At 40.1% G+C, this 65,784-nt stretch overlaps 2 protein-coding genes across 3 annotated transcripts; both read right to left on the reverse strand.

Annotated features, from left to right (window-relative positions):
• Positions 1 to 6,536: 6,536 nt before the first annotated feature.
• msh2 (mutS homolog 2 (E. coli)) lies at positions 6,537 to 49,963 on the reverse strand. Of its 2 annotated transcripts, none has more exons than XM_088609686.1 (16): positions 49,847 to 49,963; positions 48,239 to 48,393; positions 46,415 to 46,693; positions 45,915 to 46,061; positions 44,999 to 45,148; positions 43,987 to 44,120; positions 33,298 to 33,497; positions 23,761 to 23,870; positions 21,637 to 21,760; positions 20,834 to 20,984; positions 15,861 to 15,958; positions 12,842 to 13,087; positions 12,124 to 12,328; positions 10,331 to 10,578; positions 7,839 to 8,011; positions 6,537 to 6,934 (listed from the first exon to the last, which is right to left on the reverse strand). In XM_088609686.1, the coding sequence occupies exons 1-16, from the start codon at positions 49,959 to 49,961 to the stop codon at positions 6,764 to 6,766; spliced, it is 2,706 nt and encodes a 901-aa protein (XP_088465812.1). In that variant the 5' UTR covers positions 49,962 to 49,963; the 3' UTR covers positions 6,537 to 6,763. The 2 variants fall into 2 exon arrangements, with proteins under 2 accessions (XP_088465812.1, XP_088465811.1); XM_088609685.1 differs by lacking the exon at positions 49,847 to 49,963 and adding an exon at positions 49,134 to 49,381.
• Positions 49,964 to 52,256: 2,293 nt separating this feature from the next.
• On the reverse strand, positions 52,257 to 56,607 carry epcam (epithelial cell adhesion molecule). Its single transcript, XM_088609923.1, has 9 exons — positions 56,149 to 56,607; positions 55,472 to 55,579; positions 54,572 to 54,833; positions 54,196 to 54,261; positions 54,051 to 54,114; positions 53,719 to 53,814; positions 53,341 to 53,538; positions 52,951 to 52,995; positions 52,257 to 52,741 (listed from the first exon to the last, which is right to left on the reverse strand). The coding sequence occupies exons 1-9, from the start codon at positions 56,204 to 56,206 to the stop codon at positions 52,703 to 52,705; spliced, it is 936 nt and encodes a 311-aa protein (XP_088466049.1). The 5' UTR covers positions 56,207 to 56,607; the 3' UTR covers positions 52,257 to 52,702.
• Between the last annotated feature and the right edge of the window lie 9,177 nt (positions 56,608 to 65,784).

Genomic DNA, 65,784 nt, shown 5'->3' on the forward strand with positions numbered 1-65,784 from the left:
AAAATAGGACAAGTGACTGACTCCCCTCTTCACCTACACAGTCAGTACAGGGATGTACAGCTCCAAAACCATAGAGCGTGAGGGGGTTCTGGATTTATTTTTCCATTATAATTATTAATTAAATGGTTATAAATTAAATTATTACTAAATCAAATTGAAAAATCTTTTCAAAAGTAGCATTATTTTTACGTGCCTTTTTTTTCCAGCTTTTGAGTTAAAGACTTAATACAATCTGGTCTGACCTACTAAGATATCCTCTGCAGTAAGCCTTGTGTACAATACCATCAATATTTATAGGCAGCACTCATTTTCCATTTCATGTGTTGTAATCTAAACTACTTGGCTACTAAAAGATTGTACAGATTTTACCCCTATCATAGCTCAAGGAGAAGTCCCATTCGTGGGTCTTTTTCTTGCTTGTTGACATGGTAGACTGTCAGAGATCCCAGCAGCATTAAATTAAAATGATTGCACATTGTTTAGATAACATGCCTTTCAATATCTGAGTGCATGTCTTAATGACAGTGATAAGAGGTTAAATGATGCATATTAAGAAATGATTTATGCACCCATATGTGTGCAGTTTTTCTGCAGTCCTACAGCAACAGAGTATACCCTTAGATTAAGAAAAATCAAAGTAAAAACAGTATTTTGTCAAAAAGCTGATCAGTGCTTTGAGCTTGCGCAATGTTGAAAAAATGGTTTGTATACTTCAAGTGCATGGCTTGTTCTTTAATTGCCTTACATTTTCCTTGCATATAAGATGATCAAATAAGTGAATTATTACAAGACAATGTGTATAGCTTGTTTCTTCTGTAATTTATAATACTTTTGCATTTAGCAAAATGTATCTCCATTGATTGCAATGGATTTTATGGTCATGATAGAATACCCTTTTCTCCATATGTTACTACAGTAAGGAGGTCTGGGGAAAACTGTTTTGTTTCAGTATCAGTGCTTCTGAAAGGTGATAACTGGTTTTTCTAATGCCATATACAGTAGATTCGTAATCTATTTTTTCATACATACCTGTATACAGCAATATTAAAGGCAAACATTAGTTTTAAAAGGTTACTAAACATGGAAACATTTGTAGCCTTCATTGTTTGTACCACAGAATTTTGTGAAACAATATTGTGTTTGTGGTTTCTAACCAGCTAACCATTGAATGAAGAGCCTCCCCAGATACACAGTCTTTGGACTTTTTTTTAGCACAACAATGGCAAAAATCTGTCCTTTTTGCTTTGAAACTACTGTTACTACTGAGAAATCAGATTATGAGTATTATCATAGCTTATTCACTGTTCTGTAAAACACCTCTCAGTCTTAGCCAAACGTGAAGCTAGCACTGCCTGGCACTGTGTCCAGACATGTCGATTTGTCTGGGGAACCAATACTACCAACAGCTAGGGTGCAGGGTCAGGGAAGAAGTCTGTTATTCTCAAATTTGAGGCAGCCCAACTGGAAGACTGCAATGAGTCACAATTAACTCGCACACAGACAGTGACACACCAGGTATGTTTTGCAGTTGGTACACTGAATGTTTAATGAGTCCTGTACATCTGACTAGGTTGGAGTATGAACTGTTAAACCCCAGAGAGACCTTATTCTACTGCTGTGGCTGGTCTGGCAAGCACAAGTGACCTGGGGCTAGTTTGTCAAAACCCACAAAGAGCTCTACAGTGCAGGCACTTAGACTCCTATACGCATTGTAAGCCATGGTCAGGGCTTGTCTAAGGCTCCAGATTCATTGGTTAGATTGCTACCATATGGTTTCTTATCCACTGGACAATGTTGCTAATTATTTTACATTCACACTGTCACTTATCAGTACTCCAATGATGTTCTGTCTCTGTCACCTGCATCGTGTTTCATCATTGATTTAATGTATGGAAATGAATTACGGTTGCAAGTTGCACATTTATACCAATGATTGTACTTTTATATTTCTGTACAAAATTCAAATAAATTTATTCTGCAGATGTTTTCCCCAGGCCTGGGTTTCTCTTTGGCTTAATTGTGATTTGTACTCATTAGTTCTACAGTATATACAACATCATAAAACATGTTGTGATAGAAGTTAAGCTATATGCTTCATATTTCAGCAGACAGTCCTGAATGCCTATATTTTACAAGCCTATGATACGTAGAAATGTAAAAGAACACTAATGTATCTCATCAATTGCATTAAGTTTTTATTGCTTTTCATAATCATGCTAAATTTCCAAATAGGCACTACCAGGAACTGAACATTCCAATTCCATGGACTTTAACTCAAGTTCAACTTCTCAGGATACAAATCCACCAGTATAGTCCAGTAATCCTTACCAGTGACTTTAATTGTTAGTGAACATATTTATCTTCTCTGTTTCCTGTCAGCTATAAACAATCTGTTTATTCATAGTCAATCCTGATCTCGTCAGTTTCGCTGCCCCGTCCTGGGCTGTTTGAAAGAGAGAGGCGAGAGCCTGTCGGAGTTCATCTGTTACCTGTCACTCATCCTCCCTTACACACATCTGCCAGACTCATACTTGCTTCACATTTCTCTCTGCAGTGGAAATGTTGCATTATCGCAGTGCAGGTGACACTTTCCTAGACCTATCCTTTAATTAGAGTGCAGTTAGCACCCTATCTGATCATTTCTTTAGAGTTTATGTTTAATAAGGGGCTAACTGTATTTCAAGATTGCTTTTTTTCTTATTACCATAGATTTGTATAGTTCATCCTTTTTTTTTTGTTTCATTAGGCATTGGAAGCAATCTTGAGTTTATAACCTTTTGCCTCTCTAAATGTCATATTTCCTCTTGCTGTTTTTGTTTTCCTCTCCTGTTTGGTCTGTGCATGGCTCAGGCAGTCAGACATGGTAACTGGGAGTACGGTGTTGAAACACTTGTCCAACACTGAATTTTAAATAGCAACTCCACGATCCTCTGAGAGGCATCTGAATTTGAGCAATCCCTCAGACACGCACGCGTTTTAAAAACTGGACATTTCGTGACTTAAGGCTTCAGTTTGTCAAGAGTACAAACCAGAAAGGTATCTGACTGGTTTGGTCTACTCATCAGAATCTAGACGTTAACAGCACAGATTTTTTTTTTAATCAGACATTTGAGAGATGCAAAGCCTACTTCTCAACCTCACTGTAAAAACGGAAACGTTGCTGTACGGTGTTGCGGTACATCACTACGGTTGTTAGTAGCAGATTAACACAGACCCCAACTGTCGCCCTGCTTTGGCTAACGCACAATTTAAAAAAATAACACTCCTTGAAGAACGTGCTGATCTGTAAAGGCTGGAGAAGTGTATAAAAAGCCTGCACAGTAAAAGTCATGCATTACTGCATTGTCCATTTAGGGCTGTCAGTCACACGCCATATGATGATAAAACAGCCTATAATAGCATAAGATAGATGTCATCTTGACACCATTCCTTGCTCTGATATAGAATGTGTTTTTAAGCATCTGACACCAAAGCCACAGTCTTCTTTTATTCATAAGCAGGAGCAGAAAGGAAAGCTGCAATCCATTTTTTTTGCTCACTTTGCAGCAAACCAATTTTGTTCCTTTTACTGCCTTTGAATGAACTGCCCGAGCAAAGGCAGGCTTACACTTCACTGATCCTAATCCAAGCCTTTCCAAACCCATTCACTGCCCCCACTGAGCAGGCAGTGGTGTGGCTAGTTGTTCTGAGCTACTGTATGAAGCCTTTAATCATTCCAGTTTATTCCTGCAGCTTCGTTCAAGGGCCCCTACCTGGTGAACAAAGACTGCTGCTATGTGCAGCTGAGATCTCAAAATACCTGTCAACGTCCTGACAAATTGAAATCAGAATGATTTGGAACAGTCCAATTTTATTTTATTGGAAAAAAAAAGGCAGGGAAACAGTTGGGGGTACTAAACTCTAAATTGAAAAGGCAATCAAAACAAAATGTTCTTTGAAATTCTGATGTCCCTCTGCCTTGTTCTTATAATTGTCAGGTTAGAAACCTTGTTAGTTCTCTTAGCAAAGACAGGCTGAAGGTCATCAATGTTTATAAACCACGCCATAAAGAAGGGCAGAATAAATGCTCTCGGTTGTATATCAGAACCACTTTGTTTCCTACTTACTTTATTTCCAATACATTCTGACCACATTAAAAAGTCCTTACCTTTGCAGGATATTGATGATTCTGGGTTCTGCTCTTGGAGGCCCTTTTCTTCAGCAGGAGTGTTGTAGCCGAGCTGCAGGAGGTGCTAGGCTGTGCTTTTGAGTATTTAATTCATTTTTCCAAGGGAGTTCCACACTCACTGAAGAGCCATTGAGCAATAACCCAGTGTTTTTCCTCTGCTTCACAGGTTGCTAAGGGGTGTAAAGCAAGTTCCCCTATAGCAGTGAGCACTGATAATCTTAAGGTTTAGCAAAAAGGTCATCAGACAACACGTCATCGTGTACACACTGTCAACCCTGAAAATGAGGCTGTTTCATCAAAGTGGATCTGACGTGTTGGAAGCTAACCCTGCTGTGCTGCCTGTACTGCTCCTTGGCATCTAGCAGGAGGTCTGACTTACCTCGGCAATAACTGTGTAGACAAGCCAAGCAGCAGAGTGACCAGCTTGTCTCCCTACAGGCAGAGTAGTTTTCTTGTTTGCCTAGCTATAAAGTGCTAAGCTTCCACATCAAGGTGAAATTAATGACTAAATATTAATTAATTGAGATTAATTAGGAGCACCACCACCTTCAGCTGCAATACTCTGATCTTTTAAGGTTGACCTCATCTGACATCTTGTCCTGGAAACAAGCTCAGTGGCTAATTGCACACTGAACAACTTTCTTATACGTCTTTAGATGTCTGATCTTGGTGGTATATCGTTTATTTTAAAATCAAGTTTTCATCATCTCTCTACATACCTGTAGGGAAAAGAAAAAAAAACCTCTTACAGGAGGAACCAGAAACATTTCCCATCAGACTTCAGATTACTGGCAGTTTGATGCCATCAGCCTTGATGCTCTCCACAGACCTGGGAAGCAGAGTCATTACTGCAGTACCGTTGTCCTGCCAAAGTGCATTTCATATGGCTGTACTGTAGTTCATCTAATAGGGAGCAGGCTGCAGGTGGCCAGCAAAGTCAGCTCTGATAAATAACAAAAAAAATCCTGGCACAAAACAAGCCCAATAAATCCCACAAATCGTTTCAACACGACCTTGTAAAAAAATGGAGATTACGCAGGAAGAAGCGAAGCTGAACACAAGTGATAATCACCCCATAATCACAGTAGATCCTACAACACTTCTCATGTACAAGGAAGCCCACCACCCTTTATCATTTATATAAAGAGGGGAAAAGGACTGGAAAAGGCACTTTGAGCCTTTGCGCTAAAGAGTGACTGGCTCTGGAGGAACAGGGATATTTCAGGACTGGAGCCAGTTTTTTTATTGGGGGTGGGGGGGCGGTGAGGGAGGCTGCTTCTCTCATCCCCTGGTTCATTTGCCTTGTTCCAGGGGGAGGGAGAAGACACGAGTATCAGATATGAATTTTTCCCTTACTTTGAAATCTGAAACTGAGAGGACACTAGATCTAAATGGGGCAGATTATAATCCCCCCAACGCCAGCTCCCTCAGAGCACTGGGCCTGGGATATTTCTTAATTACTCCTCCGAAATTCAACAGCAGGAATGCTATCGCAGACAACAGATCGGAGACTCCCTGCTATGGCATTTAGAAAGTTCCTAATAAAGAGGTCTTAACCTTCTTACTACATCTCTCTTCTCCAATCAAATCAATCCTCTCCACACACACATTTTTTTAAAAAAACCCTTATTCTTAAGAAAGAATAGCTGTTTCATGTTATCTACAGAACTGCTGTCAGCCATTATCTGTGAACTGGCCTCTATAGGCACCAGCATTTATGTAAAATTGCCATAAAAGCACAGGCAAAAAGCTACCCGATGTTTTTAAGGGTGTCAGTGATTTGTGAGGCATTTATGGATGAATCAGAGACCTCCGAAAAATATTCCCCTTGCAGTGCAGAACAACGGTGTCTATAAAACAATGTGAAGAGTCTTTTTTAAATCATAATGGGTTTAAAAAATCTTTTAATTTTCTGCAAGATTTTGAACCTGACATCTAGGATATAAAAGCTGCCCATAGATCATTCTCAACTCTAATTAACAACAGTCCAGACAGCATACAATATATTTTCACTCTCTCTTGTCTCAAGAGGGCATCAAGGGTTCAAAATCAGTTCAGCATTTTAGTTGTTCAAATCCAGGTCATAAGGCAAGTGACCAAATAAATTTAGAATGTATACAAAAAATTTTATGATTCCATTACATCATTCCAAAACGTAGCCCTCAGAAATGTGACTGGTACATTTATTGAAAATGAGAATTTTTTCCCAAGGTATCTGAATCTCGGTCCTAATCGTCAAGACCATCTTATTTATATATCAAATCAATAATAAGCACACATCTTAATCCATCAATATTAAAATATGGAGGAAAAAAACGTTTAAAGGATTAAAATAAAATTGAAACCAATGTAGACAGAGGTACAGACGTTCCAGAAACTAGAGATCTTTATTTAATAAATTCGGTCATAAGTAATGTTCACTAGTCTTCTAAAAGACTGAAGATATGAAGACAAACCTGAACAAAATAATAAACCAGAGCAAACAAACTGTTCTAAAACTGAACAGGAATCATAGAATACCAATCCCGTCCCTGCTCCAGCCCTTTACAGGGTGTGTGGCGACAGTAAGAGATGCAGAAAAGTGCTTAAGTGCTCTCATGGCGCATTTTTAGAACGGGCAACAATTTCATTCACAAAACCGTTGTTCTTTGTCAAAATTTCTGCTTTCATTTTCTTCAGCTCTTCTTTGATTTCTTCTTCGGACATATCTGAGACTGGCAGTGCCTTGACTTTGGAAAGAAAGTCCTCAATCAGCTTTTCACCCTCCTGGAACATAGAAGAAAATGCATAAAACGGAGGTATGCATTCCAAGCTCAAAGATACAGTATGTACATTTCCTGCTTAGCTACAGTACAACAAAGCTGCTGGTCCGTTCTGGAAGAACCGGTAGTGAAGAGAAGGTAAATTGCAATTGATGATTTAACTGCTACAGGCCGTTATGCTTTCAAAAACCAGGTTAATCAACCAATCAAGAGAACTGCTATGCACTGCGAGAGAAACATCTGCCTGAGTAGCCCAAGCTGGCCTGATGTCCAGCATTCAGGGGAAGCACTTCCCGATAGATCTCTACTGGTGAGAGGTACTGTATACAGAGCCACGGGCACAGACAGCCCTGTACATTGTTATACTCATTACCAGCGAACTACATATCAAAGTCCTCCATAAATTTGTTTTGTGTAATTTGCTGAACAGCATGCTCCGAGAGCTGGAAGTCGATAACCAACACCATTTTTATTTTCACATAAATGGATTTTTTTTCTGTAGAATTGCAAAATACAAAAGTGGTCACATTCCACTGCTTTAGCCAAAATGGATATTAGAGATAATTCAATTTTATGGCCAAGCTTATATCAGAAGTCTATACATTTAGAAGATCATTGTACAAACACAGCAAATATATCAGTTAAAGTTCAGTACTTGACCAAAAATGTGTGCAGACTATAAACAATCTGAACGGCAGATTTTCTTTTTTACTGTAACGAATCTAAACACTACATTCTTAAATAGTATTGAAGTACAGAGTGTTCATATAGATATAGTAGGAGGCAAAGGAGTCACCAAGCTTTTTCCGCATGATTTTTCTTCAAGAGGAACTTTGCACAGTATATAGTTACTATATGGCTTCCCAGTACTAGCACACGGCTGCACTCGGGCTCGGAGGGAACAGTACCTGTCGGTCCAGGCGGCTCCTCTTGGCAGCAGGGCCCTCCCCGCCCTCGTCCGACCTTTCCACATGCTGGAACTCCTCCAGCTCCAGCGCCTTCTCCTTGGCGCTCTCGATCACGTGCTTCGGGAAGCTGGCCAGCTCTGCCACGTGGATTCCGAAACTCTGATCGCAAACGCCTGGAGGACAGAGAGCACACACCGTCACCTGTAGCGACTCGAGACGCAGCTCAGGGGACGAACCTGCTCCCCGCTCCCCGCTCCCCGCCCTGGGAGTTTGAATTTCAGCCCCACAACGATGTTGAACACAAAACCATTTGCAATTACATCCTTATCATTTAACCACTTTTACATTCTGACCTCCGAGTCCCTTTAGGCGCACAATGAGTGCACGTTAAGGGGACCGAAGGAAGGCTCTGTTTATTCCACTTACAATGCAAGTCAATAATAAAATAAACTTCATAGGCTTCAAAGTTAATAAAGGGAATACAGGAATAGCATCTAGTCAATTTAAGCACATGGATTTCGACTGAAATGTGCAACCTCTCCAGACTTCATTTTGCTAAATTAAAATGACAAATTGCAGATTGCTTGGTTAAAGCTCTGCTTTGCTGTCTGAATTCTCTTTCACTTCTGGGATGCGGTTTTGTGGCGAGGCAGGTGCTTTAAGAACTCTTTCAAATGCATTATTTATTATTTTTTACACTGCCAGTCAACTCAATTCTCTTGAATGGACACAGAAAGCAGCTAAAAATGGGCATGTTTTGAATCTCTACATGGAAATTACACCATTAAATGATCAGAGACAGCCTCTCACACAGTGTTGGTTTGAAGTATTTCATGGATATCTGTTCCGTGAAGAAGCATTCAAGTGTGGAAATGAATCCTGTAAAACACATGTATTTTTCATTTACTATATATGACACACATAGGTTATGTTGTTGATATATTGTTCACATAGGTTGTTTTCTCTTTTACAGTTACATTCTAATGCAGACTCCTGGATCCACAATTCACCTGCTAATTTCTGAAAACAAAAAACTCTGGTAAAAACGAAAAACAAAAAGTATAATTAGATAAACACTATCATGGATGTAGACATGGCTGGCAAAAACAGTGAAAGACATTTCTCTTCAAAAACATCAAGACTTACTTAATAATTCCTGACAGTGATCCCCACAGGGCTTGACTGAGGCACAAGGCTAATTGACAGCAGTGTTGCATGAAACCTGTTTCTCTTGTCATCATTGATTCTGTTTCCTATGAAAAAGTCTGATGCATTTATGTCACTGCGGTATCAGCACAACTAGACGTTGGGAATATCAGTTCAACACACTTCTTACATTCCAAAAGACAGTCCATCAGCAGTGGCTGGTGATGGCAGAGAGAGAGAGAAGAGGCAGACAGTTGCATTCATGGGCAGACAGAAACACATTGGTGAGCTGAGCCTGCAATGCTATAAGCAGGCCTCCGGCACCAGCGTGAAAACACAAAGATAAGGTAGGTGGCCATCCAGCCTTGAGAGATCTGCAGCCAGAGGCTGCTCCAATCCCTTAGGCTCTGCAGGCAGCCCGTCTCCATTCATCTTTGGAGACCAAGCCATAAATTAAGCCACCTTCCTCCAGCACAAGAAGGCTGCCTCTTGTGCCAATTCACAATGGAGAAGCACCCTTCCAGTAAACTGTAAAAGGACTGATAACCAAGCAGTGCAATCTCACACAGACCTCTTTTCAGGAGATCCAACAGAAGCAGCACTCGAAGGGAATATTTATTTGTTAAATCGCAAAGGCAGATCAGTAATAAATGTAAACTGAACTCAAGAACACATACACACCAAAATACAAATACAGCAGTATAAAAGGAACTACTGTATACCTAACAGTATATTGCATAATATTGCACTGCATTAAGGAATGAGAGTGTCTGACAGCAGATATGTTTCTCATTGCAGAATGCAAATTAATTCTCAGAGAAGGGCTTTACTAAAGTATGAGTGAGGCTCCTTAAGAATTGCTACTTTGAAATTGATATAATGTATATAATATACAGCTCAAATAATTCTATCAATTTCTTTGTGCCGGCCACATAATATAATTAATGATCTCTTGAAAGTCAGACTGTCTCAGTTTTACTCCTTCACTGACAAGCAGATGTGACTGCACAGTACTAGTGGAATTCATTGGATTGTAGTCCCTTTTTCAGAAGAGGCTCATACAGGAGAATCTGGTTCAATGGCGAAGGACTGTTCATAAACTGGTGAAATGACCAAATGAATGAATTGCTAATAAAGAAACTGGGGCTGCTTTGCAGTCCAGCCAAAATGCCAAAGAGAGTTCACAAAATACAAAAATCAAAACACACAAATACAACTGAACATCTCTATGCCATAGAAAGATAAGAAAAAATAAAACAGACTGTGAAAAGAGGAACTGGACATGACAAGACATGCGGGACTTTGTGCATGGGTAGCAGTGATGTGTGCACGTCTCTGACACCTGCCTTTCTTGACACGGTAGAGCATGGTGAGCGTGTTGTCTGTGGTCAGCGCCGTGACATGCAGGTTGCTGACGGTGGAGACCTGCTCAGCAAGAGCTGTCAATTCATGGAAGTGCGTGGCGAAGAAGCAGAAGGCCTTGATGCGTGTGGCGATGTACTCCGAGATCGCCCAGGCCAGCCCAAAGCCATCGTACGTGGAAGTGCCTCGGCCCAGCTCGTCAACGATGATCAGGGAGTCCTCCGTTGCTGACCTGCACATACGCAGAGGACAACGGCGTGAGCCCCAGGAGAAAAGAAGCACACTCCAAATTTTTAACTACAAATCTTAGTGGTCTTGAGATGGTGAGGATTGCGCCTAGTTACATATATATTTTGAAAAAAACATCAACAGATTCAAAAATTGGACCTATACAAAGGAGTGGAACCTAAGTGAACAAAGATCTTAAGATGCACAAAAGCCTCCAACAGGCTTTTCACTAGCAAAATGTAACCATATCATATTTCCATTAAGAACAGCTTCTTCAACCAAGTGGAATTTATACTTATCTGAGGTGCTGTGAAAAGAACATTTAATAGTCAACTCTACCCCAATTTGGAATTTCTCCTCCCTGACAAACTCAGCTCATCAGTATAACTGACACTAGCGAATGAATACAGCACAGTGTGCACATGTTCTCAGAAACCCTCACTTCGCTCATTCCCACCGTCAGTGCACAAAGCCAATGAGAGCTGGAGCATCACAGGGAGACCAGATGCATTTTACAACAATTAGCACTGCAAGCTCACAGATGCCTTTCAGGCAAATGCTTATATGATTGGGAATGCTATAAACTTTGGCTATATGGCTATAAACTTTTTCATCATACATTTATTCATAGAAGCTGTCTAGTACCTATACAACTAGGTTTTAAGGACTCTTCTTCTCCATTTTCAAGTAGTAACTGCCATCCTAGGAGATACTAGAGAGTTTAATTTTCCTAATTCTAGAATTGATAACAGTTAAAATTTAGCTATGATTTCTGCCATTTATAATATTGAATATATAATATTCCCTGGACCCTGGAAGATCACATTAGATATATGAAGTAAATGCTTAACCTGAGAGGCAATACACATGCTTTAACAAATCTCAGATCCTTTAGCTACAAGATGTGTACACTCACGGTGGTATTTTAATACCTCAAACACAGAAATGTGATATGGCATTTACCACTGTATTATGTTCTCCCCGCTGATGGTAAATACTACATGGTGCTTTGGTGAAAGCTGTTCCTTTCAGTTGAATTTAAAAACAAAATCACACAGTGATCAGTGTATTTTGCTTACCAAAATAGATTTTTAGTCTCAATTAGAGCAAACAAACATTATCGTTCTCCATATTCTTTCTGCTGTAAAGTTCTGAGGCAAATGAAACAAGCCCTGTGCACAAACAAAACTAATTAACAGAAATCACTTTGTGCAGGAAATGAACTAGCTGTGTTCTCTAAAAGTACCACTGAGCCCTGAAACATCTTTCAGAACAACATCTTTGCAAGCGAGACTCCGTCTTGCTTCTACCTCTCATTTAGCTGTTCCCCTATCTTTCCTGTGGTCATGGCAACCACTCTTATTTCAGTTGGCATTTTTTTTTGTTTGGTGACTCTAATGAGAAACTTGACAGCAAACAATGATTTCTTCATTTGGCAGTTTAAAAAGAAATCCAACAGAAAGTTTCCCGTTTATATCCCATGAGGGCTAACAGTATCAATGCTCGGTTTTCTTCGCTAGCTTTAAAGGTAGCCATTGATAAGGCCTACCGGAGGATCGAAGCGGTCTCCAGCATCTCAGCCATGAATGTAGACACGCCCTTCAGCGTGCTGTCGCCAGCACCCACGCGTGCCAGCACACAGTCCACAATGCTGATCTCCGCCGAGTCGCACGGCACAAAGCAGCCAATCTGAGCCATCAGTACGATTACGCCCACCTGCCTGATGTAAGTGGACTTGCCTCCCATGTTGGGACCTGTGAGGCAAGACAACCCACAGTCAGTGCTTTCAGATGACACACACCGGATGGATGTAAAAGCTACTATTGAACAGTGACCCTTGTCCGTTCTAACTGTTATATCAAATACAATGGTTGGTCGAACTTTTATGGTGAAATATTTCACTTCTACAAGTATTGCTAGTGAATAACTAGTTAATAAATGGGAAAAAAAACATAAGTGGGTCAAGCCAGGAAGCTAAAATTAAAACTTATAAGGGCCACTTAAAACTGCTCCAAATGAGATGCAGCATACGGTCCTAAAATAAGTTAATTGCCTCCTCCCGAAAAAAAAATGAAACTTGTTCTGATTAATGACCGGCTTTGCTAGGATTGCTTGAATGGCACTTGAGTCTGTTAAGAGCGGTCCTTCCTTTGCTTTATGGAGCTCACTTTATTAACTCTGCATTTCTCAGGGTAATGCAGGAATGCGGACAGAAAACGTCAAGGGCTTCCCGTATAGACAGGCGCTGGCTAGCGGCAGATCCTCACCCGTGATGATGTGGAAGGTTTCCTGGCCGCGGATAAAGCTGACGTCATTGGGAATAAAGACGATGTCGTCCTGAGCCTCGATGCAGGGGTGACGCGCCCCCTGCAGGCTCAGCTTCCCCGACCCCTTCTCCAGCATCACAGGGCGCACATAGGGCACGGGCGCTGCGTTCGACACCTGGGCAAAGCTCACCACCGCATCCAGCTGGGCAATAACGTCATTCAGGATCTGGATGGGCTCCACATAACCTGAGGCAACGGCACAGACACGCAGCATGGTGAGGGACCGGGCACGGCTCCGATGCTGTTCATTTCAGACAGCAGCGAGAGGACAGCATATTAATGACCACAGAGCCCTACAAACTTAGTATAACATCAGCACCCCTCACCCCCAAAATAGCAATAGCAGAAATGTCTGGCTTTCCCAAAACATTACCACTCCCATGACACAAATCTGGACCTACCGATCTGCATCAGGCCCACGAAGCCAAGCTAACGGTTTCATCTTGAATTCCATTCCATATTATATCTGGTGCTGTACTGAAAACAGTGCATATCTTTATGTCGGACCTGCCCACTTCAAAAAGGTAGGGATAATACCCAAGTCCTATGAGGCAAAAGGTATTTGGGTAAAATGAAATTTCTTCAGTAGCCCTTTACACCAGCATTCTTTCCTGGATAACCTATGGAGGTGTCAGAAACCTCACATTTCACTGGCAGATAACATACTGGAGGACCTGTGGAGACGAGTCATTTGAAATGTTTTCAAATAAGAACATCCTTATTCTCCAAGGCTTTATTGTTTATTAAGACAGGAAGATGCTTTGCAATTTAATACAAGAGGTTTGACAACATGCATGAGTATATTAAAAAAACACAAGAATGTGACAAAGCACAGAGTGAAGGGTCAGTTTAAATTAAATCTTTAATTAAGAGAAGAATATGAGTAAATCGGGAACCAGTACCAAGAAAAATGAGATGTTGTCTAGAATTAGGATTTTTAGCCTAAAATAAATATTAACCAAAGTCCTGGATAACCTACAGAGGTGTCAGAAACATTGCAAATAAGCCACAAAGCAGCATGACACTAGAAAATGAAACAACAACCTAGTCGAACTGGAATTAAAGGAAATAACAACTTAATTAATACTCATTCTATAACTCCCAAGTGAAAAAACTAAATGCAACCTGAAGATGAAACCTTATTAGTATGCAGGGTAAAGTCATTAGAAAGAAAGCCATTTTCTAATCTACAGAGAAATATTTTATTTCAAATTAACAAACGTGAGCCATCAGCAAAATATTTTTTGGCCCTTTTAAAACCAGTTTTTAGAATTCTTTATCAGAATGCATCAATTACTGTTCTGCTTAAAGCCTTTTGACATGGTACACAATTGTTGTAAGTTCAAGGCATTAAAATACAAGATCTGAGGAGAATACAGAAACATTCTGAAGTGTTCCAGAAAAGGACTTAGAATATTATTCTCTCTTGCTAAAACCTCAGCAGTAATCTGTCATTACCTACCAAACTGGGGCTGTATAAAGTCATTTTATCGTAGGAACTGCACACAGCCCTTAAATTGGGTCTGTTATGCAGCATACGGATAGATTTAAATTAGCTTTATTTACATAATTGCTTTAATGAAACTTCTTTGAGTAAGCTTGCCAACTGTGTGAGGGAAAATGATTTTCATGATGGACTTTTTAGACACAGAAATAAACGTTTAGGGGAAAAAAAGAATGCGCTTCTTTATTAAACTCATTGCTGGAAAACAATTCCAGCATACACTGTCCTCAATACCACACAAAGTCTGAATTGTATTCTGACTCTATTACATTGCAGTATAAATAAACTACAGATAATTTGGTAGCAATGAAAGCAATACAATCATTTTATAATTGTACTGCTTTGAGCACAGATACAGAGAAGCAGAGATGTTTACAGTGGAAAAACATGAGACGACCGAGGATTCTTGCCTACATTTTTGAAAATTGCTTTCTATACCCCTATGCAAGAATTGAAGATTTTTAATCAGCTTGGCTCCCTGCTACGACCCTCATACTTGTGGAGGAGGCACATGCTGTCTTCCTGCAATGTACTCTCGTCAGAATCATTTTTCATGCTGTCAGTCCCACAATGCTTGTGCAGGAGATTTAGTGTGAACAGGAAGAGCTATCTGCAATAACAAACAATCAGCCAACACATATTTACAACAGCCTCCCTTTCATACATAACCTTTCTGAAGCTCTTACGATGAGAATCCCAGCAACACCCTGGGCTTACAGGTGGATGTCAAGGCCAGGGGTCTGTCTCGCACAGCAGGCAGCTGGAGCCCACTTTTCAACAGTGGTACCTCGATTGTTCTTCTTCACATTGACTCACTATTTAGGCCACTGTCACACAGAGCGATTTCTAGCTTTCATGAACTAACATGCACTGCTAGCACAGAACATTCACTCTTATTTCAGCACCTTTCCTTCCTATTAAGGTATTCAGCCTTCTGAACAGTAATGAGTTGTAACTATATAAATATTATGATTATTACAATAAGATAATAATAAATAAAAACATCTAATTTTATTACTTTGTTATTTCTAAACATGTCAGAAAAATGCAAGACAAAAACAAGCCCAGGAATTAATTGCTGTTAAGACTGTCTCCATAGGTTGTCTCCCTCTGCTTGGTGCAGCACACACCTCTCGCAGGCTGATTACTGGACAGAGGAAGATTGCTTCATTTTCTGAAGACTGCCCCATAACTTACACTTACAAAGCAGCCTTATGTAAAGTCCTGAAACCTTAACTTTTTGTGCAAACTTCTTCGTACAAACCCTACAGCAGAGATTAGCTTCAGATTATACTGGTAAAGTTATTATACCATAGTCTTAGAAATCTTCTTCCATCTAAAAAAACCATTAACCTTTAGTCAACAAAAAAGACCTTAGTGATCATTTCAAACATGGCTACCTGAGGGGTGCAGGAACAGGAACACTAGCACACATGGCAAACGTCCAGCCCTCACCTGTGGAGATGCTGATGATTTCCTTCACAATGGCATTCTGGGCCTCCTCGTACTCCTCCCTGCTCCTGGTATATTCCTCGTTCAGAGAGCTGAGTTTGCTGTAATTACAGGGACAACGAAAACGTGAGCTTTCACACATCTCCACCATTGACTCCTTGTGCTGCTGGCTTCACCCCCAGCTCTAGCTGCCTGCATTGGGACATTGTGTTTCAGACCCAGCATCTAAGAAACACATCTCAACCACTTATGCTCCTCCCAGGACCTAAGGTCTGCCTTTTGCTTCTTCGCGTATTTAACATGTATGTTTTGATCGTATGCACCTCTTCTATATTGCAGCTCAGATTTATGACGTTGGGTAAATAAAAGTACTTTATCACTAACAAAGCACAATCAATCCTGATTCTTTGATGTACAAAATTGTGATTTCTGAAAATAGCACAGTACCTTTGTTAATGCTTAGACTACAAGGAAATCCCACACAAACCGCCTGCCTGTGTCAATAATAATAATAAGGTTGTCACTTGTTTTTGGCTGATGTTTCACTTATTCTGTAGAGCAGCAGGGCAGGCACCTGGGAGGGAGGGAGAGCCGAGGGCAGGATGAACTTTTCCACAGTCAGTTTTATTTTAGACGTGTGGGGGTGGCAAACTTCATTAAAAGCTAATGGCCCATTTCAAATCTGATTTGATCATCTCGGGTCAGTGCGCATCCTGTCCAGTTGCCTCCAGTGCCGACTTCCCTTGACTGCAGCTGTAACTTTCGCAGTGAGTGGTTCTTTCAGCATAAACACTTGAGACTGAATGTTCGCATGAGGGACACACAAACAGGACGCGCTCGCACGTGTATGACAAGCGGTTGGAAAGACAACAGAGCAAGCCGAAACAAAAACCCATCCAGCGTGAAACGGCGTCCTGTGGCCTTAAAAACGTAGCATTGAACTACAGTCCAACTAGCACATCACTCTTGATTCTGTTAGAAGGGCAATGTGCTGTACATAAAAAAAAATCATCAAATTTGTAAGTCAAGGAAAATCTACTTAGAAAGCCCATTCTTTCAGTCAGTTTACTGATACCCAATGCATCTGTGGAGGGCTCAGTGAGAACTGCTATGATAAACAAGACCTCTGCGCTTAGAATCCTGCCAATGAGGTGTCAGCTGACACTAAGGCTGATGCACACAGCACAGACAGCACCAGACCCACACTGCTGACTTCGACAGCAATCGCCCTCATAGTGGTTCTACACAGCAACATCTGAAGTAGCAGTACACTGGGAAGTGGCCTTTTCCTGCGTGAGATGGGAAGCCAAGATAAAAGAAAAATCTTACGAGCTGCAAAGCTTACAAGTGAGCGAACCTACGTCAGCCTGGCTGGCTTACTGTGAAGAGCTGACAGACTGACGGGCAGTTTGTGTCAGCCAGGATGCATTAACCCTGCTGTTGTATTTTAACCCCACACGCTGCACCAGCTGTAATACAGCTTTCACTTCTGACAGAGCTCAAAGCTCTTATACCGCTTTCCAACTATTCCTAGAGTGAGCTTTTTTAAACTGAATACTTATTTTTGGTTTTCGAAGAGCCAGGAGCTGGACCACTCTCCCCCCAGTCACACAGGCCCCTTGCAGGGAGAGATTACTTAGACTGCCCAATGCTCTGTTCAGCACCACCTCAGAGGTACAGTGGATCACTGTAATGGAGATGTACTTTCTGTACTGATTTAAAAATATTTCAAAAACATGCATGATAGCACAGCCAGATACAATCAGGTCAGGCTTGAAAGCTGTAGCTATTAGCATCTCAAAAGCAAGATGAAAAAATACAAAAACCCTGTAGTTCTTCTGACTTCAGTCCATTAAATCAGGAAAGAAGAAACACTGCTGAGTGTGAAGCAAACAACACCTCAATCTACCTCACAATATTCACACTTTAATAGCACAAAAAACATTCCTGACTGTGAAAGAGGACAGCTGACCAAGTCCCTGGCAGGCTGGTACCCAGTGTTGCCTTTGTTAGAGGCTACACTGGCAAGTACAAAGACACACTGCTCTCTTTACTGACAGGGACAGAAATACAAGACAGACATAACACTTGACGCTGTTGTGTTAAAAATCCATTCGAGGGTTAAAAATGAAAAATGCAGTAGGTCAGAATTGCAACTCAAACTGATCCAACTCAAACGAGTAAACAAATAGTGTTTGTTAGATTATTTGGCTCTATCCTGACATCATTTTAGTTTTTATTTTAATTGTACATAACTGTATTTAAATATTACTTTTACAAGACGAAGCATTGACTTAAAAGCAGCAAACAGTATTCAGCAGCTCTTCAGTTCAAGACCGCCTAGGAACCATTTGTGGAACAAACGCTGTGGGTTGTGTTTCTGCAATAACTAACAACTAAACAGGCAGGATAAAAAAGCATTTAAAATAATTCAAAAGGAAAAAAATACTGCTGCAAACTACTCAAGCATGCGGTCTCCAGACTAATTGATTTTTCAGATGCAGCCAATTAGGTTTACCAATAAGGCGGCCTTAATGACTGTTTTGCTCTGGAGAAACGGTAGGAAACTCAGGGCAGGTTTCCTCCTTTTGAAGGGAGGCGGAACATTAAAGGGCAGCAGGTTAAAAATAACCAAAGAGCCGCACAGCTTCTCCTGACACCAAGGCACAAGCTCTGACAAACAGGCAAACATTTTCCTTTTTTCTCCAGGTCGCCAGCTGCACAAGGTTTTGTATGAAAACCTAAGCAGCAGCTGTATTTCTAAAATGTGCAACATGCACTTTTCATACAAATGTGCTGTTTTTCATGTTGCAATTTCCATCATTACTGCAATTATGATTGCACAAGTGCAATTACTGGTGAAGAATGAAGAAGCCTTGCGAGCTGTATTGTAATACATGTGAGATACTATGATAATGCTTCTCCAGGCTAGGGTTCTTAAATCACAATTACTAACAAACTCTCATTGTTCAACAAATTGAGCCATTTCAGCTTTTATGGGCTGCAAGAGCTCCTAGAAGCCAGTACCTGGTGATGGCTTTTTCAAGCTTGTAACCATATTTTCACTGAACCTGCGGCAAGAGAAAGGAGTGTCAAGTTTTAAATGCTTTTCTGCTTCATCAGCACAACTCGTGCAGATCCCTGCAGCTCGTAAAACCTAAAGGAGATCAAAGTGTTGTGCTATGTGCATTTCTGCAGCCCTTCCCAGCTTCCTACTCTTTCCTAAGCACAGGAAAGCTCCTCACACACTGTGGGGACACGCGTCTTCCATAGAGATACACCAGGAACTAGTATCCATGATCTGGGGAATTATTTTATGTAAAATATTCTCAGACACCCTCCAACACCTCAAACAACTTAGGTGGCAAGAAGAATGGCTGGCTGCTCTCTGTGGCCTGTAAGCTGTCTTCAGACACTAAGGGAATACAACAGGAAGTAAAGTGGGCAGACTGGCATGGTGGCTTTATTACCTCAATGGGTACGAAGCCACACCACTACAGAGGCTTTCACTGGTTCTTCTGATAAACTGACCAGCAGTGCCCTGTCAGCGGGGGGAGGGGAACTCTGTCAGCTGTAGTTCTCTGCTTCCCTCAGCTCCTCCAGGCAGCTCCTCCCCTCGGTGTCATAATTATTTATATCTCCCTGATAATTTCACAGAATTTCTAGGCCCCTGGCTGATTTCTCATCATAAATGGGTCAAACTGCAGTGCAGAAGATCTAGGTAGCTGCCTGCTGATAAGTGCACATTAGTGGTGCCACTGCTTTGAACACCTCTTTGCCAAAGTGACACTGCTGTACTTTTGAGATGCACTTCAAAGGGAAGCAATTGTTCAGAAAAGATGAGCAAACCATATAAAACACGATAAATCTCTTGGAGTTAGTAAAAGAGAAGACCCCGTGTTATAAAGCAGGCAAACCAAAGAGGTAACAGTCATTTTGAGAATGGCTTGCTCAACACCAGGTTAAAACGCAGTTTTCTATGATTTAAAACTTCTGGGTACCAAAGACACTGAGTGATTACTTTCTTTCCGGATGCACTGATTTATACCTTTTTAATGACAGATATAGTAGGCCAATTAAGTGAGAGACCTAATGGGCAGGAAACCCCACGGGATCTTGAATGAGATTGAATCCAATGTAATTCCACAAAAAAACTAAATTAAAATTGAGTAATTAATTTTAAATAGATTGGCTTCTTCAATAATAACCATTTTGATCCTGTTAAACCTACATTGATGTCTGGCAAGGCTCTACTGTGGCCTGTTTATTGAGCTAACCCAAGAGTACTTACGCTCGCTCCACTCATATTCACATACTGAAAGCTGTGCACAATAAAAAAACACTTCCTGGCATGATGACACAATTGTTTTTATCCCACAGTTTATCTATCCCTTGACAGACATAAAACAGAAAGGAACAAAGACACGTAATGCAAAGGCTTGCGTATGGGAGGCTGATGGCATGCTAATGAGATGGTTTATGATATAACAACATATTAACTCAGCTGGATACATACACAAGTAAGGCATCAACGAAGAAATGACAATGCCTTTTTCAAATACCTCCTCTCCTCTGTAGCCAAGGAGACTCAGAGGAAAGAGAGCTGTGACCCTCAAACTCTACTGCCACAAAACCACACAAGATCTGTAACATCTCCTGGAAGGCAACACTGTTTCACTAGGCCATTGGCAGATAGTGAGAAAATATGGACCGATCTATGGCGTTTTTACGATGGCTAAAATAGAGGAATAAAATGTAACACAGCAGTCTTTATTTCCTATGTCAGTAAGCCAAATTAAACAAAATGCATTTTGTTTTTTTTCTGACTGGAGATAGTTGTTTGGAGGAGCTTTTGGCTCTAAACAAAATTATACTTCAAAATGTTACTTATTTTCACCTCATGTTATACATAAACATTTTATTATGTTAAATGAACATGTTCACAAACCGTACCAGAAGGCTACAACTCTGCCCACCTGTTGGTGAAACGCACTCCATTCTTCTGCACGTCAAGGGTCGTGAACTTCCTGTTGTTCCGCAGGCTTTTCTCCTCCTTGCAGGTCACTCTGAAATAATACCCCAGTTGCGCATTCGACTCCAGCTTCACGGTCTTGCCCGCATCCAAACCTGAAACAAAGACACTTTCAGCCAAATAAGCAGATTCAGTCAAGCAGGGACCGAAAACTCCAAACTACTCCTAACTGTCTAGGTCTGACCCTGTTTAGTGAAGTATTTGCTCCAAGATTCAAAGACAGGAGCTTCTCAAAGGACAGAACTAGGTGGAACACCTGCCTGTTTAAGAAAATAAATTCACACAAGCAATTGTACTGTGCAGCAACATCCTTTTCACTAGAGCAGTGAATGGGAGGGCTATCAGCTGTCAGAGAGCATGTCCATTAGGAGCTTAGCAGGTGAGAGATGATGATATCTGGTAACAGCATAAGATCTATATCTGACATAGATTTTTGTGACTTAAAAGTATTTTAGCTTCACATGCAATCTTGAGTAACAGCTGCAGTGCAAGAGGAGAACATTTCCTCACTGGAAAAATGCAGTATACACAAGCTTTTTTATATGCACTTTAACAATTGCCTGTAAATAATGCCAATAGCAGGTGGATGGGTTAGTGGTACACATCCTTAATTAACACTGAGGCAAAGTACTTTCTCCAAAGTAAATTAATTAGGTGGGAAAATCAGCACTGATTCAGCTTGGCAGCAGGCTAAAATGAGAGTTACAGTACATCAGGTCGCTGACTGCGCAGTAACAGAGGTCTCACCTAGCTCCCTGGCAGCACTGTTCAGAGCCGACTGCATGCTGCTCTCCAACTGGTCCATCTTCTCCCTCAGCTCACTCAGGTTGGGGTCAAAAGATGGCTTCACAAGGAACTCGTGGTGCTCCACCTGGTGAGAAGGACCGAAGTCAAACACAGACAAGCGTACAATCTATATTAGCAGCACAAGGCATCTCCATAACAGGGCTGTGCAGTGGCTCTGTGGCTAAGGGTCTGCGCCTGTGGCTGGAAGGTTACCGGTTCAAATCCTGCGGCCAGCAGAGGAATCCTACTCCGTTGGGCCCCTAAGCAAGCCCCTTAACCCCAACTGCTCCAGGGGCGCTGTATAAATGGCTGACCCTGCGCTCTGACCCCGAGCTTCTCTTCCTGTCTGTGTGTCTCATGGAGAGCAAGCTGGGGTATGCGAAAAGACAAATTCCTAATACAAGAAATTGTATATTGCCAATAAAGTGATCTTATCTTATATCTTATTCAAATTCAGCACTATAGGGGTTATATTTATAGTGGGTTTGGGTTTATAGGGGTTTAGCCATACAGAGGCCCTCAAGTCTGTTACCTATTCAGGGCTTCCAGCTATTAACCCTTAATTCTGATGAAGTGAAGGCTAAGGACAGGATTTGGTTTCAGCGGGTGTTAAGGCTCACAAATAAAGAGATTCTTAAGGTATATCTGAAGTCTTCACACACACATTAATAGAACTATCCCTGTGCAGACAGAAAATTAAACCCACCAAACCCCATACAGACACTCACTGATATGGAAGTGAGAGTCACAGAGGGCAAAAGGCAGCAACAGGACAGTCTAGCGACAGCTTTGAAAATGCAGCCTTTGATGGCCTAAGATGCAGGACTGCTGTGTAATTAACAGCTGATAGTATTAAGAAACCAGAACAGTAATAAGGTGTTATTGCTGATAAGGCCCTCCTCTGAAGCCAAAGACTGTGCCTCAGCAAGTAGAAAATGTCAGTCTGTCTCCTCCTAATCTAATGTGGCAGCAGGTTAAAAGAAAGGAAGATTAGCATGGTTAACAAGTAAAAAATGTCTTTCACATTTTACAGGGAATTAACAGCCCTTAAATGTCATCTGAGATTCTGCAGTGCAGTGATCTCTAATGACAGTTCTTCCTTGTCATCTCCTTTTACAGTTCTATTCCCAAATGTGGTTTAACGATCCCAGCCCCTTTTAAGAGCCAAAAGCAAAAGCAGTGGTGGGACAACTCAAATACATTTTTTTTAAAATAAGTAGTATAAAAATACTACTATAAAAAACCTTTCTGCCTGACACCATTGAACAAGTCAACTTATCACTATATTTGAAACAGATTTTCCCCAAGAGCCTTTTAGGTGGCTGTCAGTAAAGAAATCTACATAATGTGGGATATATTTAATTTTATTCAAACTGGAATAAAATAAAATTAAGAAACAATATGTGCATGATTCCATTGTAATTAGGAACCTATTCAAGGCCAGGTTATGTACCAGGCAATACAAAGTCAGTTTATATCTATTAACTTCTTATGCAACACTATGATTTATAGGTCCACAGGTAGCTATAGGAACACTGCCCTCTTCTGTCAAGATTATTAAAAAAAGATTTCCATAAGTGCACTGGGCTACTTTCTTTGTTCTTTCACTCCTTTATACTGCAGGTTATTCTGTTTCAGGTGTCTAGTTTTTAAACAGTGTTTTGCAGTGCAGTGTATACTGCAGGCTGAAAAAACACGGCCCATTGATGAGCTACAACACGCTGTGCAGGCTTGAGAGGACACATCTCCATTGCTGCTCTCAGCTTTGAGCTTATTATTCACTTTAAAGCCTGTGCAGAAAGTGTAATACACCATAAACCACCATAACACGTTTCAAATGGAAGATGCATGAAAGCTGAAAATAGGCAACTGTATTTGATATAATTTAAAGCACCAGGCATAATGGACTTCCATAATAATACTGACACATTTTGTGACTTTTACGCCATTTTATGTTGAGTTTCAGTGGAGCTACACGATGCTCATTAGTAAATTACTATTGAGGAAAAAGGACATTTTAGGAAGCATTCGAAGAAAGTATTCTGACGCCTAGGAGAATGATTTCCTTCTACAGTACTGGTATACCTGGTTCATGTCCAAAGTGGTTTCTATCATCTCCTGATACTTGGAGAAATCACTGGTAAGGTCATTGAGAGAAGTGATGAAAACAGCATTTAGAAGTATCTGATGCTTTCCTGCAAGATAAACAGGGTTAAAAAGTAAAAAGCAATTAGCAACAAAGACACTGAATGCTGTGAATTAAAAATGTAATTGTAAATGTAATATTAGGTATTTTAATAGAGAAAGAAATTGTGACCAGTAACAAACACTAAAGGTAGGCCTAAACCACAGATAAGAAGTCAAAGGGCCCAATATGAACTTAGACCTTTTCTCGTATTTCTATATTTCTACTTCATCTCCCTTTTTACCCGCAACTCAGGAGATAAACATTCCAGCATACAAGGAAACAAACACTCTTACTATACAAAACAACTCTGACTCTTAATCAAAGACCACAGATAACTGCAATGTAAGTTAAGCTGTGATGATCTCAAGTTCATTGACGTGCCAAAAGTACTAAAAAGAACAATGGTACACACATATTGAACATTATACATCTTCTGCTGCTCAATAGAATGTGAAGATTTTTTTCCTTTGGAATCAAATTGCATTTAGTTTTCATCTTCTAAAACTGAAACTGAAAATGTGTAATATGTGCCAATCACGGCTGGTCAGATGTTCTTGTCAGCTGGTTTTATCTTGATTGCTCTTGGCCTGCCACTCCTGGATTTGTTTTCCTCTTGACAGCCTTATTAGCAGCTCACTTACTCTGTAGCCAGCTGTTCCCTTCTCTGCCCTCCAGCAGTTATTCCAAGTCATAGTTATTTAAAAATAAAGTTTACAGAACATACACAGACAATGAGCAATTTGTAAAAACAACATTTAGCTTTTTACATTTTCAAGATCATCATCATATAAATGTAGATGCTCCCATCATACCTGACCCCCAGAAAAAAACAGCAATCCACTGACAAAATGTTTTAATGGGAAGTGTGGGAGTTGAGTGCATCACCATTTGCTGCTGTGATAACAGGTTTTACAGCCCTGATCAATACATACTCAGCTACTGCCATGAAATACTATTGAATCACCGAGGAATCTCACTCTAGATTGCAAATGCGAGCTGAAGATGTATTGCTGTACTTGGCCCACATTCAGGGAGGCTAAATGCACACTATCACTGATACTTTGTAACCAGTACAGTTGAAAAATACATGCAATGGTAGAATTAAGCTTTTTTTGCTACATTGCTTTTTTTAGTGAAGCAAAGCAGTTTAGATTTCTGCCTCTTTAACAAATACATTGTAGATTATTAGATTTAACTACCAGCAACCAAGGCGATAGATAAACAAGAAGGCCTCCTCTCACTTCTAACCTTTCTTATGTTCCTGATCAAACTGTAAGGCACTATGTGTCATATTGTCCATGTCAGGTCAAACAGTAATGTAAAAGATGTTTGCAGTAGCACATCTGCATCTAGACTCCCACAGAGACCAGCTGACTGGACAATAACCATTAACAAGCCAAGGTTGCAGGCAAAGAGACTACCAGACAGACAGAAAAAGCACTCAGTTTTAAACTGTACATCCTCAGGAATGACCTTCTCAGTCTGGCGGCCATTGTACCAGGGCCCTGTTCCACTCAGGTTATCAACTCGTGGTCTGTGATGTTATACACGGGGTCCACAGAAGGAAGAACTGTGATATGGATCCCGTGTCAAGGCTAAGTCAGCAAAATACCACCAGCCACCTGATTAAGCCACTTAGCACACATACACATACATGCACTGCTATGCAAATATATTATAATGAATAAGAATGTCACAATTTAAGATACACGCCTTAGAAATGTTTACTTACTGCAGATTATTTCTTTATTAAGTCAGTTTTCCTTGTATGATGCAGTATAGAAAAAACAGCAACATGTGGTGCTCAGCAAAATGTCTGGAAACTGAAAAAAAGTTCACACACTCGAAAATGCTGGAAACTGGTCTAAAAAAAACCAACCCTCGCACTCCGTGATATTCATTTCCCAAATGAGAAATTATTTGCAATCTGTAACAATTAGGTTGGAAACACAAGCAAAGGAGAAAGTCAGGCTTTTTTGTCCAGAACTATTCTTCCCTAAGCCAGCAGAGCAGATGGACACTGCTTCCCCATTCTGTCTCTTAAATCTTTCTCAGTCCCTGAATTCAGCTGCTTAATGACCAGATCACACGAAGGAAAAAAGGATTTAAAACCGTTAAGTCCTGAAAGATATTATCACAACAAAGCAAACCCCACCAAGCTCCAAAGACTAAATATCTGATTTATTATCCTTATTCTTTCTGCTTCAATCAATACTTTTGCTGCTGGCCACAATTTATGACTTGTGTGGCTGAACAGAAAGCACAGGATTAGGGCAATGATAGCACGTACCTTGGATGTCCTTCCAAAGGTCATGACCCTCCTCACTGTGGCATTCAGGCCCACAAAGCCAGCTATGGTCTTCACATCTCCCGGAAAATTAACTTAAAAATGGAGCTTGTCATAGTGACACAGAGGACTTAAAGATAGTCTTCAAGAGCAAAAAAAGAAAGCTAACTCTCCTTGCACTTGCTAACTGTGATTGGCCTTCACAATCATAAAACCCCCAAATTACCTATAAATTGTCAAAACTTCAACATTGCTGGACCTAATCTCTCCCTGTAATTCTGTTTTTTAAACAAATAAGGGTTTGTACCATTTACAAAGCTCGCCACAGAAAGGCATTCAGGCTCCTGAGCAATTTCTTCAAGATTGCTAAATAGGTTTAGTACACATTTCCCCACATTTATATCTTCCTAGTATGAAATCCATTTCAATCGGTGATTTTACTATTACATTTTGCTCATTGCTTGCTCACATTCATGAAATAGACTGTGAGACTACGTGAAGGCTAGACGTTGACCACTCCACATCTGGCACCCCTGCACCCTAGTTGAGATAAATGTCCTGTATTAATGAAATTAAATGAGCTCCTTCCCTAGAGCAGAAGAGCACACAAAGAAGGTCTGCATCAGGGTTCCACTGCAAACGAGAACAACAGAATGGCGAAACACATAAATCACCACATTATATCAGAGACAAGCCAGGAAAATCAACAAACATTTTGCCATTAATCCACATTCTGTCTCTAATCAAAGTTGACACAAGGAACCTCAGAGACAAATACTCTTCAAAGTCAGGTTCTCCTACGTAAGATTCTGACATTATAAAGTCTACTCTACATCAGAGTTGATAATAGTCTTGCCTGACTTTTGCAGTTTTTAATTATTCTCTGTTCTACTTATTTTGAAGCAGCTGGTCACCTCAGTTTTTTTTTTTACAAGTGCTGGTACTCCTTGGTCACCCAAGACAAGTCTGAGCTCCTCTGAGGACCGGCAAATTGAAGGGTAGTTTTGTGTGATGATCGCACGCACACTGAGCTACAGTTCAGCTCTCAACACATTCCAGGAGACTCCCATTGCGCTTGTAGCCTCTTTCTCATTCAAACTCCATGTTCTGACATTTACAGTATGACTCACCCTGAAAAACTGAGACAAAACTCTCTAACCTACACGAAGAAATTAGCACCAGCAGGATCACCTGGTGTACTTGATCAAATGACCAACATGTAATAAGGCGCCACAGAACGCACAGTTATCACCATACTTACAGGATACTGGTTTAATGGGATTAAATACTCAAGTCAATCAGAATACTTTTGGAGTATTAAAGGAAAGGTTAAGAGAGGCATCGATTTGAGATTAGAGGACAGGTTCCAGAGGCTGTAAACCAGCAATGACCACTTACTTTGCCCTTGGGAGATCCTGACTTCTGCATTTTTAATACACAAAGTAATACAACAGAAATTATTTGCGGCAGGCTGGAGTAATGACTGTAAAGTTGTGCCTTTCAAGAGGCACTTTAATATGTGCAATGTCTCGTGTCTTTATGAGCCATCTTTTATAGCCATCTACTGCATATTTTTTAGCCATCTACAATCATAGCTATATAATGGTTTACTCTACAATATCAATCTAATAAAACAACCTAGCAGGTTCAAGTTTTAAGCTTAACAAGACTCATTCTCTTTTTGGTGTGCACTTTTCATAATCAACTTGATTTCCATTTGTCGTATCATATTTTATTCAGTAAAGGACATAAAATTCCTAAAAAACTACACCCGTCTCCCACACCACTATTTTACCAGGATCAGATAGAGGACTCAATAAGATATGCATACAAAAGCTTATGAATGAAATATGTTCATTATCTGTAATCCCCATTAGTTGGTTTTCTTGAAAAGAAACAAACCCCAGATACTTTAAATCTGGCTAAGGCTTATGTGGGCATAAAAACTGTGTGTGCATATGTTTTGAAGGTTGTTACATCAGCTGTTTACATTCCCTTGTTTTTCAAACTCCTCTCTGACATTTTAAAACTGGAAGCAATGCTCACAAAAAACTAACACAGCTGTTAAGTGCACATTTGTTGCTATACACCAGTAAAACTAAAAGACTAAGTACACTCTAAACTTCAACAAAATTCAGGTCACTAAAACTACGCTAAGACTCCTGACCAAGGGACTCAATAAGCTGACTGACTAACAAACGCCAGACTGACACGGTGACTAATTTGCTCAAACACATGGAATGGGAGGCTGACAGCCTGGTGTTAATGGCATATTTTACCCCTAATCTCAAGCCTTGAATTACACTCAGGGTCTAGAATAGAGCTTAAGGAAGGAAAGCACATAACCTTGTCCAGTGATGGCCAGCATTTTCAAACATTTCAAACTTATTGCTCTGGATTTGTGACAGAAGTGATTTCCTCTGGACACACATATACTTCTTGTGTGTCCATTACTAGAGCTTAATCCAGTTCACAGCTACAGATCCACAGATACTGAATAAGGAAACAAGATTAACTGATCTGAACATAATATTTTAAAAATATAAATCAGCTTTTATCTTTTATTTATTTTATTGCTGTTTAATGCCTTTTAAGTGCACAAAAGCAATGAATAGCATTAAAGTAACATGAGGGCTCTCCTTGAAGCCGAACAAATCACTTTTTAAATATGTATGTAAAAGAAAGGCAACATCAACATAAATGTATCCTTTGAGTTGTGATGTTGATGTCTCAGGGGCATTCTTTGATATTTTGTCTTTAACTGAATCTCTGAGGCCAGCCTTGAAATCAGTAAGGCCTGTACCTTAGAAATGACTGACAGGGAAACAATGACCTCATCAATCTTGGTTCACCTAACAATTTTTCAGCACTGCAGTGCACTCCACAAGATGTGAACATGTTTCTTTATAATTTAGATAAAGTTGCCAGTGTTTTCCATATACTTTGATCAAGAATGTTTCTGAACTCTAGCCAAAAATCACAAATGAGGAAGGTACACTCCAAACGTCAAAACTAATCTCTCTCTTCAGTCATCAGCTATCACTTTTGGAAATACCAATATACCTGAGTAAGAGACTATGCACAAGATCCTGATAGATACTCTAATCATCACAGAAAAAATATCTCAAGGATGTTGGCTGCTGGCTGCTGTCTACTGCCAGAATTCCACAAATTAAGTCCACAAATTTAAAAGATTTCACTTGGTTAGTTGATCTAATTATTTACTTGAGTAAACTATTCACCTCTCTGGTCTACAGCTCGAAATGATTTTAACAGACCTGCATACCTTAATGGAATGTGGCTCATTCGTCTATGCAGTGCATGCTGATGGACCAGAACTTAGGTGGAGATACCTTAAGCTCACAAATAACACCAAAAGATTATTTGATCACCTCTGCACATACATAGCCCTGTATGCACACAAAGTGCACAGGGTTTCTTATAAAAAGCTCTTGCAGAAACTCAAAGCTGTGCACTGCAGCAGCCTTCAGCTAGACAAACCCTTGTTAGAATAAATCTCCATTTTTACATAAAACATTCAAAAGCATTTGTATTTAAGAGATGCAGCAAAATTGAAAGCAAAGAGGGCAATAATCAAATATGCTCTTCTTTGCAGAAATAAACACTAATGAAGGCTGGTTCATGCAGTACAAAATGAGAATAGGAAATGCTGTTTTGGGTTTCCTGGGTGTATAACTGCTTTGGTTGAAGCTTTGCTCTTTCTTGCTGTCTGGGATTACAAAGAAGTCCCTGTGCAATGATTTATGGAATTTGTAAGTACTCTTGACGGCTATACATAGCGGATCATATCATATAGGGATTGACATCATATTGATATGCAGTGCACAAATGCACATAATATGAATATTAAAATTCACAAGGGTGGCATGCTGGTGTAAAATAAATGTCGTACACTTTAATGATTTCAGTAAAATACAATATCAGGAAAGATCAGGTTGCCCGCAGCAGCTACACTTGTGATGATGCTTATTTGAAACTATACATGCACGGCAAACCCTTAACTAACAACGTTTCCCATTCACTTGCGAGCTCAGCATTTAGTTCGTTAATTGGTTACCATGTAAGGCGAGATACCTATGCTGACAGAAAGGAGGAAGAACAATGATGAATAAGTTCAGAACATTGTCAGAGGGAGCTTGATTAATGAGACACATTCTCAGAGTCAAATCGATTCAAGAGTTATCTCATAAGTTTAGATCTACAGCTACATCTGGGTATCTGCTTGGACACTGCTGTCACACTTTATGCGGCACATCATAAAAACCACAAGGCAACACAATCTGCTAAACCTCTTAATTAAACCACCTGCTGAGCAATCATATTAAAGAACTATTCCAAATATGCTTAAGGTCACAGTTATTTATTAACTGACGTGAAAAGCCCTCAGGATGCCAGAGTTGTACAGTGGTTAGCATTGCTACCTTTCAGCACTGGGGTCCTGGGTTCAATTCCAGATTGGGGGGTACTATCTGTGGGGTGCTTGTATGTTCTCTCTGTATTTGCATGAGCTTCCTCCAGGTGCTCCAGTTTCCTCCCACAGTCCAAAGACATACTGGGTAGGTCAATTGGGTAGTGGAAAGACCCTGGTGCAAGTGTGTGCCCTGCAATGTGCTGGCATCCCCTCCAGGGTGCATACTGCCTTGCGCCCACTGCTTGTTGAGATGGGCTCCGGCTTCCCCATGACCCTGCATTGGAAATGCAGTTAGAAAATTGATTAATGGATTAAATACCTTCACTTCCAGTGAATTATCATCTTCATTCCTAAGGAATTGCTGTAGAGTAATTAAGTTTTATTTCCCACACGGTGTGACTGATAAAAGGGCTGTCCTACATCTATGAGATTATATTATGCTATATTGTACTTATATAAGTTAGGTTGCATACCCAATAAGGAAAAGTAACTGATCCCTTATAAACACGTAGACTCTCTGAGTAACATTCCACAATATTAACACTAACACAAAGCTCTACATTTAACCCTGAACATGCATAGCATTAACACTCTTGAAAAATGCTTTAATGTGGATGCACTACTTCTAAATTTAGACAGGAATCTTGCTAAAATATTGTTATCCAAAGAAAACCTACCATTGCATACATCTTTATATCAAAAAATTTCCCACTCCAAACCAAACAACATTAACTTTCTATGGCCTGAATTAAGATTCTTCTTCGCAGAAAAGGTTTTTTTGACAGCCTCCCTGGCGTTTCATGCAACAGTCTTTCTGGACCTGCAGGACTGGACAGACTTCCATTATCCTGCACAGAAACTGAAACAACACGCCTGGATGAGCGAGAGGCAGCAAATGAACAGTTTTTATCATGGTGCATTATTTCCACAACTAACAGTAGGATTGTCAGTCAGCTCATTGCTTATTTTTGCTTTCTCTGTGGAGGAACAGCATGTTCCAAAGAGACAAAACGGGTCCTAGAGCTATTCGCACCCTGTCTGCATTCCTCTCCGTCTCATTTCCATGGTACCTTTTGAGGGGAGGCAGTCCCAAAGCTCATCAGTATTTATTGGTTCAGAATGTGTAAATGTCAAAGGATATTGGCTTTTTGACTTTTAAATCACTGGAAAATCCAATAAGAAGTGCTACATGTGCATTCTCATCATAACTCTATGTGACACTTAAATAATGAATTCCATAAGACTCTCCCGCAGCCCAGAGCTTGCAATCCTATTTGCAGCCTGGCTCCGCACCCCTGCGCTGACATCACTGAACCCTCTGCAGCAACACGCACTTTCATCTGATGTCATTTGCCATTTTCAGACACTGCAGCAGCCCTGTGACTCTCGACCACAATAGCCACTGGTTCACCAAAAAGGAAGCTGGCTAAGGTTTAGCACAGGAAAACGGACAACAAAAATGAAAAGGAAACCTACACTCACCGACAACTACAGTTGTTTTTAATTCTATAAAAGAAGTCACTACAGAGATTGAATCAAATACCACATCCAACATCACCAGTGCATGTTGCATATCCTTCCCATTGACTAATGTATCCTCACATTCAATAGCGATCCAACAGAGTAACTCCTACAGAATTCATTGCTTGTTTCTGGGCTTTGAGGAGGAGAATGAAGAGATGACACCCTGTAATCCTCCTTCCTCTTGTTACACGATGGCTACAGGACATGCAGGGAGTCTTAAGCATATTACCCCTCTAGATAACAACACTCTCTCATGAATAGGAATATAATCTTGCAAGCTCAGCTCCTCTCAGTTTTAGACTAACCGTGCTCTTTGAAGCAAAGCATCGGCACTTTGTTGCGAGATGAAAAAATGTACCTGTGTGTTTCCAAATTTAAAAAATGATTTAAAGCGTAAAAAAAAATTAACAGGATATGAAGCCTTCTGGTTTGCTGCTATAATGCTCTGTGCACATTGCCACTGTAGACTACAGCACTCCTACAATGGCTCTGGAAGAGTAGAAGCAGTCATGTGCATAAAAAACTTTTAAATACATTTCATTTTTTTTTAAAGAAGCCTTAAGAAGTTGTTTTTGTTTAGTAAAAGCACCAGAACAATTTTTGATGAATCTGAACCCGTGGTGAAACTAATAAGAAACACAGACAGCCCCAAGCTGCAAGCACCTGTGAGTCGTGCTCCTGAAGTGGTAACGAATAAAGATTAGGAGAGGGATATGCCAGATGATTCAGTGAACTAAACAGGTCATGAATGTGAGGAACAAAACAAAGGCACTGAACAATTTGAATTTCATCAAGCCAACCCCCCATGGCTAATAACGGAGAAACTATTCTCACCTGCTAGACACGTAGAACGGTATGCTGCCTGCGTCAAGAGAAAACGTCAGGCCTGAAACTGGCTAAAGAGTGGGTAACGTGCACTTTGACCTCCTCTGCTCCAGATGTAAGAAAAGCCAGAGAAGAGCACTGATGGAAAGGCTTGTGCAACATGGTGGAACCAGGGCTCCCTTGGCCATATCTGATATTGTGGAGAAAGCTAAAGGGGACACTTAGTGCAAATCACTGTGCGGCTCAACAAATATCCACCAAAACCAGCTTCCTGCACAGCTGACAAAGAGGCTAAATGTCACAAACCCTCTCATGGTTTTGAAGGGAAAACAGAAGACCGCTGACCCCAGGTGCTGCAGGCCTTACCGCTGTATCTCTGCAGTGTGAGCACCAGGTTGGGCAGCTGGCTCACAGCCTGGTACACACGGTAGCAGTCCTGCAGGGTGGCGGTCTGGCGCTGGAATTTCTTGGCCAGGCGGTTGAGGTCTGGGAAGCGGCGGAGCAGGTCCTCCTGACAGCTCTGTCGCAGCTCCACATCCTGGAAGAAAGACTCCACCAGGTCCAGCCTGCAGGGTAGAGAGCACACATACACAATGAGGGCACCATCATTTCAGACCCTGACCATACAGAAGTGAGCACTCCCCTCCACCCCAAAGCACAGTGCAACTGTCCACATCACCCACATTTACTAATGGAAATATTAGGCTCCAACAGCAGGACTGCACAAGGCCAAGCTGACAGGTGCTGCTGTGATTGGTTCTGTTCTACTTTGCACTTCATGATTGCTTCTTTAATATATTATCTCTTCATGAAGGTTTCATATTATGTACCAGGGATATGTATAACATTAATAAGTTAGATTTAATACCAATATAATTAATGACACATTAATTTGACGTCTTTATCCAAGACTACAGTGAAGGGCAGTAAGAATACTCAAGTGTCAGTGAAGTGAGCGCATCTCACACTAACAGGGTTAAAAACTCAAAAGATCCATCTTTGAAACCAGACTGTTATTCCTGTCATGTCCACCAAATAAGCAATAGATATGACAAAAATAAAGTGACAACAAGATAAGGCAGCTAACTCTGTGGCTGAGATCACTATTAGAGATAAATGCAGACAAACAACTGTGAAGATTATGAACCTAACCATGTTTCTGAGGGAGTGTAAGCAGAGACTCAGGTAGACAAAGAGCAATAAATATCTAAATATCTGCTTCTCCTGCTGACATCCCTCGGTACACTGCAAAAGTTACTTCCTGTTCAGCTCTGGAGCACAACAGACTTCAGGCATTTGGTTGTATACATTACCCCTATCAGAAATTTGTAAGGACAAGAGCTATTATTGTATAATTTTATAACTATCCATGACGTTATAAAAAATACTTTTAAATTATCATCTTTTAGTTCAACTTCAAGTAAATATTTATCAGACCTGTGCTGTTTGAATAGAAACTGGAATATTACAACTGAGAAGCTATACTAAACCACCTTGCTTTGAAAGGGGAAAAAAAAATCTAGATTTTTCAGACCATGCAAAACTCAACTGAAAATTCAAATATTTAAAGTTTCACAGAAGTGTGAGAACTAAAAAAAAAAATCAACGATTCCTGCCGCTGGCAATAGTAACCGAAGGATGATTTCACCATGGCAATCCACCAGAGGGCCCACTTGCTCCCAGCCTTTTTATACAGCCACTGCAAAAGCATCCACTAGTTAGAGGGAAAAGTAAATATACGAAACGCTGTTAAACAGGATTTTAAATCCTATTTCTAAAATTGTGTACAACTGCCTATAAACTTACCCAAACCCATGAACTTCATTGCTCTGCAAAAAAAAAACTTTTGGACTTGATTTTAACATAAAAGCGACCTGCTCGTATTCCAGTTTTTAAAGCACTTTAAAGCAAAGTCTTTCTAGGGAATTAAATGAGAGCCACAGAGTGGCTGGACAAAGAATTTACTATGACAGAAAACCTGCCCTGAAAATACTTTATTCACACGGAGAGCAGAGGAAGGAGGAACCTGCTTACTGCTCTGTGCTCACAAAGATGAGCTCATCAACCTTTCTGGAAAGATCACCTTCAAGTCCCTGTTTCGAAGAATCCACTGAGACAGATTCCCTGAGTGCTGGCCTTAGGGGCAATTTGCCAGGACGCTGCTCCAGAGAGCGAGAGAGCAGGAAACTGAAAGCTCTGCTGCAGTCATGGCAGACAGACATGTACCACTCAAGCGATTCTGGAAAAATCCAGAACAAGTATGCAGCCATACTGCAGCCTGGATACATGTGAATCTACACATAAGAACACCAAACAGATTTGGTAACAGTTTACAATAAGCAATTGTTCAGGATTAATTCATCAGAATGGGAGGAGTCATATGAATAGACCATGAGATCACTGTGACTTAAAGTGTACACTAAAGCCATTTGAAATTATCATCAAATGTAATAACATTAAAAATACAGATACTGGAAAGTGTCACTGAAGAAGGGTTACAAATGAAAGATCCCGCTTGGTTTGGTTGATCCAGAAATGCCATTTTCGAGGAGATATTTCATTGTTTTAGGCACCTCCCAGAAACAATTCTCTGAGGTACACCCGATCCCAGGATTAAGGATACCCCCATTAACCAGGTAGACATCCACACTCATTCAGTGTAAATTCACCCTGATTTACTTCACTTTATAGAAAAATGAATGGTTCAAATAGCAGGGTGACATTGCACACAGGTAATGTTACTCATTTCCTCCTCTGACTCCTATATTGAGGTTATCTGTCTAAATCAGGGTCTGTTAACAAGGAGAGAACATAGCTTTGTCATTCTCTGGGGATGTGAGCTGTTCCCAATACTGGCAATCAGAGGCCGGATGTGGAAATCAGTGCATTTTAATGGGGAGATAGGGCCTCTGGGGACAGCAATCAGAGTTAGTGGGTGGTTTTTGAATGCGTGACTTATCCCTATCGCAGGACTACAGGGGACAGGGCACCCTGTTAATAATAACACTCCTTAAATACCTGACAGTTCCAGTGTTCCAAGTTTGCAAGGTTGTAATGTGTAGAACAGCCACAAGGTGGCCTGTTAACCAACCAGTGACCTTGGTCAACACCCATGCTGTGTAGCTAGTGTGAAGCAGGAGAGTGCCAGGGAATGAGGTGCACATCGGATTGTAGTTCTCAGTCTAGAACCACCCATGTCAGGTACAGTACCTCTCTGTAAACCCAGGCCATCGTGGGATAACAGGGCATTCTCCCTCACTGTACTGTGTCTTGAAAACACTGCTTTGAGGAATAAGATCCTTAATGCAGCCATTGTTCACTCAGACACAATGAGGTTTTACTGTCTCGGATTCCAGTGCGAGGAGAAAGCACAGGTGACTGAGATAGCGATACATTTTAAAGATGGTGAGTCTGCGTAGCACTTAAGAAGGAAGCTGGACAACATTCACTCCACTCATTCCTACACTTGTGCATCAGTCCATAACCCCATGTCATCCCTTCAGTACTCAACCAGCTAACCCACAATTCTGCTAACACCAAACCCAGTAAAAACAGCTCAGTTTTCAAAACCAGGGCTGCATTTATTAACCAAGTCACATGACAAATTAGTGAATAACAAACTGGTTATACCACTTCCTTGGCCCCTGTTGCCATGAGGGTGTTACTGTTTAACATGTAACAACACACACATCGACTGGAAAATGTCAGGCTTGCAAAGTATGTCACTTTACACGAAGCACATACTGCCAAGGAAACACTAGGAACTAAAATGTGAAGATAACACTGCCAGTCCCCAGTGAGCAAAAACCAGTGTCTTTGAAGTACCCAGCTTCCAGAAATACATTGTTTCCTTGCTGGTGAGTGACAAAATTAAGAAGGAAGAAAGACACAGGGCATGTACTAAAAATTAGGAGACTTTTAAATACTCTTGATCCATTTACTGATTGAATAGGCCCAGATCTGTGTGCAGCAGATCCTTGGTTAAAGTTTTCCATTCCTGCAGTACCTACATTTAGTTTCTTAAATTATGTCATACTCATTTCAGATTTCTAAGAAGAATTTGTATTGTTCAGAGCATGTTTTTAGAATGATCTTGCTGGGAGATCCTACTTGCTTTCAAATCAGATTTTTTTCATTCTGTAAAGCACTTTGAGAAGCCACCTTTAAAGGCGCTATATAAAATAAAGTTTATTATTATTATTTTCTGGCTTCTTGCTAAGAGAGGTTCTATATACTGAGCAAGAGAAAAAAATACAAGTACTCTGTATGTCACACCACTAGGTGGCGTTTTTAGACACATTTTAGAGTGCTATTCTAGGTGTGTATTTTTCTTGTTTTATAACTTCCCCTCCCTTCCACTCTTATTTAAAAAATGTGAAAACTGTAGATGAACAGAAAATGTGGTTTGACCTAAAACATTCCAAACTTCAGTTTGTTCCAGGGGAGAAAACTATTATGTACAACTAAGGTATATGTAATATATACTAATATAATGTATAGCTATATATATGTACACAAAGCTTTGCAAAGCTACGCAAAAAAGAAGGACTGAAGACACTAACCTTCAGCCCTAAACTATGTGGAATGAACAAATAATAAAACTAATTTTTAACTCTCCTTTCCCTCTTCAAATTTTTTAAATCATTCTGGCTAACCTTTACCTCTCACCCCACATTGCTTGCTGACCTTGAGTGGACAACAGAAGATCTCAACAAGAGAGCATTATACTGTCGTGTGGCATTTACCTGAAGAACCTGAAATTCTCATTCATGACAAAAGATCCACCTTACTTTGAATCACATCTTTAACAGGTGACCTCTTCATATCCTGGCTGTTTTGGTTGATACCGTATCGCAACCTGACTCATCCCTGTTCTAAACCTGGATATGTTTGTGGATGGGAAATGTGTTTTCATGAATACGCACACAAAGAGAATTCCACACCCCGGTGAAGTTTCAGGAGGGCAGATGTAACCAACATGGAACCAAAGATAACAGTCATCCGCTTTAGTGGAGTGAATAAGCAACAGACAACTGCAGAAAACATAAGCGCCAAAAGTGTTAACAGAAAACACTGAAATGGTAGTCACATGCCAATCTGGATTTTAGCGTTCTGCAGGAGACTGTGGAACTCAGTTTCAGGGGTACTAGACCCCTTGTTTTAAATTCATGGGAGGTCACACACGGACCCCTGGCCCACGTTCATAACCAGCATTGTTGGAGTCCAACAGTCAGGGCCGTACGGATATTTGCCATAGTAAAATTAAAAAATGCCTAGCTCACCCACCCAGGAAGACAGATTCATACGTATAGGTACATTCTGGAAGCATAAGTGCAACAACCTATATAACAATTCAGTTTTCAACACTGCAGCATGACTGCCAGGTCTTTTTACACTTTACACCAAGACTAGGATTAGCTCTATATTTCTCACAACTTAAACACTTAAATTATTAGCATTACAGGAGTAATAGCAGTAAGACGGCTAAGCAAGAAAAAACATCTTTGGAAATGAAAACGGGCTAAATTGCTCAAAAAAACTGGCTAATCATATGAATCCTGTGAATACATCTGCTACAAGACCTACTTCACAAGCAAATATTCTTAAAGAAAGTTTGTTTTTGGTTCAATCTTCACAAGTTTTACTTATCATGACTAATTAATCATGAATTTATGAGCGAAAAACATTACAGCTCATCACATTTTTACTAATTTTGGTCTGTGGGTGTAAGGTAAACTGACAGGTTTGACCAAAAATTATGTCTAACAGCATGCCAAGGAATTATTATTTTTAGAACACCTCAATTAATTCAGACTACAGACCTCTCTTAATCCACTGCCTCACTATGTATTTTTCACAACCCTGTTCCTATTATTCCTATGACAGTAAAATGTTTCTAATTCCAATTCAGTTATGAGAAACCTATCTCTTGAAAGAATTAAGACAAATGAAAAAACCCTACTGTTGTGCTGAAAGGAAAAATGGAGTAATTGGTAACCAGACTGAACCGCACCTGAATGTACTACAGCCACAAATTTACATAATTCCCTGCATTCCCGTCAGAGATGGCTTATTTCAACAGTACAGGAATCATTTGCTTTCCAGACCACATGAGGCATTTTCTCTAAACAATCCATGAGGTCTGCCTGTGTGTCACTTAATCACACTGACTCAATGGAAGATGTTCTGGTGTGGTAGAAGACACCACATTCTTATATCTTGGTGTTTCTAAATTATGACTGCAAATGCAAGAAGAATATACCACGCCACACACGTGCCATGACCTAATTAACAGAGAGCGTAAAAGCTGACTGAAAGTCTAACTGCAGGTCTTCTGGAAAGGACATTAATCATCAATGAAATTCAGACACAGGAATGCAAACTCGTAGCTGAGACAAAATGCTGCTTACCAGAGCCTGTAGAACGTCAATTACAGCTACAGGCCTGGCTAGCCCTGCAATGTGCCATACAGATGCATGTGCCATCCCTCACAGTGGGAAAGACCTCTCATACAAGCCCAGACACTGCACTGTCAAAATGGCTGCTCCTGAGGGGAGGGAAAGCTGACTCACAGCGACTTCTGATCCTTCTCACCTGAGATAACATGGAACATGGAAGACAATGAACAGTCATTCAACACTGCCAAGTCATCTTAACTGCAAGGTTACATTCCCCTCCATTTTTTACCGAGTTGAAATTGTTTTCGTTCTTTCATTGCAAACGTTGAGTGAGAAGAAAAGCATCTTCTGACAATCTGAAACGTATTCAATCACAAGGAAGACCAACATTTTCACTAAACGTGCCAGATAGCTGTGCCCTTTGGTGCTGCTACAGCAGAATTTTCATATAAATAGACGATTTGCTTTTACGTTTCTGTGCAACACGTTGAATAAAATACCACACAGACATAGGGGATAGACAAAATGGACTGTGAGGCTGTCGGTCTGAAGACACAATCCGGCTATCCAATTCAGTTATTTTGACCTGAGTGGCACTAAAACAGAGTAAATGTAAACTTAATTACATTCCCTTAACCTTAACAGAATTTTCTGTGTTTGAATAGCTGCAGCCTTTCTCTTGCCAGCATCAACTGACAAATGAGAGTACAAATGACCTCACTTTCATTGAAATGTGACAATGGTGAAACGGCACTAAAATTAGGAAGTACCACAAAAAACTGTAGTTTTCTTAGTTGTGTAAACAAGGATAATTTAAACTTTTATTCTATTACTTGTAGAGGTATAAAGAAAGAAAAGAAAGCAAGTGGAGGTGTATTTACTGGATAATGACATTTTTCCCTTGCTTTTATCTATTCATACAGAGAAGGTACTCCACTAAGACTCTGAAATCCTCATTCCAATGGCTTGTATATTTTGAAGAAAAATACAGACAAAGCCACCACACGTTTTGGATTATTACTTCACATAAAGAAATTTCCAAGTGCTTTAAAAACAAGTTTATCTACACTCCAAAAAATCAATCACTGGATGGGAACAACGTGAATAAAAATCGAACACATGAAGCAGAAATATTGTGATACTGCCATCTTATTTCCCTAATGTTCATTGCTACAGGCACCCAAACAGAACAAAAACAAAACAAGTTTTTAGTGCGTACTCTCTCCCTCACAGATACTGCCAGCTCCAGTTTCATCTCTATTCAAAAAAACGAGTCGCTAGTGGAACTAACAGAAACTGACACACCCTCATTCCGCGGGGAGTCTCGGGAGGTATCAACAACTTGTCATGACTGGTTACAGCAGGAACTGTTGTCATGGAGCACTTTAAACCCCAGGGTTCATCTCTTCTTTGAGAGAAAACCATCACAGCCCACAGGGAACTTCCTTTTTCTTCGCTTATGAGAACTCAGAATTCCCAGTCTGCCCCTGCACAGACGAAGACACAGGCCACTGGATCAGCAACATTCAACATTTTTCTACTCACCCCTCCCCCATCTCTCAATCTTCTCTCCCTGTGTCAGGAGTCTCTCAGTTTTCCCGGGGAGTGAGAACCAGCACTTTACCAGTAAATGATCAAACACACTGGGTGAAAAGGTTTCGAAGGCACTTTAGAGGGCATGCAGATCTCAGACTAACAATTCCAAGACCCGTAGAAAACAATACTAAATATTTTGTGGCTGTCTTAAATATCAGCATCTCTTTATGTCCAAACTGTGAAATCTCACAGCAAAATAAATAATAAGTAAACGTTTAATTCCAGCCTGAGAAGCCAGTTTGGTCGGTTGAACTCTCTCAACATACCAGGAGGAAGCTCACCAGCCAAAAAGCTGTGCATTTTCTTTCTATGCTTCAGTTTGCAGTTAACCTTTTCTTGTTTCTTTGTAGCCAACACAGTCAGACATGGCTTCCTACTCAAACATGATTCTACTTCATAGTAAAAAAATAGTTTTTTTTTACCATGCATTTGCTCTGCTGATTAGAGCAGAAAATAGAAAAACGATTCTTTCAAGTCTAAAATTTACTTTGGCTTTGCCAAAGGTATTTGGTATTTTTCTTATTTTCTTCAAACAGCTTTAAAGTATTTGTCCTATGACAGTAAATAAATTCTGGATTGTTCATGTTCTTTTCTTTAAAAAATGATAGTGTCACATTTAAACCAGCCGTTTCTTGCATTTTCATAGACACCTGGAAACTTAGTTCCTCTGACAATTTTCTTTATGAGCCAATTTTTAATAAACATTAATAAAACAACATTACCACAACTTCCCCCAAATTCCCCCCATTCCTCCACCCCCTGTACACCCCTGTTATTCCAAACTGCTATGAAATACGATAGCTCTATAGGAGTACTTTCCCAAGCCAGAGGAGGAAGCTCCAGCATGTTCAATCCTGGGAGCATACCAACTCTACAAAGCTGAAACACACACAAGTACTAACACGTTCATTATCGTAGAGCTTCAGAGATTACAGGTACTGTGTAGCTTTCCAGAGCCTGAAACTCTCTCTTCTGTTCATAATGAGAAATGCCACAAAAACACAAAATTATAAGGTGTCTCCACTAGAAAAACACCTTACGACTTCACAGCAGCAAAACAAATCATTGCTAGCATAACTCTAATTTAAAGATAGAGCAGAACACAAAAGCGTAGAAAGGAAGAGGATTTGTGGATTCTTTTCAAGTAATTTGAAACAGCCACATTCTTTATAGATAAGAGTAGCTATGTGTAGAGATCACAGTATGGCATAAAATACAGTACGACACTCACCACCCTCTGCTTCCTTGCCAAAACTCAAGACTCATGCTGCATGTCTAGATCTTTAAGGCATTTAAAACAAAGCTTCAGGTTGTGAAATTGGGTAAATGGTGTAGATAATTCTTTCCATAAAGCTCTGCAGCTCCAAACCTTTCAGATCTCCACACAGCAGCTACACTACATCCAGTGGGCCCAGAATGGAAATCTTGATCAACACAGCTCTAGCACAAACAAAATAATTTAAAGACTGAACTATGCCTCTTGAAAGAAGCAGATTTATGAGCTACAGTATATTATTTTCCAGTAATAACCTCCAAAAAGTACAGCCTTCTGGCACTTTGTGTACAGATGCATTAGATGTGGTCTTGAAACAATAATACCACTTTAGTGATAACCTCTGTTGTAACTACATTGGGGACAGTTGGAAGATGCACTGTGCATGTAATCCAGGATTAAACTGGCAGTTGTGCTTATGGAAACTGCTCTGCAGTGCAGCGAATAATTGGGCAGTCCAATCCAGTTGCATTTTCCCCTAAGTCAGTTCTGTTTTAAAATTCACACAAGTCAATGCAACACTGTGCAAAGGGATTCCTTTAAATCAGCCTTACAGCTTTGTCTCTTCTCAGGCTGATGGCTACCCATGAAACATTCTACAAGGCAGTGGCAGAATGAATGCAAGGGACTGCATGACACACAGCATTACTGTAATTACACAAGTGGACATTTCAAGGAAGTGCACTACGGGCTGAGAACAGGAGACTCTTTAAACAAAAAAACATGAATATGATAAAAAAATACAAATCACACTGCTGAAGTGGATTAACTGGGATTCTTTGAAAAAATGTCTTGATCAAAATGTTTTAATGAGCAAGATGGTTGGAATGACTTTCACTAATCAGCAGCCTGTGTTAAAATCAAAATGAACTCCCTTTGGGAACAGACAAGCATGTCACTGTACAGGACACAGATCTGCAACAACCTCCTCAGTTGTATTCTAAACTCCTTATTAATGGCACAAACATGAGCCAACACTACCAACAGTTTTCATTCATATTCCATTAAGCGTATCCCTTCATCAACTTTCAGCTCATGGAAATGAGGTAAAATTTCTCACCCCAGAAAACAGGATTTAACTGAAAGCCTTTTTTGTATTTCACAGAAACACCACAAAAGACAAGAAAAAAATAAATTGGTTTGTAAGAGCAACAAACTGCTTACAAGCCCTCGTGGAGGCTGCTCCAGATCGGAGACTGGCAGCTGGGAAGGTCTCTCAGCACCCTGTTCTGACCAGGGAAGCCATTTCCTCTTGCCATTACTCAATAACAGTGCACCGAGCCAGCGTGAGGGAGAAGCTGGCAGTGCAATTGCTCAGCGCAGGCCTGCTGAGTGGGCGTTCTTCCCAGTGCCCTGGGGGCCTGAGAACCATCACAAAAGGCAGAACTAAACCCGATTAACAAATACCCACTTATCAGAGCTAGACGCCTGGGGAAGCCAACAGTGTGCTTGCAACAGTACTGTAAAAAATTCCATGCATTCTATTTTATGTAGAACAAATAAAGACCTCTTCCAGCTTGAATGATTTATATTATGTGGTGCTCGAAACTTTGGACTGATAGGAAAATATACACTTGCACATACAAAGGAACTGTTTGCCTTATACTCATGGCCTTTTATGTCTTTACTTGCGTTTGTTACTTTTGGTCTACAAACATCGGCCTTTTATTTAGGCTTTAGGCTTGTTTTATTTACAAACTGGGGAGTCAGGCAGCTGTACTGAAGCTGAAGTGGCAGTTGAAGTGGTCTTTGTGAACAAAAGCATTATTGTGCAGGCGATACACTCACCTCTCCTCTATCTTGTTCTTGTCCATGAGGGGCTGTTTGATCCACTGGTTGACAAGCCTCTGCCCCTGGGGAGTCTTGCACTTGTTCAGCAAGCCAGCAAGGGAGTGGGATCCGCTGGTGTCATCCGGAGAGGCCTGCGGTCACACTGCTTTATTAAATGGCTGTCTGGACGCAGTCGCAGAGAAACAGAGGAGCTGGAGCAGCTCAGTGCTGAGGAGCGGGAGGTGTCAGGAACCAGCACAGCAGAAGTGGACAGGACATCAGACCCCCATGCGCTCTCAAATCACATTTTCAACCTTTGCAGTCTTGTCACTGTCTGCTGCTCTGCAACTTGATTTCTAAGAGCAGCAGGGTGATGCTTTTTGAAAAGGTAGAACCTAAAGGACATTTCCTAATCTGTCCAACCTCAAAACACAAGTTCCGTTACGGACCAATACCCGTTAATTGAGTACAGGGGCAAAATAAAGTTATGTTCCTCAATAGAAAGAATCAAAGAGAGCCTCCAGACTTAAAATTCCTGCGAGAAAAAGGTATTTCTACAACGTGTCAGACTGAAATTGTCTACCTTGCTAAGACGGAAAAGACCCTCTCTTTTTTAAACCTTTCCAGTCATTGTTGCAGATTTATTAGTATAAATCCATCTTACAACACACTCTGCACTGCTCTTCCAAGAAGTTTGCTTTATTGGCTGAAATAGAGTGATGTTGTTGTTATAGGGTATATGAGAATATTTTCATATTCAAATACACAACACAACTCCCATTGCCATCTCTCTTACAATGAACACTGATTCAGTCAAACCCCTCAGGTGACATTAAGAAACAGCCCTTGAACAGTCTTAATTTATAGTCTGAACAACATGGGTTTCAGTTTCAAAGCTTTTAATGTTCAAGTTCCCAGATAAATGAAATCTTTACAAACACGATCTGAGCCGAGTGCAGAATGAGGAGAGAAACGGGGGTACCCCCTCACCCCGAAGAAAGGGTGCAGTACGTGACATCTTGGCTCTTACCTGAAAAAGGTTAAGGGCACGCACTGCTGCGTTGTCCAGTCTCATATACTGACTCAAGTCTAAGGTTGTCATTTCAAAGGAGTTGAAGTTGGACTCATCAGACAGGAGCTCCAGGTATTTAATGACAGCTGCCACTGATGACATGGCGATCTGAAGAACAACAGCACATGACAGTCTTAGTGAAGGGACATCATCAGTCCAACACCAACATAGGTCTATAGGAAGACCACTCAAACAAAGCACTTCAGTGCAGAACATAACGGAACAGAAGTAAAGAAAATATTTCAAGCGTACCGTGCAAGTCATGATATCCTACCCAGGACGAAGTATCTGTTTTTAATATTGTAGGCACCTAGGATTTTTTAGGATAATTTACATGATTTGTGAACTGTTACCCTCTATATGTTAACTTGTGTTAACATATTCCACCCTCCTCTTATTCAAACACTATACACGACGAGTTCCTTGAATGGTAAATCAGTAACAGGATTGTGGTAATTGCAAAAATACACTAAAATGTACACTACTTAAGTTCTTAAGGGGCTAGAAGAGAAATATGTTACAGTGTTTAAAATGGGTTCAGTGTCCTGTGTTGATTTACCTGCAGTGGGGATGGGGAGCACAGAGTTTTTTAAATGGGTGCAGTGTCCTCTGTTGATTCGCCTGCAGTGGGGATGGGGAGCACAGAGTTTTTAAAATGGGTGCAGTGTCCTCTGTTGATTTGCCTGGAGTGGGGATGGGGAGCACAGAGTTTTTAAAATGGGTGCAGTGTCCTCTGTTGATTTGCCTGCAGTGTGGATGGGGAGCACAGAGTTTTTAAAATGGGTGCAGTGTCCTCTGTTGATCTGCTTGCAGTGGGGATGGGGAGCGCAGAGTTTGCAAGCTGTTGGGAGCCTCTTATTTGCGACTCCCTTACCTGCTTCTCCATCTCAGGCAGCGCGGCGCTGGACGCCTGCTCGCCCTTCTTGGTCCGCAGGAGGCGGTTCAGGTCCTGGACAATGTCCTTGGTGCTGAACTCGGCTCTCTTCCTGTCCGACACCAGCATCCCCCCTTGCTGCACCACCTGAAACACACAGCCAATGAAACCTCTGCCGCGCTCAAACACACCCACATGCAAAAGAGCCACGCAGGGCCCGACCGGACGTCACACCTGCCTGCGCTGAACCACACTGAAACACGAGCCCGGCATGCGAAACGTCAACAACAGGAAAGTACAGCAAATAAGAAAAGGAAGACAAATCTGACTCACTCGAGCGAAAACGAGAAGAGAGGACAGGCTGGAAGTCCTGTCGATTTTTATTTGAACTTTACAGTTGTGAAAACGTGAGAATGTCCAAAATCTGAGCTGAATAGTTTTAGGTGCACACGAGAGAAACTTGTACGCAACGCAACTGTTTGCCCGTTTTGGAAACGTACCTGTCTGAGCCTGGCCATGTCCCCCTGAGTCTCCCCACTGGGCAGCACACACTCCTTCGGCCCGATCTGCACCAGCAGGGCCTCCAGGTTGGAGAACTGGTCGTTGTCAGGGAACTCGAGGACTCCCAGCCTCCGCAGCGTGGAGTCCACATATCCCACGCCCACCGTGCGCTGCCCGTCCCCCGAGCCCAGCCGAATGCCCACAACCCCTGCAGCCCCTTCGGGGGAGCTGCTGCCGAACAGGATCTCCTCAAACTGCGTCAGGTTCCCTGGAGATGCCTGGGGCAGGACAGAAGAACAGGAGATGAGAGTTTGATACGTGTTCATTTAACACATGGCTCTATCTAAGGCAGCTTATAAGGGGAATAAAAATCCAAATTAATGTGTTTGTTGTAAATATAAAAAAACACTTTCTCATAAGAAATTTATTAAGTCATATTGCGCAATTAGTACGCCCACTGGAAACTTTCTAAACATTGCATGCCACCATACTAAGGATCAGGTATTTGAGACCGTATTTGAAATCTCTTCTAAAAAGGTAATATAGCTTTTTACACATTCACCAGTTGTATTTATACAAAACCCTGATGTTCCTGATGTCCCCTCCTATACACAAAAAGCACTTTGGGATCCTTTGGGATGAAGAGCTATATAACCTCTAGGAATTAATAGTAATACTCCACATACTAGACTTCTCCTTGCAATAGTGCTGTTTTCATCTAATGAAAAAAACTTGCTACAGACACATACATTTCCTGTGTTTCAGCAGATTGCTTACCTTATGCACATGCAAATCAGTCCTGCTGTGAATGCAAAGGACTGAGCAAGCCTTTTGGCTTCACCCTGACCATAATAGATCTGAGTCATGTAACTTTCCAATTTTTTTTTGCTTTAGGTTTAATGTGATTGACAACAAGTAGTGTAAGCATACACAGGATACTGAAATCAACTTACTGACCTCATTTATCGTAGTCAAAATGTTAAAGAAAGGTTACTACATGAAATACTTAATGGGGAAGTTACTGATACCATTTGAGATGGAAACAATTTGAATTTTAACAATTTGAGAACTGGCTTTCTTGTTTAAAAACTTTTACAATAAAAGATGACAGAAATCCCTTGACATTTGGGTTTAATACTAAGAAAACAAGACTATGGCATGAAATAACAAAAACAAATGCACACGTAGGTGAATTACTACATAGGACAAAGAGGACTGCTTTTCAGGACAGCAGTAGTGCTCTATTCACAGACAGCCACTCGCACTCTCCCAACCCCTTCCCAATTAGACGTAATGGCGCAATACTTCTAACTGCATCATCACACTGGCAACACCAGGCAGGTAAAACACTATTGAAGCATCTTAAACAGCTACTGTGACTTCAGGTTATACAATGTATCCTAAAAGCTAGTTAGATAAATTACTTATCCCCCCTGTTGACTGGAAGGTGTTTTTTGCAGATGCAAATATGAAATAAATGACAGGGTATGGAACACTATTGTATCCTATTGGGCTCCCCAACAGCATTCTGTGCAATTACCATCCATTATAATAACTTCTCTGAGCAGCACCTACATCTTCCACCCAGCAAGGGAAATGTGGCTGGTAGAGAATGAGGCCACTGCACGTTTTGTAAAAGGTGATGGTAAAATGCTGTGCTTGCTTACTTGAAGCCTTTTCTTAAAATAAAAAGCTATGCAGCAATCAGTACTTTTATATTACGCCCAAACTCTCAGATCATGAGCCAGTGTTCCTGGACTTTGGGCTGCAGTCAGACCTCTCCTCTGCCCCCACTCTTCCCAGTTCCCCAGGCCCAAGCTTACCTTGCATGCCAGCTGCCAGTCATGGTCCTTGCCACTCTTGCTGCTGGCCTTGTTCCTGTACACCTCCACTCTGTACTGCCTCACCAACAGAAGGTCCCTCATGAATGACTCAAAGTTCATCTTACTGAGAACAACGCTCTCCAGTTTACGGCTTCCTGAAATAAAAATTGAGCTCCCGGTGAATCATGACACTTCAGGATACCGACTAAAATAAATAAGAAAAACAAACAGAGAGAAAGTGAAGTCTTGGGTCATTTGTGTCCCCATGTCCTGGTCGCACGTCTTGTTTTCCCCGTCACTGAGATGCTGTGTGAACAGACAAGGACCAGGACACAATCCACACTTAGCCAAGCCTGTGTGGCGTGATAGGATGGCTAAATATTATCCAAACAGAACTACAAGACAGGACCTTTAAAGTCTGAAACACTGCAGCTGCCGATCAAAACAAAAATGTGTGTTTGTGAATTAATGAGTACATTCCTGGAGTCTACTGAAAAGTGCACATAATTCAGTCATATGTGTTGGGTTGATTTTTGCCTTAATGCAAATGAGGAAATCCACAGTATTTCACCATATTGATATATCCTACAGATTAGTATTGTGCACATTTGTCGTAACATAAAAAATATACAGTACAAAGACAATACACAGTAGAAATGCAGAATGGACTGACGTAGAATTGCAGTTTTCTCTCGATATTTGCTAGTCTAAACGACTGCGATATAGTACTGCTTCGATGCCAACAACATTCCGAAAAATACCAAAAGGCTCACACCACAGAACCTGCAATTGTTCATACAATGACTACACAGGCATAACAATCATCATACCGATGGAATCAAATGGATGCAAATAATGATAAGATCTACATCACTCACAGCCTACAGCCACCTACCTGAGCCAAGATTTTTAATAACCCCATTTGTTTTGAAGACTTCTTTTGCTGCAAAAAGCGCATCTTTCCCATGCACAGTATAATATTCGTTCCGATCAAAGACTCGCACAGTAGTGTCTGGCTTTTCTGGCATGGAATAATAAAAATGGACAAATCCATTTTCTGCTGCACTATCCATAGACAGATTCTGTTTAGGTTGCACCGCCATGCTGGAATCTCCCGCCAGACGCAGCAGACGGGGTCAAAGGGTAAGGGGCTGTTACCAGGGAAACGACGAAAAGAACGTAAGGTGTTACGTCATTACGTTCTCAGCGTAAAAGCCGTAAGCAGAGCGGTTAGAATTACCATAGTTGGGTGATTTGGTATGTGCTATAAACTCATACGGAAAGATTTTAATTGCGAAAAAAACCGTCTAAGTTGTATTTTATTATTGACTTTTTAAGCATGTAATCTAAAAGTCAAGGTACTGTAATGAGAAGTAAAAAATGAGTGACCGAAGTTTAACAGGTACATAAGACTGACAAAAGTATGTTTTTGCTTGTATATATAATAAAAATAATGAGGTTTAAGATAGATGTTTCCACTAACAGATAATTAAATTAAAAGCAGTTAACACTAAACTTATTTAGGTATTTTTGCGCTTTTAAGAAACCCTGGCGAAAGGCTATACATTTTGTATTTACATGTATCTACTGTGGTGCCGTAGTGGTTACCATTGCTGCCGCTCGTCTCTGGCTCACTGCGTTCAGTTTCTGGGCTGCTATCTGCATGGAGTTTGTATGGTCTCCCCATGTTCACATGTTTTTTTCTCTCGCAGTCCGAAGACATACTGGTAGGTTAAGAGGCTTCTGGGAAAATTGGCCCTGGTGCGAGTGTGTGTCTGTGTGTGTGCCTCGCTACAGCAGTCCCGTCCAGAGTATTCCCTACCTTGCACCTATTGCTTGCCGAGATAGACCCCAGATACCCCACTACCCTAAATTGGAAGAAAGTGGTTATAAAATGGATTAATAAAATGCTTCAAAACAATTTTAACACCTTTTTTTTTTTAAGCACAGTTATGGAATTTGAACGTTGATCATGGGTGTCACAGAGGCACAGAGGGACGCTGGTTTCAATTCCATACCTGAGATGCTATCTGTATGGAGTCTGTATGTTCTTCTTCTGTTTGCGTGGGTTTCCACCAGGTGCTCCGGTTTCCTCTCATGGTCCAAAAACAGTGGTAGGTTAATGGGCTTCTGGGGAAATTGGCCCTGGTATGATTGTGTGCGTGTTTGTGTGTACCCTGTGCTGGGCCCTGTGCCCATTGCTTGCTAGGATAGGCTCCAGCTCTCCTGTGACCCTGATAAGTTATAAAATGGATGTATAAAATGTTTCTGGTGTCACTATGATTCATTGATCACTCAAGACTGTGATACATTTCAGTGACTGTTGCGTAAGTACTGTAGCGCTCTCGGGTTCACATGGGTATGCGCCCCCACCGCTGTGGACTCGAACCCAGGCCTCCGGCGTCACTCAACAGGGACCCAGCCAGTTGAGCTAAAGGGAAATCTCCCCTCAGCCCGACAGCTGTGGTCCCTGCTGTTTGCAGGGAAGGGTGGTGACGTCACCGTGCTGGTAAGCCGACTCAAACAACCTGAGATGCCAGTTGGTGCGTTACAGTACTAAATCATCTCAGTATGAGACTAGATTGGGTACAGGTGATTTAACTTGTCAAATGACAAGTCTGGTGAAAACTAATAAATAAATATGCCATACTTATGAACATGCCACCTTTGTGCTATAGGTATGTTGAAGGCAGAGCTAAATCAATTCAGATGGACATGTCCACAGTGGGCCAAAGTTCTCTTTAGTAATAAATCAAGGTTTTGTGTAGACCACCCTGATGAACATCAGTGAGTGTGGCAGAACAATATGCTAATTGTATACTTTTGTTTTAATACGATCCAATTCATACATGGAATTGCCCCAGAATAAGATAATGAACTTTTCCATGTCATAAATGCACATTGCTGTAGTGTAAAGCTACACTAATCAGCTCTGTAGTAGTATTAATTGCAACATGGGCATTTACTGTGGAGTGAGCAGTTTCTAACTCCCTGCAGCTTAATTGCATTCAATGAATATGCAGAAATGAAATAGGTTTGTGGTGGAAGTTGCCACTTCTTTCCATGCATGTGGAACATAGAATATTCTGGGGGGCAGGGAATTTCCTGCTGCACACGATTTAAACAGATGGAAGAAAATATTTTTCACTGTTGAATAGAATGGTTTAAAAATGTAAATTTGGGTTCATTTTTTAAACTGAACTACTGCATAAAGAGAAGTCAATTAAACTGAAGTTCATCTGGAATTTAGTTGCTAGATTTTGGATCTTTGCATCTGGAATAAAACATTGGACGTTTCCTATAATTTCAGCAGTGTCACCATCCCATGTCAGAATATTGGTGCAGTTTTTACCATGACTTTCATACATGATCTAAATGAATGTAAAAATCCAATAAATGGTCTCCTAATCCCCATCTGTGAACTGGCTTCATCACCGTTCTCCTCTCCACCGAGGACTGATGTGTGGAGAGTGTACTGGTACACTCTGGCTGCGGCAACATCAGCCAAGTGGGTACTACACATTGGCGGTAGAGTCCCCATTACCTCTCAAGTACTGAAAGCCGAGCGTCCAGAACAAGGATGCATGTAGTCTAAGGATTGTTAGTCAGAAACGTGTACTGTACATAGCAGGGGAGATAACACTTCTAGACCTTGCTTTTCAGTTCTTTTTGAAACTTTCCATCAAGAGAACCAAAACTCCTTTGAACCTCTGAAGTAGTGTACACATTTGTGAAGGGAAGAATCTGCAAACCTGGTTTAATCCTAGATTTGACAACTCTTTTGGATCCATCAGGTACCCACCTTAAAATACTTGACACACAAGTTCACCATTGAGTTAGTCAAAAGACCAGATCCACAAGAAACCTAATAGAAATCGGACTGCATTGCACAAACATTTCATATTCCACAGTATTCATTAAGAGAATGCACATGTATTTCCCTTTTTCAGACATGGAGGAAAGTAAAATAAAAGCACTGCTTGTTCCCCAAACAGGGAACACTGAATCAAAATGAAAGTCACATTTTTATAACCTTTTATTGTTTTTTTAAAAACAGTTTAAATCACACTTCATAAGACCAGATGGATTAATGCCTACACCTTTCCCCCCCAAACTGTACAATAACATCCCTTTAAAAAAATTCAAGCCTAAACCTAATTGTTAACGGCAATTACAAATAGGGAATTTATATTACAAAAGTCTGTGAACGCAGCCATTCACTTATTTAAAAGCAAAATCCACTCTAAGGACAAATTTCACAACTTACAAGTCTAAAGCATATAAATAGTTTTGTAAAGTAACAGTACACCCAAAATGCATAGTACATAGTCTTGTTCCAATAAGTCCTCAAATAAAAAATTAAAAGGAATGTCCTTAGTGAGAATGTGTAGAGAAGTGGATTTTCAGTATATGGTCATGTTTATACTCTTCTTTCTCCAGAGGCAAAGGACCAAATTATCAAGATCACGAGAGGGACTTCTGCATCTCATCCATCTCCCTGACCTGCGAAAGAATTGCAAAAATTATACAGGAGCAGAACAATTTAGAAGCCTCCCTTTCATTAATTCAAAACCAACCTGCATTTAAGTCAACACTTGTTCCCCCCTAATTTAAATCTCCATGTTAACTTGTAAACCCGAAGGCAATCTAGTCATTGGTGGATATAATAACCTGTTATGCACCATAACAAAGGAAAACAGAAGACGGCTCACCTGAGTTTTCTGGTAGTTGGCACGCTCTCTCCTCCTGGCAAGGTACTATTAAGGAGTAGAAAAAAATAAGCCCTCAATTAAATTCAGCAACCTTGGGAGATGAGTTTAAGGTTTGAGAGGTAACAGGAATCCCCCCCCAAGAAAAACAATGAAATCCTCACAACACAATTAGGAATGGTTTGATTTATGGTTTTTACCCAAATGGATCCTATTCCTTCAAAAAGGAAAGTTTACCATTTACTACAAAAGCAGGATTCAATTTGTATGGCTCAAACTACAGGTCAGGGCTACGCTTGCATGAAATCTGGGTGCACTTACAAGACTTCACATCTCTAGGTGGATTTCTTTCATATACATTGTAATAATTAGAAGCTGCTCCAGGTTGCTTACCAGCACAACCAGCCCAGCAACTACTGCCAGAATGACCACTACAATGACAGCAATGACACCCCCGGTCAGCCTCTTCATTGTGAAGGTGGGAGGGTCACTATCAACATAGTAGATCAGGATGTTGGAAAAGTCCAGGTCCTGGTTTCCAATTCTTGGTGTGAGTTTGGATTCAGTAGTGAACAGAGGCAGGATCTTGATCTGGAATCCCAGAAAAAAAAAAGTTTAAACCAGAGTATCACCATATAATTGCCTTAGTAAATTGAGTAACCCACCCTTCCCCCACCAAATCACCATTCTTCAAGCAGACATGCACTGTAATGGTTTTTCTAGGCTCAGACGTGAGAAATAAGTGCCACACTGACACGTGACTTGACTTACATCTTTCTCCATGTAGTAAGCCACAGTAGCAAGGTCCTCCTTTCCATTTTTCTCCTTCTGCAGGTCTACAACAATCGTTTTGCTGTTTTTGTCATACTACAAGAGCAAAAGGCTTCAGGTCAGTTCAATAAAACATGCAGTTCCAAGCAGAGCACAGGTCAACAGCCCAAAGGAATATGAACTTGCCCCCTTTTCATTAATATCCAACACAAAATGAGGGGTAAGGTTCTGTTTCAAAGAACATGGAAATATGTTCAGTTTTAGGAAAGGTACACAATATTCATTTTATTAAAGGAATCCTCCTTGCTCGATTTTTTTATAAAGCCACTTACTTCAACTTTCTGCACAAGTTTCTTGTCCAGGTTATAACGCTTCTGAATGGCATCTGCGATGGCACTGTAGGACAGAATCACGCGTTAAAAACCCAGAGAGACAGCCTGCTTACAAACAAGGAAGTAAAAAGAAATATGCACCTACCTTTTCAGGATGTTAGCATCAAGATCAGCTTGCACATCTTTATGTTTGAGTTCAGTCCGTATCCAACTGGGGGGGAAAAAAAGGTAGTTTAGAAAAGTTACATTAAGGCTGTTCCCAAGAATCAAAATGGTAGCCCGTTTTAGAATACAGTACACCAACTATACAGATTAATTTGCTTAGAACCAAAATAATTTCTACAGATCAGATAGCATTATCCAAAAACGATCACCCATGTTTCAACAAGAAGGTAGTGTAAAATGTTGCACAACTTTGATCGGAATGCAAAAAGTTTATACACCCGTTTAGAAGTGTTCCTCATCTCTCTCTCCCCCCCCCACCACCTTAAGACTAAATAAAAAATTGCAGCCATACTTACTAAGTATCAACCAGCTTCTCACACTTGAGGTTTTTATCTCCCTTGTCGGTTCTGCGCACACCTGCACTGTTGACACACCAGCATGTGTCAGTGTTGTTGCACTGCTTGGCTTTGAAGATGCCGGTGTTCTCACACTCAGGATCATAGATTCCATCATTATCCACAAAGGCGTGCTCAGTGGGCTTTCCGGAGATTGAGCGAGTAGACAACCCTTTCTTCGCCCGGTACATCTCCGCCTTCATCAAAAAGCACTTGGGGACCACTGCAGGAACAGGAAGATTGAACGCTAAAGAACACTGATGTCTCCCTGCAGCCTTCCACACCTATAACTTGCCTTATATGGGTTCACTGAAATGGTACCATAGAACTTGTGTGAAATAATGGCCACCCACTCTGAGCGAAGACTTACCACAGGGTCCAGCAATTCTGTGAGCTCAGCATTTTAAAACTAGTCTAGCATGGATGTAAAGTGTTTATTTTACACCCTACAGCAGCTCTGCTCACGATTCACACCATTCCGAATTTGATTTAAAGACTTCATTTGAATCACATGATTCAGGGCCACACAGATTTGTATAAATATTTCTGGAACAACCAGGGCCCAAGTTACATTCTATTACAATTCAGTGTTTGTATTTCTGATGCTGAACTAGTTCTATTCAAGAAAGAGGGATTATTATAGCACTAAACTTGCTTGTAGAAACATTTTGTAACATGCATATTCTAACAAACCTAAACCCAGAAACTGATGCCCTGTGCTGTGTTCACAATACAGTTAAGAGGTTTGAATGAGGATCTGCATCATTATCCGTTGGCCCCAGAAGAATTAATATTTAATTTGTCCCTTAGCACAATAAGCCTGCAGATAAAGGCCAGGCAAGCAAAGGAGGGGTTACTTACAGGCAGAACAGTTCACACTCTGCTTGACATTCTCTCCGACGAGCAAGGTGCAAGGACAGCCAGCGCCATCGCACGTAGCCCATTTCATTGTCGCACATGGCTGGCAATCTACAGAAAAACAAAAAGAAGGAAGCTGTAAAAGACACGTTTATAATACCCCATCTGATTTTCAGTAGCTCCTCTGTAATACCTTGACTCCCAAAAATGTTACCAAGAAAGTAAATAAAATACTGTAGAGCAAGAGGACCCCTCTAAGCTTTCTAACACGTAAAGCTATTATTCCAGTGCAGTGGCTGGGCGTTGGCTTGTTAAACGCTCAGGTAAGAAACATCCGGGAACTCTCGCTCTTCAGCAGTCCAGTGACCCATTGGGAAAATTGCAGATTCTTCCGTGAAAACAACCGGTTTTGGCCTGAGATTATAACTCATTGCATCTGGATTAAACCCTTTGTAAACCCTCGAGTCCATGGTGCGACTACGAACCTTTTAACCGAGAGTCGAAGTTTTAGGGTGAATTCCTTACATGCGATTAAAAAAAAAAAGTTGGCTCGAGTTAACTACACAATTACGACTAGTTGGACTTTTAAAGAGCTAAAGGTTTGAAAGCAATAAAACAAGATCATACACCAACATTTCACAAAACACCTTCTCAGATAAAATATATAAAAAAAAACTCACCTTGCGCTAAGGCTGCTGCTATAAAAGACAGAACAAGCAACACCACCGATGAATGCATGTTCGTGAACCAAAAAAAGAAGTTCCACAAAGTTAAACCACTAGATTTCCAGAATCTGCTCTTCAAACGCCCTCCACGAACAGCTCAAGTCAAAATGAAAGACTCTCCGTCGCACAGCCTCTCCTTTCTCTTTGCAGGTGCGGTCTTCCTGTCCAACCGGTTTGGGAAATAAAGATCGACCAGTCACCCACCGCCGCAAAGCGGAAGGCGGGCGAGTTTCAAATTACACCTGAAACCTGTATCGTAAATTCGCGCGAAGAAAATGAGATCCACAAGACTCCCCACAAAAGCCAAGAAAAATCGTATTTTGTTAACAGTATGTATAGTCTGTTCAGCAACAAAAGAGGCCAGCTTGTTACTCCACCACTCAGCACGTCTCCAACTCTTCCCCAAACTTACTGTGCTAACTTATATACTACCTGCTCTTTGACGTCAATCACTTCCTGGCTGAAACTAAAGGTGCGGCTTAGGGTATCATTACCTCATTGCTCACCTGTCCCTACCCCCTACGACCATATTCGTATCTTCCTCAAAAGGAACAAAAGGAAGAAAACAAAATTGTCAAAGCGTAAAAAATCACCCATAGAAACTATTAGTCACGAACATATTTTGGAGACCTAGACTGAGGTTTCATGTTTTAGTTCCACTTATTTGGTTTGGCTTTAATGAAAATGGGCAAACTTTATTGTTTTTTGAGGGATTTTACATAAAACACTTAATTGTGTAACCTTTTAGAAATATCGCTGCACTTTGATTAACAATATCAGTCTACGAAGTATACGTTTCCAGTGTACAGCGTTGCATGTAACAGAAAAAAAACGTTTAAATATGTTTCTGCTTTTGGAATTAATATTACTTTTCTTAATTAACCAAAGTATACATTTTCGGTATATCTAGTATTTAACCATTAATTAATGGCAGAATGACCATTAATGGTTAAAATGGTTGATATTAATACAAACCTACCGGTATCTAGCAATGCTAAGACAAAAAACAACTGCTCTCCGCTCCTATTCATTAATGTCAAGAATATATAATAATCCTGAACTGCTTTGTACTCACAATGCAAACATTTAACAACATCTCAGACATTTCACTTTATTCACTCCCCTGGAACAAAGCACTCGGTGTTTTTAAAAGACTAATAATCAAGGTGTTCTGCCGTAGGTTGTGTTTTATTGATTTTCCAGTAACAGTTCAGGGTTTATAAAATTCCACCTAAAATTATTTATAACCTGTCTCTTATTAATAAAGATTTAATACAGCATCAGTAATCTGGTTCTAACTGGTTTCTTCCATTGATTTATGACATTTATAGACAAACATCATGGGCAGAGCGGTGGCTCTCTGGCTAAGGCTGGCAGGTTGCCGGTTTGTATCTCACCGCTGACAGAGGAATCCTACTCTGTTGGGCCCCTGAGCAAGGCCCTTAACCCCGTCTGCTCCAGGGGCGCTATATAAATGGTTGAACCTGCGCTCCGGCCCCAAGCTTCACTCTGTCTGTGTGTCTCAGGGAGAGCAGGTTGGGGTATAGGAAAAGACAAATTCCTAATACAAGAAACTGTATATGGCCAATAAAGTGATCTTATCATATAGTTTTATGCATTGTCAAGACATTGTCAAATTCCAAGTATCAGTGTGTATGGAGAATATGCACAGCCAGCCAACTAACTTCAGTCCCTCTAATTCACTGGTAATCAGGAGTGGGTGGTGGCTATTTTCAGAGGAAACTATGATATATGTAGTAAGATGCTCTTCTGGTACAGAAAGAAATATTCTCATCACTACAATTACTCATATGTTTACATGGTCTCAAAGACTTTATTATCATACTTACACTTATATTACACTAAAAGGTATACATTTTACATTTCAAAATTTGGAACTGGGGCTACTTGTTATAGTATATTAATATTTCTCTTTACTAATGTATGCATCTTTTGATATTTCATGCACTAAGAAATTTAATTACAGTGAATAACAGAAATACATTTTACAGATTGTGATAATTATTACATAGGGTGCCTGGGAAAAAAGCGTCCACTAAATACATTGTTGCTTGCATTGATTCCTTACAGCTTAGGCCCCAGTGGTGTTTCTTGTAGTTTTGCATGATCTACCTGTGGCTGCATGGGTTTTTACCAGAGGCTCCTGTTTCCTTCACCAGTCTGAAGACAATGTCTAGCTCCATTTCTCTCCTGCTTATGATGTATGAAGCTCTTCATGGAACATAAGAAACCTTGAATCTAATCTTCTGCATTCATAACATGTCACAGTGAATAAGTCTTGAAAATGGTCAGTGCTTAATATAATTATGTATTACTTTAATGTGGGTATAGTTTTTTTTTAATGTATCCTTATTCCAGAGCCATGTTACTGCCTTTCTGCTTTTACACATTTTGCTTTAATTTTAGACTTCCATTGTATGCTTTTCTTCTTTTTTAATTTTGTTCAGTACTCTGTGTCAACGATTTTCATGGAAAACACTGCATTGCAATGAAACCCTGCGCTATAATTAGTATATTTCTCAGTTACAGACATCAAAAGTATAACCTGAGCGTTAGAAACCACCTCTCCGATTTCACCTGCTCGTATCTGGAACTAGAGGAACTGACCACAGCTTTCAAAATCATGGGGGGACCATGCAAACTCCACATAGACAGGCTCCCAACGCCAGCACTGAACCCCAAGGTTGTCAAGAGCAATATCTGCCATTCCACCTTGCAATCCTAATTAAACAAGAGAGATGAGGTAAATATGTGGCTGCCAGAGTACCTGGATCACGTTCCTCTTTCTGGTGTGATTTTGTGATGAAAGAAGTAATTAGGACATATGGTAAAAGCAGTTATTATAACAGTCCTAGTTATACTTTGTATGTAGTAACATTGTGTTTGCGTGTGAAATTACTGCTTTGGCTTCTTTTGGATATCACTAGACGAAAGATGGGAAAACAAAAGTCTTGCATAATTCGACACGCAGAAAACTAACTAGAGAAACTCCAGTTCCCAACCTGAACTATTACAGCAGTGAGAGGAACAGAGCAACTGTCTTGCAGTGCGGAAGATGTGAGGCTTAATGCTAGGGCAAATACATCCTCTTCTAGGAGATACGCAACAGGAATCATACAAAATAAAAAAACAAAACATTCTGCTGCAGTTTTTTAAAATCGGTTTGTATTAGTGGAACCAAACAGAGCAAAGCTGCTTTGGGTCAAGACGTCCAGAGGATAAGAATAAGGTGAGCAGAGTGTACAGTGAGGAAACTACAGTGAGAAATGGAAACAGAAATACGTTTCTGACAATATTTCTGACGGATGTGAGCATTGTTTACCAATATTCTGTATGTAGAGCTCTGTGCACTCTGGAGGTTTCATGGGGTTAAAGGCAGTAAAAGTAAAGGGCTGAGTGCGTTTGCCCCAGACACATCTGGCCAGTTTGCCTCAGCACTTTTCAAGCAACAGCAAGCTGGAAAGAGCTCTCTGAATGCTGTCAACCAAGATTAATTAAACTCTGCTGACAGGAACTAGGAGTGGCTGTCACCATAACCAAAAAATTATTTCTTAAGTTAAAATGTAATTGACATTGTACCTTATACATTATTAATGTATTGTTGTATTACTGTGTTAGTGTATTATTAATGTATAAGTAATTGCTTACTATATATGCTATCGTGGAGGTTTGATAAACCCTGAGCTGTGAAGTGATCCATTTTGCCTACAGAGAGGCTGTGCTGTAGATTCTCATTGAGCAGATATTAAACTCATTTAAATACTTATACTCTATTAAACTCATAAAGCTTACTTGAATGCTTATTTATTTGTAGTTAAATGGACATGTGGTTCAAGCTGTTCTTGGCAGATGAGAACTAGGACATGTAGAAAGTTGATATATGGTATAATGTACTGTAGTTCAGGTGGGGAGCTGCGTCAGCACGCGTAGGCTGCAAAGGAACAAGTAATAGGTTTATTCCATGGTGAAAGGAGAAGAAAGAAAACACAACATTTTCGGCCGTGGAGCCTTCTTCAGGTGTGAGCAAGGCGCTTTTCAGCATGGAATAAACCTATTACTTGTTCCTTTGCATAATATACTGTAGTTAACAAATAGCAATCAGTGTGACTGACTCTTGGGTCCTGTTTGTATGTTTCTCCTGAGTTTGCTTGGCCATTTCAATCATTGTCTGATGCTTCAATTTTCTCCTAACCTATAAAAACATGTTGGCGTGGTTGATTGGAGTCTCTCACTGTATGTGTGTCCACACTCTACAGGGGTCTCATCCTTCATGCTGTGCTCCAACCTTCCAGTTTGTTGTGACCACCTTCACCATGATTAACAAGGTGTGTGATAATAGATTGGATGGAGGATAATTCTACATTAAAATGTAAAAGGTGGGTAAGTTACACAATGTTTAAGCTATCAAGCCTCCTTCAGGTGTGTGAAGGAGAGAGGGAAAAAGCAAGAATGATATGAGATATGAGGCAAAAAAGGTACTTCACATGCCAAAACAATGAAGAATGTAGAAATAATCCAGACCAACAAGTAGAACAGTGAAAAGTATTTTTGTTCCCGTATTATGAGAAAAAAGCAAAAAGTCATATATTTTAAAATGGCCGCTTGTTTACGTGTATGTATCTGGTTTGCTATTCCAAAACCAGATTTTCAACATAAGATCATAAGATGGGGTAATTAACGAGAGGACAGCATTCAGCCCATCCTTCTTGTCTGGTATTTAAGTAGGTAAGTGAAACTGAAATTTTATCCAGCCATATTTTGAAAAAGCCCAGAGTATGGGATAGGAAGCTTGTTACTGGCACCCACAGCTGTTTGTGTGAATAAGTATTTCTTATTCTCTGTCCTAACTGAATTCCCTTTTAATTGTCACAATGAAAAACTCCCTGTTTCATTAACGAAATAGTGAAATAGTTCCCTGTGTTGACCCTATCTATAGCGCCTTTGGATTTGAACCTGTCCATAAATGACAACCCCCTGAAACCAGGAATAGATCTTGGAGCTATAATATTCCTTATATGGTATAGTGGCCACAGTACTTAACACAACAGACTCAATGAGGTGCTTTACTAGTGCTTTGTAAGGCCCTACCATTCAGTCCCTGGATTTAAATTCCATGCATCTTGCCATTTCCAAACATTCTGCTTTTGTATTGCTTCCTCACATTGCATTGACAAGGAAGGAGAACAATCACCCACATGAAATACAGAGCATATGCTGTTACTGTGTGCTTCACTATGCTCTTAAATTGAATTTTTCACGTTTCTACCAACGATAAGTGTTTGTGTAATTCTTCTGTCGCCATTTCTGTTTGCCACTCCCCCTGAGATTGCATCATCTGCAAATGTAGTTTCCTAACTATACCAGAACCTAGATCGTTTTCAAGTCGATTCTTCTTAATAATGTGTATATCTTGCTCTGTCAAATACTGTATAGGCAAATTGCTGTAAGGAACAGTTAAAGTGCATCCCATAATATTTGTTTCTCCGAACAAATTTCCGTTCTCGCCAGAGAAGTATTGTTATCACACTTTATCTACTTACAGATCATGTTCTGAGTTCTGCCATTTGCAGGGTTCCTCATTAACAGGGGGAACAAGTTAATTTGTTTGAGGAAGACTGAAGAATTACGTATCAGCTAAAGATAAAAGAAAAAAATACAAAACAAAACAACCAGCTGTAGCTTAGGTAGGGTATTATACGTTTTCTCAGGAGGGTGTAGACCGCAGAAGATGATTATAATGTAGACCTGGGGACTCTCACCATAATGTTTGATTATGTAATTCGGTGACGCGCTCATGGGAAACACGACGTTTTTCACATACAGAAGATTTTAATCACATGGGTGTTACCAGTTAATACCTGCTGTGGTTTCTGGAACAATAGAAATCTTCAAAACAGGATCTTGAGTGCGCCCAGGCTACCTGTGAACCTTTTCCAATGCAGCAGAAATTGGCTATAGAAAACAGCAGTTACATACTGCTTAGACAGCATGGCTGCCTGCTAAAGCACTGTCTGAGTAAAACACACATGCATTGCATAAATAAAAATAAAAAAAAGCTTAAAAAAATAAAACACACATGCACTGGAGTATTCGAAACCGTTCGAGATGTTGCACCCACACTGTTTGAGTGAGTCTGAAACAAAATAAAGTCCTCCAATGTTGTGTTACAATATAAAAAATGTAGGTTAAGATGCCTCTATGTCCATAACTGCAAAAAAATTGTGAAAATCAATGAAAACCATACACCTCTGAAGAAAACAACTTAAATCTAAAATGTTTGTATTCTTTGCTGAAGAATTGAATTTCAAGGTGTGCTGTAAGTTTCCCCTTGCGCAACGTAGGCTTTGTGGCAACTTGTGGAAAATGAATAATATATTTCCCAACCATGTGTGTGTTAAGTTCCCATAACAACTGCGAATAGTTGTTATAAGTAATTACAAATTCTGTCTTTGATTATTTTTTTTCACAAATCTTGTTTTTCTACGCATTCCGAAGATTTTCCACAATTTTATTTGACAATAATGTAGAATGATATAAAGGGAGTGCTCTTTTCTATTATTGCAGTTCTAAAATTCTAAAATTTAAGTTACGAATGTTATTATCAACAGTGGTGAGAGTTATCGCCGCCGCGCTGCGGGTCTGAACTGAGAGAAGATGGTACATCCACTGTGTATAGGGGAAAGCCGCACGCCCCTGTCTTGATTCACACCGCCGCCGTGCGGTAGGATGAGTAATTACTTGTCTAATCTGAGTACTGAACACTTGGACTGTGAGTGTTCAGTCACTATACAGGGCTGTGAGAGATCCTTCAATCCCAGTATGATTACAACAGCGTGCATTTATGTTTTCTGCTCATTTTTATCCAATATATGCACATATTGAGGGAGCTGATAACTCCTTCAATGTTAAATTGTTTCTTCAACAAATAAAAAGTTAAAATAAAAATCCAGTTTTCAGAATCTTTTCTAGAATCTAGAATTTTTAAATTGATGTAATAACAGAATAAGTGTCTTTAAATGACCTTGTTATCTAATATTTCCAAGTGACAAGAAAGAAAAGTTACTTTGTCCAGCAGGCATAGTCTAATCCAATCTCTGCCTCTGAAACTGGGCAAAGAATCAGGGTGTTCCCCTTTTGTGAGACAATGGTTTAAAATATCACTTGTTTCTAAACCAGTGTCTGTGATTCCCAAGAATCGTAACAGTATTGTATATGTAATGGTACAGTTACAGAACAAGTTATTAAACTGTATATAAAAGTGTCGAATATAGGAATAGTTTTAATCAATTCTGTTCTAAAGCGGAATGAGTCCATCTTAGTCTCAGACTTAAAGATGAGGTAAGTATACTTTATTTTAAGCTGTTTTAATTTTAATAGCTAGTATAGTTCCGAAGTGGAAAGGAGATATCTGTCGGTTTTGAAAAATACAATCTGAATTCATTTAGGAGAATAACATTTTAATAATTGATAATAACTGGATTCCTACTATTGTTTTACAATAAAGAAACAAGGAGAAAGGGAAAATATTTGATTCATGTTACATATAGGGAATGCAACACTAAAATGTAAGGAGATATTGTATTTTATAAAGTTCAAGAAATGTATGGGATTTATAGTTTAAAATGCCATACATATTTATTTTTCTTTTATGTAAGAAAGTTCAATAGGCTTTTTTCTATGAAATACATGCACTGTACATTAACTATATTGGTAAAAAATCTTGTTCTTGTTTACAAATAGGAAAGATAAGACCTCTTTGTGTTCACTTATTTCTCAAGGTGGCATATATAAGTAAAAACAAGTGGCAAAAATAAGTAAAAATCACATTCAAATACTTACTGTTGTGTTTATAGCAAAAACAATTCTGCAAATACAGCTGAAAGAGATATTATAATTGCCAAGAGAGAGTTAGAGAAGAATATTGCACCGGAGGCTTAAGCTATTGTGTACATTTTCAGTGAGTGTTTAAAGAATCTAAACATTTTTTAAATAAACATCTTTAAACATGTTTAAACATTTAAAGAACTGAAAAAAGTGAAGTCAATAGTTTGTGACATCATAAGGGTTTTATACCTGAAAATGAAAAAATAAATTTTCTCGGTGAACAATTTGGACAGTGTTTTTACAGATGAATATATCAATAACATGCCCACGTTACAGAAGTACTTACATCAGGAATGAGTGATTTTAGGATAAATGACACTGGGGTAATACTGAAAGTGAGACAGTTTAAACTTATATGTTCATTCTTAATAAAACAAGTGATGTTGTTAAAAAAAAACATTTTTAGATAAAAGTATTTCAGAAGCCTTGGATTTATGACAAACAATCAGTCATTTGTCCAACACTGTACGTTTATCTAGGTATCGGAATATATGTCAGAAATTGGTTTCTCCCATAAAGTACATCAAACATTAAACACACACAAAACAAAACCAAAAAAATCACTTAACTTACATAAAATCACATCAAGATGCATAAAGTCATAACAATGGTATATAACATAATAAATAAGGAAATAAACTAGAAGGGCAAAACATTAATACTGTCACTAAGCAGTTTGATTGCACAGGGAGCACAAAACTTCTTATAAACACTTTTACTTGACTTTGGTTCCCCGAACTGTCTCCCTGATGACAGGGTGAAATCAACTGATAAAATAAAAGTACAGTATATCAATAATAACGGAAATGCTGAGAGTTGTAAACATGAATAAATACTGAAACAGATAATATGGGAATAGAACTAAACGTTTTTTTTAATTGATCTCAAGTAATAAAACTGGGATGCTTCTTTGAAAATATCCTTTCTTAGTTTCCCTGAAAAACCTGGCTCTTTGTCTCCTGGATGTGAATGGAAAGTGATACTGTTGCTCAGGGGCTGTAGCAGTATCTGAATGTGATACACTATGTAATACTCTTTTCAAAAGATACCTCCAGTTTGTTTTTAGAACAGGGATATGATCAGTGGTATACAATGGTGAAGTAAGCCTTGGGGCTGTCCTAACATTTAAAAAGAAACTTTAAACCTTTTAAGAGTAACCTTAATATGTAACCAGAATCATGGGCAATATTTAGATAATAGAATATCACCAAGTTACATTTTCAAGATTTCTTACAATATTCCTTTATTTATTTAACAATGTGGTGTTCTAAGCACGATACCCAAGGAAGAATGAAAAGCTTCAATATTTATTTCCGTTTAATAACTGTGAGTCTGTTTATGTTTAGGGTGCTTACAATGTTAATTGATCTATTCAAACAATTTCCATTATAAGCACTTGGATTAACAAGAGAGCACCCTAGTCCTGTTTCTAGAGTGAGAGTGCACAGTTCAATCCCAGGGTCAGGTCTCATAGACACCACTGATGCCAGTGCCCTCTGTCGAGTTCTCTCTGCACACGATGTGTTTCCCAAGGTCCTAACTGTACCAAATTGAACTGCTTCAATTTTCAATTTTCACAATACAGTTTCACCATACAGTTGTTTGAATGGGTCGGTTAACATTGTAAGCACCCCATACAGTACGTATATACTGTTTCTCTCCATCCATGTACTGTATCAGTTCATC

Source organism: Lepisosteus platostomus, chromosome 17 (genome assembly GCF_059453375.1).
Source record: "Lepisosteus platostomus isolate fLepPlt1 chromosome 17, fLepPlt1.hap1, whole genome shotgun sequence".
Classification (NCBI taxonomy): Eukaryota; Metazoa; Chordata; class Actinopteri; order Semionotiformes; family Lepisosteidae; genus Lepisosteus; species Lepisosteus platostomus.

Coding starts and splice junctions, on each gene's coding strand:
- epcam (XM_088609923.1), bottom strand. CDS start 56,206: ATGCATTCATCGGTGGTGTTGCTTGTTCTGTCTTTTATAGCAGCAGCC. Junction 54,262..54,571: donor GAGAAGCTGGTTGATACTTA/GTAAGTATGGCT, acceptor TTTCCCCCCCAG/TTGGATACGGACTGAACTCA. Junction 53,815..54,050: donor AACTTGTGCAGAAAGTTGAA/GTAAGTGGCTTT, acceptor TTGCTCTTGTAG/TATGACAAAAACAGCAAAAC.
- msh2 (XM_088609685.1), bottom strand. CDS start 49,341: ATGGCGGTGCAACCTAAACAGAATCTGTCTATGGATAGTGCAGCAGAA. Junction 46,062..46,414: donor ACATGGCCAGGCTCAGACAG/GTACGTTTCCAA, acceptor TGTGTGTTTCAG/GTGGTGCAGCAAGGGGGGAT. Junction 33,498..43,986: donor AAGAACAAGATAGAGGAGAG/GTGAGTGTATCG, acceptor TCTACCCTGCAG/GCTGGACCTGGTGGAGTCTT.